Raw genomic sequence first — 72,089 nt, 5'->3', positions numbered from 1 at the left:
TTTTGTTTCAGAGTTTTTAAGGGTAGAAAGAATAAATAAGTTTTTAATTATGTTTTTAAATTCTTAAAAATATGTTTGATAATTTTAGTTTTTTATTATAAAAAATATGAAAAAAAAACTTATTTAATAATAACAAGGCGATCAAACTTTTTTGGATAATTTTTTTAATAATTGTTTGGTTAGTTTCTACAACTTTTCAAGATTCACATGTAGGGCACCAATATTATACGATTTGACAAAAACGAACAAGACATATTAGTGAGTATATATATATATTTTTCAAAACTTACTTTTATTTTTGTAACTTTTTGGGACTAAGAAAGAGAAAATCAAAATCCTATTTCGGACATAGAACTTTCCTTTATGCTGAAAAAACATATCTTTTACAAAACTACTCTCATCTCCATATCATGGATTAAAATATTGTACCCACTGTTGGGACGTCATTTGTTTGTTTGGCCCTGGGCAGCCGCATGGGCCGGATACCAGAGTGGCCTCCCCAGGATTCGAACCCAAGTTCAAGACTTAAGGACGATAAGGTTGCCCTCCTGGTACCATCTGGGCTACCATCTGGGCTACTACTAGCCCAGATGGTACCAGGAGGGCAACCTTATCGTCCTTAAGTCTTGGACTTGGGTTCGAATCCTGGGGAGGCCACTCTGGTATCCGGCCCATGCGGCTGCCCAGGGCCAAACAAACAAATGACGTCCCAACATAAACGTCGGCCTTTTTTGCTCTGGTGTCCGGGTTGGGCCGGACAGCGCAAAGTCTTATGAGGGGCCATTTGTTTATTTGGCCCTTGGGGGTGACGTCCCCAGGATTCGAACCCAAGTCCAAGACTTAAGGACGATAAGGTTGCCCTCCTGGTACCATCTGCGCTATGTTGGGACGTCATTTGTTTGTTTGGCCCTGGGCAGCCGCATGGGCCGGATACCAGAGTGGCCTCCCCAGGATTCAAACCCAAGTCCAAGACTTAAGGACGATAAGGTTGCCCTCTTGGTACCATCTGTGCTACTAGCGCAGATGGTACCAGGAGGGCAACCTTATCGTCCTTAAGTCTTGGACTTGGGTTTGAATCCTGGGGAGGCCACTCTGGTATCCGGCCCATGCGGCTGCCCAGGGCCAAACAAACAAATGACGTCCCAACATAAACGTCGGCCTTTTTTGCTCTGGTGTCCGGGTTGGGCCGGACAGCGCAAAGTCTTATGAGGGGCCATTTGTTTATTTGGCCCTTGGGGGTGACGTCCCCAGGATTCGAACCCAAGTCCAAGACTTAAGGACGATAAGGTTGCCCTCCTGGTACCATCTGGGCTAGTAGCCCAGATGGTACCAGGAGGGCAACCTTATCGTCCTTAAGTCTTGGACTTGGGTTCGAATCCTGGGGAGGCTACTCTGGTATCCGGCCCATGCGGCTGCCCAGGGCCAAACAAACAAATGACGTCCCAACACCCACTCCAACCCCAAACAAAAGTTTCTAACCGCAGCCAACCACGAGGGGCAAGTTTGCCTAGGGACTAATAATAAATGTACACTTATAAAATTTATATTTTTTTATCAACACATACAATATTATTATCAAATATAATAAATTATATCATACATATGTTAATTTCTTCAATAAAACAACTTTAAAATATCTATTATACTTCTAATTTCATTTCTAAAAGTTTTTTCCTATATTTCTATAAGTTCTAATCAATTTTAGGTCCATTGATATTTTGTATCAAAATATTTGTTAATATATTTGATATATTCGTAAAATCGAAATATCGATATATTCATGATTACCTATATTTTCATCTTTACTCCACATAAACAATTGTGTTAGTTATGATCTACTTCCAAGTTCCATCTACTCCTTTTAACTTTGACAACAAAGTTGGTGGGGCTTTTCACTCTAACAACAAAGTTGGTAGGGGTTTAACACAGAAACATCTACCACTTCAATTGAAATTTCTTTTACAAAATATCTTTTATGTTGTCTTGACTTTAGTTTCATAGATTAATACTTGTACAAAATATAGAGTAGTAGGTAGTTGGAGCCAAGGATTGAAATGTTGGTTTTTTTTTTTTTTTTTTTTTGTCGAGATATCAACAAAATATCGAATATTGATGGTGCCCGAAATGATAACAGGCACCGATTATCGATTGACAAGAATTTCGGCAAAATCGTCAAACTATCAACGATATATTGTTTTGGAGGTGATTTATCAGCGAAAAATCGAGCGTGGGGCGACGCCCGACCTGACGACAGGAAGAGGAGATTGAAAAAAATTGCCGAAATAAAAAAAATTGCAATTTTTTTGGGCGATTTTCTCCCTACATGATTTGAATTTTTTCAAACCTAGGTCAAAAGACTTAGATTTAAGCTTGATTGCCATTGGTCTAAGTCCCAACTCATTAATATATGATGATAATAAATATGTTAAAGTTCATTATTAAAAAATAAATTAAAAAAATTTAATTATTTTATTTTAATTTTTATTTAATTAATTAATAAATGTATAAAAATCATCATTATAATTTTCTTAACAAATATTTTTTAATATAATTTATATGATAATTAAATATTAAAAAGTCATATATGCATCATCATTTATTTTACATTATTGAATGCATTTGAATTAAATAAATTATATTTTTAATATTAAATGTATTATCATTTATCTCATTAATCATATTTTAACAAATTACTATCACTTCACTTTTAAATTTTTTATATTTATCATTTTAATTTTATTTAATTTTGAAGGTTTTTATTTTAAAATATTAAAAATACAAATTTATTCAAAAATATGCTAAAATATAAAATAATAATTAAGTTCTAAAATTTTTTAAATTAAAATTAATTTTACTAGATAAATAATAAATTATTAATATCGATATATTCTTACTTACCAATATTTTTCTCTTTAACCATACCTATACCAATTACACTTAAAAAAATAACTTAACATGTGTATTTTTATTTATTTTATTATTTTTTTCGGAGTTTCTTCAAATATTTCCATAAATTTTGCATAATTTTTGCCTTATTGATATTTTTGTCAAAATATTCACCAAATTTTCATTAATATTTTTAATATATCTGTAAAATCTAAGTAGAAATATATACGTATTTATGGATATTTCAAATCTTGGTTGGAATTACCCCTTTAATTAATAATAGGTATTTAAAATTATGCCCACATATAATTAAATCAATCAAAAAGTAAAATTTATAAAAGATCGTTATAATTATTGCGCTATTAAAATAGTTTATGTGAAATAAATCCACATGACAACTTTTAAAGTATTTGTTGTGCCCATTACTTTGGTCATGACGCTCTCCACATCTACATTTATTGTATGCCTCACCTTTTTAATATACTCCATGTTGAGGTCAAGCCAACTAGTGTCAGGTTTGTCTAGCTTTGCTGAAGTCAAACGAACTTCGCTCCTACTTTGTGTCTCTCGAAGAATTTGTCCAGCTGTACTGGAGTCAAACGGGCTTCTTTCCTACACAAAAGGATATCCAAACGGGTGGTCCGGGCATGTCCCTCTGAAGCTTAAGTCATACAAGAGTAACTTTAACTATTTTGTGGGAGAGAGTGAGCATTTGTGCTCGCGTGCGTACCTTGTTCGTGCTTTTTGAGAGGTTTATATAGAGACGATGACACCGCCACTGTAGTGTTGAGTATGCACTCTGACCTTTTCTGTAATGATGATTGTCTTCAGGGCGGCTGGACAATCATCTCAGTTAAGGGTGGCTGGCAGGTGCCATCTACTGACTTTCCAAGATCTTGGATTGTGTAGCTGTCTTTCCATTTAGCCTGTCAACACCTAGGATTGTGTGCAACAACTAATTGACATAGACTTGTAGGCTAAATGGAGTCTTGCCGGCCGCTCAAATGTCAAGCGTGGTTGATCACGTATGGCAGAAGTCTTAAAGACTTGACTGGACAGACCTTCCCGTCTAAGAGTCCAAGCTGTCAATTTCATCTAGCCTTATGGGAGAAGGGAATCCTCTCACTTCTGGTGCCAGACAGAACTTATCTTGGCCTGGATGGAATGATCTCAGATGGGTTACATACTTGTTCTACACGGAAAAGGGGTCTTGAGCTTGAAAGGGACACGTGGACAGACAACATTAATGCCTCTCTTATAGGAAGAGTGATAGTTATTTCGGCCAGTGCGTCTGCCTTCAAGTTCTCTTTCCTAGGTACCCGTCTAACAACCCACTTGTCTAGCTTTTTCAAGCGATCTTCTACCATGGTGAGATAGCGAGCCATGCGTTTACCCTTTACTTCGTACTCTTTTTGAATTTACCCGACAATTAGCTGAGAGTCGCTCTTGATTACCAACCTTGCTGCAACCAATGTTATGGCAAGGTCTAGTCTAACTAAGACAACTTCATATTCTGCTTCATTGTTGGAGATAGAAAAGTTGAGACGAATAGCCTGCTTTACTAGTTTTCTAGTTGGTGATTGCAAGATTAGACCTACTCCGGAATCGGATGCTCTGGATGTTCCATCTACATGAAGTGTCCACCATTGCTTTCCAAAGGACTCAATTGGATGTGCTAGTTTTTGAGGGAGTTTGGTTATAAAGTTGGTCATAACTTGTTTCTTCAATACTAACCTTGGCTGGTATTTGATTTTGTATTTACTCAACTCAATGGCTTATTTCAACATCCGTCTGGACAAATCCGATTTGTGTAGGGTAGCTCGGAGTGGTTGATTTGTGAGTACGGTCACTTGATGAGCCTAGAAGTACGGGCGAAGCTTCTAAGCGATGTTCTTCAAGGCTAAGGTCGTCTGCTCCATTTTGGAGTACTAAGTCTCTACGTCTACCATTGTTTTGCTCACATAGTAGACATACCTTTGCTCTATGTCTTGTATGTATCGAAATAGGATGAGAGAAAAGTAGACCAATTACTACTTAAGAAATAATACCGGCAAGGCTTGTACTCCCAGACACATTGCTACTTATCCTAGGATAGCTCAACACACCTAAAACAAACCCGACTTCCCTTCCCATGGCTCTGATACCAACAACACCCATAGATCCAACTTAAGGCACAAGAGCATGTTCACCAAGATTAACCTTTTCTAGATTAAGGTAAGATTCCTAGGTCATCATATTCACCAAGGAACTATCACTCCCATTCAAATGTCTTTAGAATTTGCTGATAAGTTTCCTGATGAGATCAAAGACAAGAAACAGTTGCAACGTTTCTTAAGAAGCCTTAATTATGTGTTAGATTTCATATAGGATTTAAGCTAGCTTTGTGCTCCTTTAAGAAAAAGACTTAAGAAAAATCCAGTACCTTGGAATGAGGATCATACCTGTGGACCTGCATTTTTCATGTGCGCCCTCACTCAATCGGCAAGACTCGCTTTTTATTTGTGAAAAATCAATTTTTAGAAAAGTCAGAGTCGCCACTTATTTTATTTTTATTTTAAAGGGAAAATAAAATAAGAAAGAAAAACCCTAAAAAGTGACTCCATAATTTTTGAAAAAACATGTCTTTGAAAAACCTGAGTCTTAGTCCGAGGATCAGGTTACTTATTAGGAAGGCACCTTTAAAAGGTAGCATCCCTCTAAGCCCTATAAAGGTCTCTACTGACTAAATTGAGGGAAATATGACAATTAATTGATTAATTATAGATACCTAAGTAGATTAGGTGATTTCAAATATAGCATGTCTAACAAGAAAACCAACCATAAGAGAGAGTCGAAGTGCGTACCTGAACGGCTTCTCAAGCGCTATCATAAAACATAAGAGATTAGTTTGGAAATATGACACATTATATGTATTTTATCAAAGATGATCAAACAAGCATCAAGACAATCAAGTATGGCATCAAACATGGTCATGGCTCATGATAACGTACACATTCATAGAATTTTAAAGTTGTAGGGTGGGAAGAGTGTACCTGATTAGCGAGCATCCACACGTCTATGGGAAACAAGGATATCTCAACAATAATCATAAAGCGAATTCAAGTATTTCATCAAGAAGAATCAAAAATCAACATATCAAGCAAACAATATTGAAGAGAGTATCATGAATGTTGGGCCCCCACCAAAGCCCTAATTAATTTCGCATGAGTTGATTCTATGAATTCCATTGTTTCGAATCATGAAGTTTGTTCATGCTTGGGAAAATCGAGAAAAATCAAGAAAATGGTTGAAAATCAAAGGAAATAGTGAAAACCTTGTGCTGGAAGGAAAATGGCAGCAAAGATTTGTTAAAATCTGGATTTTATGCCTCGAAGTGTTTTAGAGATGGATTCTTCAAAGCTGGAAATGTTTAGTTGAAAAATGATTCAAAAATTCACTTTAAAACAGTAAGTTCCCAATCAAAGAAGCAAATAGAGGAGGTGTGTGTAGTAAGGTTGCTATGAAGTGAAGCCGGTAAATTTTGGATAGAAGGGACCAATTCACTGCAAAAGTGTTCAACTGTCGAATGCTTCAACTTAAAAGACATCTTGATTTGTAAGCTCAACTGGATTCTCCTCAATAGAAGTTAAATACTGAATAGAAGGTTCGGAATTTCCAATTTTCTACATTGAGAGGTTCCCTGCATTCTGCTAGCTTTCAATTGATTAAGCCTTTCAACTTTTACCTCAATCTGCCATAATAGAGTTCGATTCATGTGGCTTGTGGTCGAATAAACCATTTTCTGCATACTTACGCTTCCTGTGTGTGTTAAGTCCAGTTCCAAATCGGATTTCTTTACTGCCATACGTTCTTAAGTTTCAAACCTTTGCTCACAAACTCGTCTGATTTGTCAATTTTCTCATAATTTTCTCCTAGATTTTTCTGTAGCTCAGAATCTATGTTTTGTAGCTCATCATGAACTTCATCTTTTACCTCTTCAGTAGTACTAACTGATCATCGATAGCTGGCATGAGGAAGTTTCACTGATTAGCATTTATATGACCCATTTCTATTGTTCAAAGATGTAGTTGTAGCAAAGACTTCAGTTTCTGAATCGGAATACTGCTGTGTTTGAAGTAGACTTTCGTTTCTATTTGGTATTGTTGATGTGGCCATTAAAATTGTCTTGACAACAGCGAGGATCTACTAAAGATCATTTTCTTGGCGTCTCTAGCTCTGTGAGACATCTCAAGGTGTAGCTTGAAAGACTCATATTCTGAGATCTTATTACCAGTGGTGTTTGCTTGGCTTGCTTCTTTTAACTATTTACATGGACAAAACTGAAGTCTAATGCAGTGTTTCAATCTACAGATGGTTGTTTCACCTCCGACTTCTCACTTGCTGATGTCAATAATAAGGACAGTATCCTGACTTCAACCATTTTGAGTTCCAGCAAAGACTTTATTCTGAAGAACTCCAATCTGAAATTCTGAAGTACTGATGTCCTGCAACCTCTGACTCACGAACGCAGCTTCAACTTGTGTTGCCTGTCACTTGCTCTTTTTTATTCATAGAAATTCTGAAATGGTCAGTCACTCAAGAATTTTGAAATTTACCAAAGCACATCCAGCTAATAGTCCCGGAAACGAGTCAATATCTCTTCACAAAAGCCAAAGAGGTTGGTAAGCTTCACGAATCTTTTCAGTGCATTCTGCCTCACTGATTCAGAAACATTCTGTACAATGATTGATCCGTCTGCTATATCAGTCTGAACCTCAGATGTATTGAAGGATGAGCCATCAAGGTTAAGTGTGTCCTGGTCATCCAAAACTGCAGCACCTTGATTGTGGACTAAAACTGAAGTAAAACCAAGAAGGGCAACACAGACTGCTTCTGGTTCACTGATCTCGAAGTCTGGTTGATCGTTATAGGCTCTCAAATATACACTGACAATCATAAAGTTCTGTCGTAAGTATAATCGATCAACGCTGCGTCTTGAGTTTATATTCAATGATTATTGAATTATCACTTGCTCTGGTTGAACCAATATTATCATGTGCCTCTATGCAGCCTCTTTGCTAAGAGCTTCGCACCTAGATTGCGGAATTACTGTAATGCATGAGATGGAATGAGTAAGACTGTTGAGACACTTCGATGATCACAAGAGATAATAGGTTTTTAGAGTAATTCAGCGATAGAATCGCCACCGGATCGTCATGGACATCACTGAATTGAGCAAAGCAATGAATGCAAGAATGCAGTTTCTGCTACACAGATTGTAGATTTTGAGAGAACCGAAGGCACGAGCATGTCTGATTCTAGTCAGGCTTGAATTTCTGTTCTTCACAGCCCTCCTGAGCAATAAATTATGTCTTAGTCATTGCCTAATGTGCAGATGGCTTCAGAACCAGTGATCCATCTGCTGTCTGAACGCTGCTTCTATCCACTGAGGCACTTGATGCTACTCCCAAAAGGTCCCATAGGGAGTATTCATCCAAATCAACATCACCATTGTGCATGGCCTGACTATACACGGCAACATCTTCATTGCGAATGACTGGGTTGTCAAAGCCAGCATTTCCATTTCAGATGGGCTGACTGTTGATTCCGGGGCTGCCATTAACAAAGGTTTGACTGTAGGAGCTAGTGCCACTATTAGTCAAACATTGATTATAGATGGTGCTACTATTGGAATGCTTTTCTGATTACCATTATTACAAACAGGGACTAGCAAAATGTTGTTGTAATCACTCTCATGTCGAGCTGTACCAATTAAAAACTGTAGCTTTCCCTATTGTAGAAGTGGCCCATCCCTACTGTCCTCATTGTCATCATCTTCAGATTCTTCACTAACACTGAATGTATCAGCAGCAAAATCCTGTTCCATCTCAATCACACCGTCTTTAAAAGGTTTCCCTTCCGAATCTCTTTGCAACAGCTGAGGCAAAGCTCATAATAATACTTTGGGAAGCTTCAGTGGAGGTCAATAATTGAAGTTGCACAATGGTTGTAATAGACACGCTCATCACTGGGGCATGAATGCACTGGTATTGTAATTCCAGAAGATGGTATTCCTTGAATATTAGCCTCAACTTCTATCTCCTGCTTTTACTCTTCATAAATTTGTTTAAGCTAAGGAAAGAGTGTCTTGATCAAATGAAGAAGGTGTTGAACCTTTTCACCATCACTGATATCAGTCTTCACCGTCTTAACCATCCCACTGGAATGCAGGCACAGGTTACAGTTGCAATTTCTACGACAAAACGGGCATAGCTCTGCAATTTTTGTTTCTGACATGTTGGGATACCATTGCTTGATGCACACTGTAGGCAATATAATTTTGATTTACATTTGGTGCAGGGAACAACAATTCTTCTATCGCTTCTCATGCACTGATGGCACTTCAAACAATCTCCTCCATTGCCTTTCTTAGTCATTGTTAACATCTCCTGGAGCTACAGCTGCTATTTCCATCACTACCCAAGGCAGAATCCGATGAGGTTGAAGTCAACGAAGGTGATGAAGGATTCATAGAGTTCACGGACTTAAATATTTTCTCTTCTCTGTCACTTGAGCCTATCTTTTTCATCGTAACAGCATCAAGATTTTCGGTTTTACGTTTCCTTGATTTGATCTTCATCAGAACCATTGCTTCGCTTTCTTCCCATTCAGTCATTACTAACTCATCTTCAGTGTCTCTTTCCTTATTTGGGGGGTTCCACCGCAAGGTTGAAGGCCTTCTAGCTTGGGAACTCTTGACTTCTTGAGTTACCTTCGTTTTCTTAACTAAAGGTTCGCCTCTCCTTGAAGGGGAATCCACATAATCTGGATCATCATCATCACGATTTTCCTCCTTCACCCATTGCTGAATTTTTCTCTTTGAGTTTCTTGGAGCCCTTTATGGTTCACGGATGGGTAGCTCTTGCTTCACAAACATTACAGCCATTCTCACTTCATGCTTTGCTCTCTCACAGCTGAGAATATTGTAGACAACAGAGGGTAATCCCTTTTCCCTTCTTTGCAAAACTCTGTCCTTGGAAACATGGAGTTTGTTACTCAGTCTTAGCCAGTTGGATCAAATTATTAAGGGAAACAACCTGCTGGAGTAGTCCATGAAGGAAACAAGTAGAATCTAAGGATATTTCATAATCACCATGACGTCTCAAATGACACAATTCTTCAATGAAAGAGCAACCTGCTGAAGAATTAATTCCATATTCTTTGTCATTCACACCTGGGAAGCTCAAAAACGAATTATTAATTATTTCTAATCCAATTTTGGAGACAAATTCAGGCAGTCTTGTCAGGAGTCTGCCACTTTCGGGCAAGCTGATGGTATTTTCTAAGGTCACACTTTTGGGCACAGTAGAAAGCATGTGCATGGCAGCTGAAATCACCCATAGCAGGGGTCTCATTTCCGAATCTTTGTGAACAGAATCGCTCTCAATCCCTCTTTGTTGGTCAAAGAGTCTAGAAATGTCTGGATTGGTTTTGAAAGCTATCCACTTCAAAGCTATACTGACTATAGGACTCGTATGGCTCTATGACCAGATCTCTTTGTCATCATCCACAAGCTCTGATATATGCTTCTGTGAACTACAATTTGAAAGTCTTCTAGCCAAAGACTCCAGAACGACGTATGCTTCTTCCAAAAGCGTAGTTGTTCAACCATCGAAGCTGACGCATGTTTACAGTTTTCTTTCCCTGATTTCATCCACTGATCGAGGGACAATGGACATTGACACAAATTCGAAGATGCATCCTGGAAAATCCCACTCTTTATGAATTCTATACAATTCTTCTGATCAGATTGAGCCAACACCTTCAAGAGAGTGACTGGCTTTATCTTAAAAGGATAGACTCCTATCTTATCCTTTTCAGCAAATCTGCCAATAAGCGTGTGAACAAGCCTTTCACACTTTATGATTGCATTTGCACATGTCGGGGAATTCTTTGCTATTGCAATAGGTGTAGATATCATGCATTCTTCCAAAGCTACTGTAGGATCGGTCTCTAACAGATAATGAATTCTGAGAAGGATTCCCATCCTAATCACACCTGCAGCAAAAATCTTGTTCAGCAACAACAATATCATCTTGAATGGTGAGTTTTTCTTCACTCTTGGTATCCATGATATCCTCACTTAAAGGAAAAATATTACAAGGTTTGGTGTTGTATTTCCAAAATCCATCGTGAAGGAAACCAAACTCAATCTCTGGTCTACTTCGAAACACCAGGAGCAGTACATACAACTTTCTTGCAAGTTGCTAGTCTCTCTGAGGCATCAAAGAAATACTCGTTCGTATCACAACTTAGTATGCACAGAACAACTTTGGCACAAGCTAAAACCACAGAGTCGTGGTTATCATCAAGAGACATCCTCAGTGCTAAAACGAGCTCTGGTTCTGAGTCTGGTTCTGATCTTTAAGGAGGATGAGTGAATCTGTACCCATATTTACAAAAAAGAGAACTGGTTCAATAATGCCCTATCTTCTCAGCATGGAACCAAAGGACGAAAATGAGGCAGCAACCAATTCTGAAAGATAACCATTTAATCTATTGGGCCCCTCCCTCTTAGCCTCCACATGGAACTGACCTCACCTTTCTCTTGCAATCTCTCCAAACCCAATGGATTCTAAATTCTGACCCCATGGCCTCCACGAAGAGAAAGAGAGAAACACAAATGGAAAGCAGGTACGACCCAAGAGGAACTAAGCAGGCAAACAAGCTACTGAATGAGATCCCTTCTAATCAAACTGTAAGAGAACATTTGTATCTTTGGACTTGATATTCTGTCTTGCATCAACTGGATGATATTCACTGACAATGTTGACTGCTACCTAGATGTCTTAGTGATCTTTTTCATAGCTGAAGGTCTTGCACCAATTTTCTAGGGTTGATGAGGCTGCATATCGTAAGTCATTCTGATAGGACCACTTTAAACAAAGTTCACAAACAATGGGGTATTCTCTTCGTAAAATTCAGCATGCCATCTGGTTACTCATCACGTTTCCACACACTCCTCGCACGATTAACCCAGATTCATAAAATAAGCTCCAATTATGAAGTATCAGCGAGACCCAAAGCTGAAGAAACTCAGACCACGTATTCACCACTTTTCTGGTAATCCGTGTCTCAATCGGTGTAAAGCATTCCAAGCTTTGGTATCAAAGTTTCAGCAGGCATTATCATTTGGTGAAGCTCATAAGATTATGCACTCAAAATTTCTCATGGAGAACAGAGGGATACAACCGAGAAAACAGAGTGTGAAGAATGAAAACAACACAAAAAAAAAGGTAAAATTAAGGAACCCATGAAAGCCCCATTTCAAATTTCATTCAACGGGCTCGAATCAGTGGGAGGATGATCAGGAACAGATTCGAAGCAAACAAGCAAATAACCAATATCAACAAAACAAATTGTGGCTCTTTCCGTCCACACCAAAGAACAGTATATTAAACATAAAAAAAAAAAAAAAAAAAAAATCGGATATGGGTGAGAATTCCAAAAGTAACGAGAAACATACCTAGATTTTTTTTTTTGCTCCTCTGTGCTTTCTCCCAAAATCCTCAGAATTCCCTCCTTCTTTTTCAACATCCTCTCTCACATATATATATATATATCACCTCTCAAATCCTAAATTTGTTCCTGAAAAGGAAAATTCTCCTCTTTCCCTTCTTTTCTTCTTTTCCTTTTTTTCAATCTCCTCCTTCAAAAGCAATCTTCCCAATTTCAAATTCCCCTCCAAAAATCCTTCCATGGAGAGCCCCACTTTCCTTAAACTCCAATGGTAAGTTTCCTTGCAAAAGCATGAAATTTTTGAAAGTGAATAATTGAATGAATAACTAAATAAATAAACAAATTAGAAACAGTAAAACAATAATAAATAAATAAGTTAAGGAAAAATAATATAAAGAGGGAGATAACAAATAAAAATAAATAAATAAATAATAAACGAGTGGTTGATAATCTTAAAACTAAAACTAAAAATAAAAATAAAAATAAACAAAAAACTGAGCCCCACAAGCCATGCAAACATGCAAGTTATACACGTCACGCTAAAAAGTCTTAATGTGCCAAGTGTGCCTAAATGGGCCTAAGTGGGCCTAGGGTGGTGTCTAATGGGCCAAGTGTATCTAAAACTATCCTAAGTGAATGAAAAGTCTAAGTCTAAATTAGGGTTGCCAAAGGTCACAATAAGGAGCCAGATAATCCCTCAACCAAAATCTCCGGGGTGACTCAGAAAAAGGTAAGTTGTACGAGTAGTAATGGGCCACCAAGGAACTATTGTGGAGCACCGAAAGCGAGTTTAAAGACATGTGCTAAATGGACAAAATTGAGGGTCTACAATACCAAGATTGTCAAGATTGTCAAATCTAGAGTTAAGACCCTATCGTGTCTTGCCCTAGCTGACCCAATAGCCTTTAAGATTGTTGAGACTGATGCCTCAGATATGGGATATGGTGGTATTCTTAAGCAGAAAATTGATACCCAAGAAAAGTTGGTTAGGTATACTTCTGGAACTTGGAATAGTACCCAACTCAACTATAGCACCATTAAAAAAGAAATTTTAAGCATTGTCTTATGCATTTCAAAATTTCAAGATGATCTTTTAAATCAAGAATTTTTATTAAGAGTTGATTGCTTATCTGCAAAATCAGTTTTACAAAAAGAGTTAAGAATATAGCTTTTAAGCATATTTTTGCTAGATGGCAAGCTATTTTAAGCAATTTTGATTTTCAAATTGAGTATATTAAAGGAGAAAATAACTCAATCCCTGATTTCCTAATTCATGAATTTTTAGCAGGATTCACAAGAACATGGCCCCCAAAAAAGAGAAACAACCTCTTAAACTAAATAAAAAATCTTCAAATATTAAGAAAGCCCATCCAGTTCTTCCTGAGAAATTCATGTCACTCTATTATGATCATTTTGATGTTGCAGGTTCTTGCAGCTACTCCAAACATCCTTTTCCTTCAGCTTCCCCTTGTAGGGAAAAAGATTCAAGTTTGGATTCTCCACCTTCTGTGGAAGATTCCTTGTCCACAAATCCATCTTAACCCTTTATCTTATTATATTAATTGTATCACTAATCTACAGGAAAAATGTCAGACTTTGGAAAGAAAACTAGAATTAGTTGACTTTCATCAGCTCATGTTAAATGCCCTAGCCTTAGTTTCCCCACTGGAAATTGATGAGAATAAGCAGTCCACCCCACTGGTGGATGAAGTAAAAAAGTTGAGTGAGGATGAGTGGAACTACCTTAAGATAAGGATGTTTTTTCATAGGAAAGAAATGTTGTATCCCCTTAAACAGGATCTACGTCTCTTAATCTTTGAAAAAGCCAAAGCAACTGCTGAAGAAAAGCAAGTCTTCATCTCAGCATACCTCCAGGATCTTCACATCTACCTATTCGCTACTATTGGTATTCGGATCCCAAGTTTAAGTTTGGTCATGGATAGGGAATTTGATGACTCTAAACTTTGCAGAACTATCAAAGATCCTATTCAATATCAACAAGGCCTTAAGGAGATGTCTTGCAATTGCAATAGAAATTTCACAATCAGTCGGGTATGTCATGATTTGCAATATTACCTGCCAATCATCCTTCCTTTTAAAGACCAGGATTTGATCTTAACTCCAGAATTACTTCTGGATTATGGATTAGTCCACCAAATCATTTGCTCGGATCCATGTCAAGCTTCAAAGTTTGGAAGAAAGATGGTTTTTGGTTTAACTCAAGGTTTTAAGATGAATAAAAAGTTTGCTGATGCCATTATCATCAGCAAGGCTCCTGAGTGGTCCTCTAATGGGAATCTTCTACCAGCACAACACATTGCTTCTTTCCATTACCAAAACAGAAGGCCTACCAAGATTTCTTGCCCTTTATAGTTCTCTAACATTTGTGCAGAACCCCTTATTAAGCATATCAAGCATTGGAGAGCAAGAGTCATTAGTAGAGATTTTAAAGCATATCCAAAAGGTATGAGATTTCTTGTTGCTGCAGATCCTCTTCAACAAATCTTCTACAGTAAGAAATTGATCCTCCATCTATAAAGACTGTTACGGGTGATGTTAAGCTTCTGGATGAACATCGGAAGGATTATACTCTACCCTAAGCATTTTTCTCGTGATTCTTCAGCAACAAGACAAGTTTACTCTTTCCAAGTCGTTTTCAGCTTTATTCCCAGCATGTGAATACACAGTCTATAATCTAGCCTACCAGCTGTCAGCCGAAAGCAAGATTCCAGGTCAAGAAGTCTAAAGTGCTACAGTTCCTTTTTTACTGTTCACTTTTACTATTCAAGCACGGGTTTACTATTCACCACTATGGCCAAAAGCAAATAGTACCCTATCAGCTACTTTTTACTATTTTAAGATTCCTTTTAGCTATTTAAGGAGGCTTGATCCTCATTTGTAAGCATGAAAAAATTTGGCTGTAATTTTCCCTTCCTTATGCTCTTTCTTTTCTCTTCTTTCTCTCTCATCATGTAAGCCTTCAAGCCTTCAAGCTTTTCTCAAAGCTTTCCTCCCCTCTTCCATTGTAAGATATTCATCTCCTTATGTATAATATAAGTATGTTTTGATTACCTCTAATATGGATGGTTTTTAATTAAGTTTTGTTTTTCATTTTATCTTCTTGTACCTCCTATCATGGATGGTTTTAAGCTTATGAACTAACAAGTTTTTGGTTCCTTCTCTTTAAATTTCTTGTGTTAAATATCTTGTGTATTTTCTGACTCCATATATATATATATATATATATATTACAACCAATATTGTACATAAAATATCTCTGAAAATAGACATAAGCTATACAAAATATCTATGATTATGAACCTAAGTTGAAAGGGACCACTCATTTCCAAAAAAACAATTGTTGTTAGAAAAACAATTGTTGTGTTATAACATATTTCCACTTGTTGTTTTCATTTGTATGATAAAGCCTTAAGGATATTAACACATACATCTTAATAAGGTGGTAAAGCCAATACATGCATCTTGACAAAGGTGATAAGACATTAAGATACTTCTACCACTTTGATATAGTAGATACCTTGCCTTTATCAATATTAATATTTGATATTGATTTATATTTGAAATGCCACTAGTTGGGTCCTTATAATGGAAATCAAGTTAATTAGCTAATTTAAATATGAGACAAAAATGGACTAATTTGTAACGATCTGCACTCAACTATGTAGATATCGTTCGCTTTAAGTCCAAAGGGGCCCTCACAACTTTAAAATATGTTTATAGGATTAAAAGGAGTTCATACTTATATAATACTAGGAGCTTTCTCCTCTATTCGACGTAAGACATCACAAAATATGTTTAACAATTTTTTTTTATTGAAAAGAGTTTGTTTAACATTTTTTTTTTTGTAAAATAAGTTATATTTCAAAACGAATTTAAAGTGTTTTAAGATATTTTGTTAAATTATTTTTGTCGAGTATTATAACAAATAATTTAAAATATGAAGAATACTTTAGAAATTATTGCATTATATGAGAATAAATTAAGAAAACATTTTTTCCTACTTGGATTTTTAAAAAGGATTTTGTTATTGACAACACTTGATAATTGTTTCTAATTTATTCTCATATTAATACTTATTTATACTATGCAAAATAACTTTAGTTCCTTGCTATCTCACATTTTTAACTTTAAAGCATGTTTATAAAATTAAGAGGAGTATAGTGCATAAGAAATTTTTTCCCTCATCAAAAGTGGGATATCACAATCACCTTCTATACTTATCATGCCAAATAGATGTACACCTTTCTACAAAAGATCAAATAAACCCCCATATTTGGATCGAATATTAATTGGTTTTAATACCATTTATTGGCTCACTCCCAACCGTATGGATATCATCCACACTAAGCCTAAAGGGACTCTTATGATTTTAAAACGTGTTCATAAAATTAAGAAGAGTTTATATTAATATAATGTTAAAAGTTTTTTCCTCTATTCCTGTGAGATATGGATGTAACTAGTCCTAAAGTTGTCTGACCAGTTGTTTGGACCAACAAGTTCATATCCACATCCAAGCAGCAAAAATTACAAGTTCAGATACAGATTTGATCTAACCCTTGATATTTAAACCACATTGACATAAGTTCTCAAGATCTAAACCTACAAATCTGTCCGGACAAACAAACAGGTAATGACTTCTATTTCCACTACCAGATTCCAGAGTTCTAATGTTCCATCTTTTAACAAATGCAGCAGACAACTGAGTCTTCTTGTTGAGCCATTCGATGATCTCAGTCTCTATAATCAAAAAGTGATGATCAGAGTAGCATATTAGAGAAGGAAAGGAAAAAGAAAACGAAAAAGAATCTCCCCACTTTTAGGGTCTATTTTATGAAGTGAATTAAATATATCTCAATAATCAAACAAAATAAATAAATCTTAAACCCTTAACCACAATATTACCACATGAATTCGTAGACAATAAAATACTTTGTTTGGCTTTAGAGGAAATGCCGGTACCCAACAACAAAAAGTATGGAAAATAACCCATTCATTAAGCCTAATACAACTATTCAGCTCCTTGTAAGTAGTATTCATATAATCACAATTATAACTATGGAACTATTAATTAATCCAATGAACTGAATTATTATAGCTAGTGAACTATTAATTAATCCAATCAATTACTGGAAAAATCATCAGATTGCAACTGAACTATTATAATCTATCTTGAAGATTCTAAGTATTTCATAGGTCAATAGTGACGGGAAGTTTTTTGTCCTATGGTCGCTTATGAGAATGTGAAATAATTTAAAGCTATTAAACTTTAAATTTATCTTTGTTAACTTCTACACTATGTTTGGTTCTGAAAGTACCTTGAAAATGACTTTTTTTTTTTAAACTGATTTCTTATGTTTTTATAATAGGGAAAAGAAAAGAAAAAAAAGAAAAAAGAAAAATCTTAAAAGGTTTTCTTCTTCTTCTTCTTCTTTTCTTTTTAATTAAAGGTTTGGAAAATTTGGTTCTCATGATTTGATTTTCTTTTCTTCAACTTTTATATACAATAAAATAAGATTCCTTTTTATATATAGTTTTTTTGTTACTTTTTGCTTCCATTCTATTTCCTTTTTTCAAGCCAAACACTCCTATTCAATTTTTATCTCTTTTGGATTTTTTTTTTTTTTTTTTTTTTTTTTTGTGTTGGAAAAGGATGAAGCCACTTTAGTTAACTTGATGTACTATATATCACCTTAAGATGAAAAACTGATTTGATGAAATTTGAATCAAGGCATGGAAATTACTAAAAATTGTCTTAAATTCTTTTTTAGTATATATATATTGCTTTAATAAAGATTAATATTGTATAAAATATTTTATATATTCATATTTATTTATAAAAATATGTTTTATTATAGAAATATGTTTCCTTATAGATGAGTAAATGTGATAGAAATATTTCATAAATATTTTAGGTCTTGCTTTATGAGATAATGAGAAAAGGTGGGAGATATGGGATGGAACAAAGCTCATAATTTAAGGCAAATCGGAAAATAGGAAATATTTTAGTGCTCAAGATTTGGATGTGTTTTCTCTTTCAATTGAGTTCTTTACAGTGCAATGAAGAATCTACTAACTTACCTTGGATGTGGATGTGGATGTGGATGTGGTTAAACATATCCGCTAATCTTGTTGGACATATTATATTTGATTAATATTTTGGACCAGGAGATCATGGACAAAAATGAATTTGGAAGCTTTTCCATCATGGACCCCTCAAGGAGTCAAGAAAAGAAGAAACAAAAACAAAAAGAAGAAGCCAACAAGCACCAATTCTCTTTGTACAAAATATATATCTTTCAAAATGGAGACCAATGTTTTATACAAACTATCTTTAATCATCTAAACTAGTATTCTATACAAAATATCTTCGGATCATGGTGATATTTGGACATATTTGGAGAATTTTCCTTGAATTTCTATTTTCATTAATCAGCTCAGAGTTTATATTGCTTTTGGAAGATGGCTTTAGATCAATAAGCCTATTGCAAATAGTATTTGAAATCATTGTGTAAAATTATGGGTAAAAGTACCATAAAAATTAATGTCTAAAGTTATATAGCACTGGTTAATTTGGAGTATTTTTAACAATAGTTTCGTTCGAAATTACTTTTGTTGTAGTAGCATAGAACCCTATTATCTTTTATGTCTCCACATCCATTTGGAATGTCAATGGAGCTGAGAATTTTAGGGTATTAGCCTCACCTTGTCAAAAATAAAATGAGTTTGGGATGAAATTAAGCGGATGAGGTTTAACTTTGAGATTTTTTTTTTTTTAAACCCTATGATTACAACAATTGCCTTGTCTTACCTCGTGTATAATTTTATAAAATTTTTATTTTCTCATTTTCAAAAAAAAATAATAATAATCTACTTCTCAAATAAAAATGAGTTATAAAAATTTATATTATTTATTCATTCATCAAATATATTATTTTTAATATAATTAGGATTTTTAAAATAAAAAATTAAAAATAAAGGGGTTGGATATAGAAAAATTTCATACCCATTTTGTCTTACCCCATTTTAATCTTTTATTAAAATGAGGATGAGAATAGGTTTACATAAAGGGGATGAAGTCGAAATGGGGTACACCTGTCACGCCCCAAGACCCACTCCAAGGGCGTGACGGTCATTTCACACCTCAAACCCGAAAGCTTAAAGTATAATCTGACCCAAATGGTCACATTGTAACTGGATGTTACTAATTACCAAATATCTGCTCAGAGTAGCGGAAACAAAATCTAAAATCCTCAAAATTCAATTTCCAAATAACTTCCAAATACCAAATGATCCAAAATAACATAACTAATAGTTAAACAAAATCCAACATAAAATCCTAAGTCAAATCCTAATGATGACCATTCCTCAGCCTAGCCATCACTCCTCACCCGAACTAAGAGTACCTGAAAAATTTTCAACAACTGGGAATGAGCTCACGGCCCAATAAGGAATATTAATGCAATTCATGGATCAAATATTTTCATTTCAAATAGGAGATATCAATTTTTTTTTTTTTCAAATATTAGAGTTTCAAAAATACCAATATATTCAAAATTCAACCAACCAATTTCACATCAAATTCAAACACTTTCACATCATACTCAATCAAATCCATTCAATTTTTCATTACTCTGGTTATCAAATATCAAATGCCCAGTTAGGTGGGACTTTTCAAATGGGTGGCTAGCCTCAAATTGTTCCTGGTGGACGGAACCAAACACTACTAGTACTAGTAACCTCTAACCAAACCCCTAGAGGCTGGGGTTCAAATCAATTACATTCCCACCATGAAATGTAAAGGTCAACTATTATATCCCGTTGACAGGGCCGAATAGTCAACTATTATATCCCGTTAACAAGGGCCAAATAAACCAGAGTGATGTTTTTGTTCAAGTATTCAAATTTACACAACATAATATCTCCATATTTTGTATCATAAATAAAACAAAATATTCCAACATAATATTTAGTGCAAAACAATTTGATCCATGCATGGTAACAAAATATAATTTTATTTTCCACAATTCAAAATAACATATAAAATAATTTAATTTTATAAATATTGCATTAACTTCCCTTACCTCAAAAGAAGTCCTTGAAAGCTTGGGAGAAGAATAATTCTGAAAAAGATATAATCTACTCTTCACCTAATATAATATAAGAGAAACAATTAATACTATTTATTTATAATTTAACTAATCTATTCCTTATTTAAATAAAACTAATAAATTCCCAATTTGTTTCTAATAACACACTACTAATTTAATTAAATTACAATTTTATTTCATTATAAAACTCTATATATATATATATATATATATATATATATATATATATATATATATATTGCTAAATCTATTATTACTATTATCTTAATTATAAATCTAAAACTAAATATTATTATTTTAATTAATCAATTCAAAAGCCACCTAACCATCCCTCGGGTACACACCAAAAAGTAAGGTTTTTCCACCCAACCATTCCTCGGGTACACACCAAAAAGCAAAGTTTTTTTTTTTTTTTTGTCTAATGATGATTCATTATATATATATATATATATATACACACATATACATGCAGGCTGGCACACGCACACACTTTTTCTTTTTTTTTTTTTTCTTTTTTTTTTAATGCTTCCAGTAGCACAGTACGCATGCCCCCATTTTTTTTTTTTTCCTTCCTTCCTTCCTTCCAGTGCACACGCGTTCTTCCTCCTTTTTATTATTATTATTATTATTATTATTATTATTATTATTATTTTTAATTAACCCTAACCTAAAATCAAAATATTCCAAGCAATTTTTTTTTTTTTCTAATAAAACTTAAGATCTCCCAGATTCCAATACTAAAATAAAAATATTAAATTTTCACTATTTGATATTAAAACGAATTAAAAAAAATAATCTAACCCTAATATAGATTTGGGGTTTTCCAAAAAAAAAAATATCTAATGTATTTGAAATTAACTAATGAATCTAAAATATTAAACTAGGGGTTAGAATCTTACCTATAGAGATTTGTTCTTCAACCCTGAAATCTGACTCCAACCTTACGTTCTCTGGAATTCTGCGAACAGGAACTCTATTCAGAAAAGAAGGGAAAGAATAAAATTTCTAATTTATACCTAGGGTATTTATTCGTAAAATTACACTTTTACCCCTCTTCCACTTTATTAAATTAATTAATTAATTAATTTAATTAGTAATAACAATTTCCTAAATTACCCTTAAAAGAAAATGCCCGGGTGTTACATCCTCCCCTCCTTAACAAAAGTTTAGTCCTCTAAACTTGACATACCTAAGTCTTGAAATAATTGAGGATGCTTTTCTCTCATCTCTTCTTCTAACTCCCAAGTGGCCTCTCGGATACTATGATTGCTCCACTGGACCTTTACCAACTTGACAACAGCATGTCGTAGTACCTTATCCATCACATCCACAATTTGAACGGGTACCTCTTCATAGGTCAAGTCCTCAAAAATTTGAATAGGCTCCAACTCCACAACATGAGAAGGATCATAAATATACTTCCTTAATTAGAGTCGAAACATGAAACACATTATGAACCTTAGACAGGCTTGGGGGCAAGGCTACTTTATATGCCAAAGTGCCTACTCTTTCTAATATTTCAAACGGACCCACAAAACGAGGACTAAGTTTTCCTTTTCTCCCAAATCTCATCACAGACTTCATAGGTGAAACTTTCAAGAACACATGATCACCCACCTCAAACTCCAAATCTCGCCTACGATGATCAGCATAACTCTTATGTCTACTTTGAGCTGCTTTTAATCTCTCTTTAATCAAAGCAACTTTTTCAACAGTCAACTGCACAAGTTCAGGGCCCAAAAGTTTCCTTTCTCCAACATCATTCCAACAGATAGGAGATCGACATTTCCTACCATACAATGCCTCAAAAGGTGTCATCCCAATGCTAGCTTGAAAACTATTGTTATAGGCAAACTCTACTAAAGGTAAATGATCATCCCAATTACCTTGCAGGTCCAAAATACAAGCTCTCAACAAGTCTTCCAAAACCTGAATTACCCTTTCTGATTGGCCATCAGTTTGAGGATGGAAAGCAGTACTAAAACTCAACTTAGTGCCCAAAGCTTTTTGTAGACTATGCCAGAATCTAGAAGTGAAACGAGGATCTCTGTCAGACACTATAGAAACTGGTACTCCATGCATTCTCACAATCTCCTTCACATAAAGAGAAGCTAAACGATCTAAAGAAAAGTTCACTTTCATAGGCAAAAAGTGAGTAGACTTTGTCAACCGATCAACAATCACCCAAATAGCATTATTACCCCCTAAGGTTCTTGGCAATCCAATCACAAAATCCATGGTAATATGCTCCCACTTCCACTCAAGAATAGCAAGTGGCTGTAAAGACCCTGCTGGTCGCTGATGTTCAGCCTTCACCTGTTGACACACTAAACACTGAGCCACAAATTGTGCAATATCATGCTTCATACCTGACCACCAATAGTTTTGCCTCAAATCCTTGTACATCTTTGTCCCTCCTGGGTGGATAGCAAACTTGGAACAATGAGCTTCCTCTAAAAGCTCCCTCCTTAAGTCTTCATCATTTGGGACACAAAGTCTAGTCCCAAATCTCAAGATCTCATCATCTGACAAAACAAAATCAGGCTTACTGCCCCTCTTAACTTCCTCCATAACTTGCACTAATCGGGAATCATTCTTTTGTAGGGTCTTAATTCTCCCAACTAAGTCTGGTTGTACTCTGAAATTTGCTACAAGTGCTCCTAAGCCCATAACTCGAAAGAGGACTTGTAAACTCCTCAACTCTTCAAGTAACTGCCTTTGACAGCCTCTAATAGCTGCTAGAGAACCAACTGACTTCCTACTCAAGGCATCAGCTACAACATTCGCCTTCCCAGGATGATACTGAATAATACAATCATAGTCCTTAAGTAGTTCAATCCACCTCCTCTGTCTCATGTTCAATTCCTTTTGGGAAAATAAATACTTCAAACTCTTATGATCTGTGAATATCTCACAAGTTTCACCAAAAAGAAAATGTCTCCAGATCTTAAGTGCAAAAACCACAGCAGCTAACTCCAAATCATGAGTAGGGTAGTTCCTTTCATAAGGCTTCAATTGTCTAGAAGCATAAGCTACAACTCTCCCATGCTGCATAAGAACACAACCCAAACCCTGATGAGAGGCATCACTATACACCACAAATCCTCCTGAACCTGAAGGGATGGTCAAAATAGGAGCTGACACTAATCTATTCTTCAACTCTTGGAAGCTACATTCACAATCATCAGACCACTCAAACTTAACTCCCTTCTGTGTCAACTTAGTTAAAGGTAGGGCAATCTTAGAGAACCCTTCTATAAACCGCCTATAGTAACTAGCAAGTCCCAAGAAACTTCGAATCTCAGTCACAGTACTAGGTCTTCTCCAATTAGCTACAGCATCTACCTTGCCAGGGTCAACTGAGATGCCATCATTGCTTACCACATGCCCAAGGAAAGAAATTCGGTCTAACCAAAACTCACACTTCTTCAATTTAGCATACAACTGCTTATCTGTGAGGGTCTGTAATACAATACTCAAATGGCTCTCATGCTCCTCTCTACTTCTTGAGTATACCAAGATGTCATCTATAAAAACCACCACAAACTGATCTAAATAGGGTTTGAATACCCTATTCATCAAGTCCATAAAAGCAGCAGGTGCATTAGTCAAACCAAAAGGCATAACAAGAAACTCATAGTGCCCATACCTAGTTCGAAAAGCAGTCTTGGGTACATCTTCCCCTCTAACCCTCAACTGGTGATAACCCAATCGAAGATCTATCTTAGAAAACACACAAGCACCTTGTAGCTGATCAAACAAATCATCAATCCGAGGAAGGGGATACTTATTCCTCACTGTCACCTTATTCAACTCCCTATAGTCAATGCAAAGTCTCATTGAGCCATCCTTCTTTTTCACAAATAGAACAGGAGCTCCCCAAGGTGAAACACTAGGCCTGATAAAACCCTTGTCTAATAACTCCTGAAGCTGAACTTTCAACTCCTTAAGCTCCACAGGTGCCATCCTGTATGGGGCCTTAGACATAGGACCTGTTCCTGGTACCAAATCGATAGTGAACTCCACCTCTCTCTCTGGTGGCAAGCCAGGCAAATCCTCTGGAAAGACATCAGGATACTCCCTTACTATGGGTATGTCTTCCAACTTCAAATCACTTTCATTACTCACCACACTAGCCAAAAATCCTTGGCAACCCTTCTTAAGCAAGCTACTAGCTCGCAAGGCTGAGATCATACGCAGTGGTCTGTCCACCTGCTTCCCTTCAAAGCTAAAATTAGGCTGACCAGGAATACTAAACGTCACCCTTTTCTCAAAACAATCAACAGAGGCATGGTAGGAAGCTAACCAATCCATCCCCAAAATCACATCAAAATCCTGAAGGTCAAGGAGTACTAAATCAACTGGCATTTCCCTATAACCAATCATCACAATACAATTTCTAAGCATTCTACTAGCCACAACAGAATCTCCCACAGGAGTAGCAACAATCAAATTAAAGTCCATGCTAGCAACAGGCAAACCCAACAAACCAGCAAAAGATACTGAAACAAAAGAATGTGTTGATCCAGGATCAATCAAGACTCTAGCAAATAAGGTGTGGATTCGGAGAGTACCTGTCACCACATCAGAAGTGGCCTGAGCATCTCGATGAGTCATAGCAAACACCCGTCCTTGGGCTTTGGGTTTCTGTTTATCCTCCTTATTTTCCTCTTTAGGCTTCCCAATGATAAACTTCCTATTCTCTGGACAATCTCTGATCAAATGTCCTTACTTCCCACAACCAAAGCAAGCTCCAGTCTCTCTATAGCATGGCCTACCCCCATGCTTCTTACCACAAGTAGGACAAGCCCCATCTAAATTCTACGCTGCCTTCCCTTTATTCTGATTTCTTCCTGATGTAGACCTTCGCTGTGCTTGATTACCATGAGCACCATCACTCCTATTTCGCTTCCTTTGCTGTTCCCTATACTGATGAAGCTCTTCATTATCTTTCTCTGCTATAAGGGCTCTATCAACAACCTCTGAATAGACACCAAGCTTCAGAATAGATATCTTGTTCTTCAAATAAGGCTTCAATCCATCCTGAAACTTTAATGCCTTTTCCTCCTCTATAGCAATCAACTGTGGGGAAAAACGTGATAACTCTGTAAATTTGGCCTCATACTGAGCCACAGTCATATCCCCCTGTTCCAAACGAATAAACTCTCCCACCTTCTGCCGTCTAACACTGTCAGGGAAATACTTCTTGTAGAAAGCCTCCCTAAATTGTCTCCATGTTATGGGCCCCTGATCCTCCAAAAGTCTCCTAGTCATACGCCACCAATGATCTGCCTCTTTATCTAACATAAAAGCTGCATAAGAGGCTTTTTGCTCCTCAGAGCAATCTATGACACCAAAGAATTTCTCCATCTTAAGGATCCAAGCCTCTGCCTCTGTGGGATCTGTAGCACCAGAAAAGTAAGGAGGACCCAATTTCTTGAAGTCATCAAAAGAGCTACCCCTAAAAGATGAAGACTGTCCCTGAACATTAGTCCCAACAGCTCGAGCTTGGCGTTCAACTAAACCAGCTAGTGTCCCAAGATACCTATAGATCCCTTCTGCACTCACGGGAGGCAAACCCTCAATTGGAGGTACATCATCATTAGCCTGACTGTTTTGGGAAGATGCAGGTCTCCTTGGTGGCATGGTGTCCTATAAAGCAATAGGTGTAACTAAATTAGTCACTAAGAAGTCAAATAAGCAAGTCAGAATTGTAAGGAATAAAAGGAATCAGACTAGATGAAGTTGAAACTTAAACTAATACGTCACTCATCTATTCCCAAAGGTACACTAAACAAGTTCCCATCAAGATCACAACCTAGTGCTCTGATACCACTCTGTCACGCCCCAAGACCCACTCCAAGGGCGTGACGGTCATTTCACACCTCAAACCCGAAGGCTTAAAGTATAATCTGACCCAAATGGTCATATTGTAACTGGATGTTACCAATTACCAAATATCTGCTCAGAGTAGCGGAAACAAAATCTAAAATCCTCAAAATTCAATTTCCAAATAACTTCCAAATACCAAATGATCCAAAATAACATAACTAATAGTTAAACAAAATCCAACATAAAATCCTAAGTCAAATCCTAATGATGACCATTCCTCAGCCTAGCCATCACTCCTCACCCGAACTAAGAGTACCTGAAAAATTTTCAACAACTGGGAATGAGCTCACGGCCCAATAAGGAATATTAATGCAATTCATGGATCAAATATTTTCATTTCAAATAGGAGATATCAATTTTTTTTTTTCAAATATTAGAGTTTCAAAAATACCAATATATTCAAAATTCAACCAACCAATTTCACATCAAATTCAAACACTTTCACATCAGACTCAATCAAATCCATTCAATTTTTCATTACTCTGGTTATCAAATATCAAATGCCCAGTTAGGTGGGACTTTTCAAATGGGTGGCTAGCCTCAAATTGTTTCTGGTGGACGGAACCAAACACTACTAGTACTAGTAACCTCTAACCAAACCCCTAGAGGCTGGGGTTCAAATCAATTACATTCCCACCATGAAATGTAAAGGTCAACTATTATATCCCGTTGACAGGGCCGAATAGTCAACTATTATATCCGGTTGACAAGGGCCAAATAAACCAGAGTGATGTTTTTGTTCAAGTATTCAAATTTACACAACATAATATCTCCATATTTTGTATCATAAATAAAACAAAATATTCCAACATAATATTTAGTGCAAAACAATTTGATCCATGCATGGTAACAAAATATAATTTTATTTTCCACAATTCAAAATAACATATAAAATAATTTAATTTTATAAATATTGCATTAACTTCCCTTACCTCAAAAGAAGTCCTTGAAAGCTTGGGAGAAGAATAATTCTGAAAAAGATATAATCTACTCTTCACCTAATATAATATAAGAGAAACAATTAATACTATTTATTTATAATTTAACTAATCTATTCCTTATTTAAATAAAACTAATAAATTCCCAATTTGTTTCTAATAACACACTACTAATTTAATTAAATTACAATTTTATTTCATTATAAAACTCTATATATATATATATATATATATATATTGCTAAATCTATTATTACTATTATCTTAATTATAAATCTAAAACTAAATATTATTATTTTAATTAATCAATTCAAAAGCCACCTAACCATCCCTCGGGTACACACCAAAAAGTAAGGTTTTTCCACCCAACCATTCCTCGGGTACACACCAAAAAGCAAAGTTTTTTTTTTTTTTTTTTTGTCTAATGATGATTCATTATATATATATATATATATATATATATATATATATATATATATATATATATATATATATATATATATACACATATACATGCAGGCTGGCACACGCACACACTTTTTCTTTTTTTTTTTTTTCTTTTTTTTTAATGCTTCCAGTAGCACAGTACGCATGCCCCCATTTTTTTTTTTTTCCTTCCTTCCTTCCTTCCAGTGCACACGCGTTCTTCCTCATTTTTATTTTTTTATTATTATTATTTTTTTATTTTTTTTTAATTAACCCTAACCTAAAATCAAAATATTCCAAGCAATTTTTTTTTTTCTAATAAAACTTAAGATCTCCCAAATTCCAATACTAAAATCAAAATATTAAATTTTCACTATTTGATATTAAAACGAATTAAAAAAAATAATCTAACCCTAATCTAGATTTGGGGTTTTCCAAAAAAAATATATCTAATGTGTTTGAAATTAACTAATGAATCTAAAATATTAAACTAGGGGTTAGAATCTTACCTATAGAGATTTGTTCTTCAACCCTGAAATCTGACTCCAACCTTACGTTCTCTGGAATTCTGCGAACAGGAACTCTATTCAGAAAAGAAGGGAAAGAATAAAATTTCTAATTTATACCTAGGGTATTTATTCGTAAAATTATACTTTTACCCCTCTTCCACTTTATTAAATTAATTAATTAATTAATTTAATTAGTAATAATAATTTCCTAAATTACCCTTAAAAGAAAATGTCCGGGTGTTACAACACCTGTCTCAAACTCACTCTTACTTTGATGTTATTCCTAACTTTCATGAAACTCTTCTTGCATGTCTATATGTAGTGAATTTGGTGATTATTGTTAAGTATTACAATTAAAAGGCCCAATTTTGAAAATAATAATAATAATAATAACATTTGGTGACATTACTTTGAACTTTGAAGTATATGACTCATAGGCCCAAAACCCAAAATAATCATCCCCAAGTGCCCAAAAATAGTAGCTCCCTAAGTATGCTGTGGATATACTTTATAAACTTATATCTATTGCTACATCTACCTCTCAAGTATTATTTTTAATTTTTTTTATCCATGTTCCCAAATGTATCTTTTTCTTTTCTTTTCTTTTTAATTTTTTAATGTTACAAATTCACTCATCTTTAGATCATGTGCACCGTTTTTTTTTTCCTTTTTAATTTTTTAATCTCTTCTACTTTACAAACTCATTTATACCAACATTATAAATATATATTTCCATTAAAAATGAATAAAAACATTAGAAGAACTTTAATAATGAGTTATAGTATTTTAAAAATTCATATAAATTTTTATCTATTTTAAAATGAATTAGAAGTTTTCATATTTTAGAAAACTTCATTTATATTTTTATCTTTATATATTTTAGATTAAGGTTTTTGTTAGTTTCATTAAACAATTAATCTTTTTAATTTAAATAACTAAACACATTAATGCTGATCCCAAAAGATGACAACCTAGATATTAGAAGCCTTAATGATCTTATATTTGGTTTTTTTTTTTTCAACCAGAATTACTAGGTAATTTAGGCTTTAGTATTACTACAACAGATATTAATTAGCAGCCACTTACCATTTCATTATACCATTTTTATTTTTATTTTTACAGTCAATTAATTCTAATGAGATTATAAAATATGAATGAATGATTTTACCATTATCAATATGTTGACATGGTGTATTTGTTAGAATGTAATTTATTATTTTGGAGAACGGGTTTATTTTGGCAAAAGGTGTTTGATTGCAACAAGTTACTTTCTAAGAAAAGTATTATGGTGAGCTGGTTTGTTGTTTATTCTCAAAACTGTTTTTCTATTTTTTAAGGAAAAAAAAAAAAGAAAATATGTTTGATAATTAGAAAAAAATTATTTTTAAAAATAGAAATTAAGGTGTTTTCTCAAAACGTATTTTAGTTATTTTTAGTTGTTTTTTAAAAAAGGGACAAATATGAATAACAATTGAAAATGAAGCATCATTAATAAATTTTTTAAAAAAAATATTTGGAAACATTGACAATAAGTTAAAAACATTTCAAATTCTCAAATAAACTTTTGTTCTAGAAAACATGATAAAACTATTTTTTAAAAATAATTTTTGAAAACGTTCCCAAACAGACCCTTAATGTCTTACACTATAATGGAAAAAAACAAGATATATGTGATTTTGCTAGAGGATTAGGCAAGTTGAAGGAAAAAAAAAAAACTTTTGTACTCCAAAAGGAAAAAAATATTTGTTTTACTTAGCTTGTTACTTTTTTTTTTCTACAACTCATCTGTTTGCAACCAATAGTATTATCCTAGCACATAATTGGAATTGGTGACCCTTTATATGATTTTTTTTTTCTTTGAGAACTATTCTTCACATTAGAAAAAATCAAATATGTTGTATACCCCTTAATATTTGGCCAAATTTAAGAAAATTAATTTTATAATTCTTATATGGTGAACGAAAATGATTATCTTGATATTAGCATTTGTATGATGTAACCCGATAATTTCATAACAAATATGTATAAGAAAGTGCAGGGAAACATGATGGTATTTTAAGATCTTGTGGGTAAATAACAATCTACTCATTGGAAATGATGTAGAGATATTATCATAAATAAATTAAGATTAGTTTATTTACTTAGTTCTAAATGGAAATATAGGAGGAACACAATATATTCTTGGGTTTAAAGCCCTTGGAGATTACAAGAAAATGAAAATTACGCTTTGTTAAGCATATAATCAAGTATCTTTATAGAACAAGGGATTATGTACTTGTATTCCAAACTGTTGAGTTAGTATAGAAGGGTGACATGATGGTTGACAAGATACCTTTTGTGGAGAACCTTGTGGATCCTTTCATCAAGACATTGACAAGGAGAGTCTTTGTTGATCATAGGGATAACATAGGTTTTAGATAATCAGTATCCAATATGCTTTAATAGCATTATGGTTTATGGGCTAGTGGAAGAATGTTAGGATAGAGTCATTAAAAGTTAACTTTTATTTATCCTTATTCCATGCATTACACCTTAGAAGAATTCTCGCTTAGCATTTTTTGCATTGTATATGACTTAGATGCATTATCAGTTGCACGGAAGATCCAAGTCATAGGTGGTAAGTAGATGATTTGTTCACAACCGGTTTGTGGACTTAGGCAATCCATTTGAGGTTGTAGTGTACTACCTCATACTTGGAAGGATGAGTATTTTTGGCTATCAAGATGGGTTTCCCATGGTGAGTACATTGGTGTGTATGGTTACTACACATTGAACAGGACCTATGGTGAGTCATGACTTAAGCATATCAAGTGGTCATGACTTCATCATGTTGCTTCATTGTGTTGTCTCTCAACCTTGAGAGAATACTGAGTTTGAGCTAAAGTTAGTAGTGACTTTGCCTTATGGATGAGATCGTAAGCTAATCATATATTCCCTATGGATTGAGTTGCTATTGATGGAAACTGTTAGCAATAGGTATTCTCACTTTCATGAATTTGAGATAAAGTGTCTATTTGGGTGATCCTAAGAAGGTGTGTTCATGTAAACTATGATCATAGTAGTTTCTTAAATGAAACTTGACATAGGCTTTTTGAGGGTCAAGATATGTCAATTGAATACACAATAGGAGGATTTGTAACTCAAGGATAGTATAGGTAGTCTTGAAAGGCTGATAGCATTTAGCTTGTTAGACTACGAACATATGTTCATGGGGAGATGAATGTAATGCACAATAAGCCACATACTCGAACTCTTAGTGTATTAGTGTTATTTGCTTAAAGTACTAGAGTGTAGTTGATTTTGTTATAGTGGGATATTGAATCAGTTTTAGAATTGTATTATGAGGGAGTCGATACTGTCTTATGGGTCCTAGTAGTCATCGCTCAATCTTATATACCTTGTTGACACGATTTATGAGGGTTAGATTCACTCTAGGTTCACTTTTGTGCATAAGGGTATTTTGGTAATTATGTAAGGTTGCATAATGGTAAATGAGCAAGACATCTTGATTGGGTTAATTGATTAATTAGTAGGTCTTGTTAGGTTAAATAATTAATTAGGACCCATTTTGGGCTAGATTAAGTGACCTAAGCCTTTAGTGGACTTAAGTCACTTTAGCCCAATGAAGAACCCTATAAATATCCATTTAGGGATTAGAATGTTTCTATAGAGTTGTCTTCTACCTTCAGAGAGAGAGAGAGAGAGAGAGAGAGAGTCATATCTTCTACTTTCTCTTCTTTTTCACCGAAAGTGTGCCAAAATCAAGGAAGAGCCATCGGGTGGAAGATTATGGGTCTACAAGACTTCCGAAGATATCAATTTGATTCTTCAACAATTGGAATTTAAGGTTGAGAAACATCCAAACCTAAAGGTTAGTACTTTAACCCTAAATATCAATTTTTTAAAATTGGTATTACTTCCGTTATTTAGATTTAAGATACCAACAGAAGTACCATTGAGCTTTGTGCATTCCTTGGTGTGAATTGCATTTATTGGTGTCCAAAAAAAAAAAAAAAAAAACAACATCCCACCGTATCCCAATCTAGTTGTGAAGCCAAATATTAGTCCATGGCCTCTAGAATAGCTAAAATAACATGTTTAACCTTCCTCCTCTATGGCATTGGAGTTGCATTATCACAACTGCCATAACTGTTTTATGACAATATTAGTGCACTTTATATGTCAGTTAACTTGATGTTTCATGTGTGGTCAAAGCACATTGAACTCGACTATCATTTCGTAAGGTAAAGAGTTACATTAGGTAATCTTGTTGCACGATATATTGCATCCTTAAATCAACCTATTGACATTTTTACAAAACCATTAGCTAAGGACACCTTTCAATCATTTAAAAGCAAATTAAGTGTCCATGCTCATGCCAGGTTAAGGGGGCATGCCAAGAATAAAAATCTTGCATATCATGCCATTAACATCTCTAGTCAAGAAACATATCAACCTTCATCCTAAGAGAATAAAGAGGAATATCAATATACATAAATCCTAGGTCAACTATACACTCCATCCTCCAACAATTAAGTACAAGTTTTGGTCTACATTTTTGTGTGATGAGAATTCACACTTATGTCTCAATCTAGCTCTTAATTTTCTTGTTACAATATTAACCCTAAACTATTGTTAAATGTGAGTTTTTTCTTTTTTCTTTTTTTCTTTTATAATTTTTTTTCTTTTATTAGAAATGGATGGAAAACATATGATCAACACACAAAAAATTTGGACAAATTGTAATGTATTATATACAATTTCATGCTAAAGTGTGTACACTTTTCACATGAGTTTTTTTCATCAATTTCATAGAAAATTTTAATAGAAAAACCAATTCGACATATAACAATTGGCTAGGGATGATATCCACTTCCATTTTCTTTTTTATATATAAAAAAAAGAGCATTTAGGTACTAAATTTAAACTTGATCTTAAAATTACTTTAAACATTGCTATGCCAAGTTGTGTAACTATTTTCCACCCATTTCCTTATCTCATCATGGAAAAGGCTTGTCTAGATATTCACGCTAAATGGACAAGTACTTCACTTCACCCCCACACAAAAAAGAGAAAGAAAAAAAGAAAATTAAGTGAATAGACAACAGACAAAGGAAAATGGACAAACAACTTTCCTTGGTGCCAAACAGTTGTCCTTGGTACCAATGCTCTACAAATAAAAGATTCTTACAGTCATGGAGATGGTTAACCTTAAGGTTTTCCTCCATAGTCATTAGCATGTGTGATTGTTTGGGCCTTTTGTTTGATTTGGTTAACCCCTTTGTTGCTTTGATAATTGATTTGGTTAATCACATCAAGATATTGACATACCACTTTCAATATCTATGTGAAGTTCTTTTGATAATTGATTTGCGACAACCCTTAAATTCTACCAGCCATATATGTGATATCACATCGATTCACTGGAGTGAAAGGATTGGATTACATGAGAAGTGATAACCAACAGAGAAAAATCAAGAGAAAATTACCAACAGATCCTGAGCGAAAAGTATTGGTAAATTTATACTGTCCGAACGTTCCCAAAATGGGTACTATCGGGTCGAGTGAATTCAATAATAGACGCCTGTTGGAATCCCAACCTTTCTCTTCCTCCCGTGAATTACTTCTAAATAAATTAAGAAATCATATGTAAGAACCATAGCATTTTGTGATAACTATCAAATTTCTATCTTGTTTTGCCACTTCATCCCATCACAATATTCTTCAAAATTTTCTTTCAATTATTTCCTCATCCTCAATCAATCCTCCCCAAGATTTTTATGTATCACAATTTTAGAACAACATCCTGTAAGAAATTAGTTCATTTTATAGAAAGAGATTTTGCTAACACAAAAGCCTTTAATGCGGCCCACCATCTTTTTTTGGCTTTCTCTTTAGCCTTATGTCTCTTATCCCTAGGAGGTCTTCCTTCCCTAACAAGTTTTTTTTGGAAAACTCCATTTATTTTGGTGTGGATGGCAGGCAAACCTATAACTATGTGGTATGGTTTAGCAACTACCCCGATCGAATTATTGGTCCCACTTGTCATCAATGGGACCAGGATACTTCCAAGATCTTATATTTTCTCTTCTAAATAAAAGAAAAATATTATTGTGACAAATGAGTTGAATATCACACAACCTTACATATAACAAAATAGAAACTCTGAATGATAAAATATAGAAAAATGAATTACTTAAATATAAAAACAAAATCTCACTCAAACTGAAAATATTTTATTAACTTTTTTTGAAATAAAAAATTAAATCCTAATTTTAAAGAAGTTACCAAAATCAGACGTACTTTCCAACATAATCTTGCTCGGGCATTCTTAACGTTGAATTTGGCGTACCACAGTGAATAAGATGAAAATCGAAACGCAGATGAAGATGATATAAATAGAAAAGGTCATCCCTGAGTGATGTGGATCCATGGTGTACACGCCGCTCATGAATGCTACTATCATTGCTCCTATACCCAACTGGGTGAACCAATAGGCCAAGCTTAGTGATGATGCGAGCTGCGCCTTTTTGTGATTCAGTGCACCATAAAAATGAGACAATATAGCAGTCACAGACGACAACAGGGCTAAGAAATCAAACGCAACAAATGCTTGAAAAGCTATCTTTTTTCTTAAAATGGCTGTGCCGTCACTATTATTATACCCACCGGGCAATGTAAAACCTGCTCCGAAGGATACAGTGGCTACGAGTGTGGCAACTAGCAAATGACTATTGCTTGCTTTCTTTAAGAAAGATACGTCTAAACCTTTATTACGTTTTCTTTCGTTGTTATCCTCGTCTTTGTTGTCCTTGTCTTTGCTCATAGTCTTCTGCCGCAACAAAGGCCCGACTCTGGCTTTGGCCCATTTCAGGTGCCGTACAATAACAGCCTGAAATTTAATCAGTCAAATCATTTTATAGAAAATATATATATAGAGGATACAATATTAATGATTTTACTTTTACATACTCCAAATCATTTGAAGTAGCTTGGCTTCAATGCGCCTGATAATGTACTGTTGGAAGTATTTACTTAATATTTTTATTTATAGTGCCTGGTTTTCAGATTGTCCTAGTCTTTAGAAGATAATGAAGTTTGTTGCATATTCCTACTTATCTGTTGCTTATTTGCTCTACATAAAGAGCATCTAGTTGTAAAGCAAATGTGTAGTAGAACGTGATAAAAAGGCTAGTTCAATTTTAGTCAAATCTTGTTGTCTCTTGCTTTGCCTTTTTTATTGAATACTAAACATGTACTACCATTTCATTTGACTTAGTAATATAATTGATGGTTTTACCATTCTAAGTATCAATTTAGTAATAGTACTAATTATATTATAATTCGACATATATACTTAGCATACTTGTATGTGCACCAATTACTAGCTATTTGGAAAATTAATTGAGAGTTAGATAGGCTTACCTTGTGTCCATATAAATCCTCAGCCGATGAAATTACGTCCATAGCAGTCAAGTTTTGGCTGTTAAGTATCATCTTATCTACTTTCTTGTTCTTTATGTAAGCTGGACGATATCTCAGTTGGGAATGGGCAAGCAGATGGAGAGGTGTTTGTCCTTCAGCATTCTTCTCATTTATAAGTGCTCCCACATTCATCCAAGGAATCTTTAACAAGCTTATGAAAAATCTTCTTTGCATCATGAATAAGTGAAGAGCATTATTTCCATTGATATCCACTTGCTCACAACAATCTGGATAGCGTGACACCAACAGTTTTGCTGTGCGCTTGTTTCCACGAGTGGCCGCAATATGAAGAGCTGTCTTGTTGTCATCGTTTTTTACCCTTAAGTAGACTACAGACTTGTCAGATTTATCAAGTAATTGCCTCATTATTGAAACATAATCCAAGTATGCAGCGCAGTGAAGTGGAGACCACCCGTTTTCATCTGCTTCTGTTGTTAGATCCGGCTTCCATTTCAGAATTTCTTCTACCATTTCTGTTCAACACATATAAAATAAAAGGAACTAGATCAACATTTAATCATGCGTACATGTCGGCTTAAAAGGAACTAGATCAACATTTAAAATTTTATTCAAACAATTCATCCAAACAACTGAAACAATCAACCATCAAGCATATATAAACAAATATATCAAAATATTTTTTGTGAAAGATCAAAAGTTTAATTTGAAGAAACGGTAGATTCAATCTGGAGAGAAGGGCTTCGAAAGAAAACGGTAAGGATGTCATTTATTATTATTCTTTTGACTTGGTTAACCCCATTGTTAAAAATTGTTATTCAACACTCTATATGTTATCCTTGTAATGTTAATAAGTCAATCACATAGGAATATTGTAGATTGATGAAAAGAATATGCGTACTTGGGTCATGGCAAACCACAGCTGCATGCAAAGCTGTTCTCCTCATGGGGCCAGTGTGAGCCGGTGGAATGAGAGTAGTATTCTCTATGATTATTTTCACCAAGTCTCTAAACCCTCTCTCAGCAGCCATGTATAGAGGAGTCCCACCAGAAAGGTTTGCACCATATGTAAACTCGGGATCTTCCTCGATCAACAACTTCACCACCTCAGGATGATGATACCGGACTGCCTCATGCAACGCTGTGTCATTCTCATTGTTGGTCATCCTCAGGATGGCCTTATCTGCTCCAATCCCACTCTCAGAATCCCTTTCGGAAACTGTTTCTGCAGCACGGATAAGAGCCTTCACGACCTCTAGATGCCCTTCTCTCGCTGCAAGGTGGAGGGGGGAGTCCCCTTTCAGATTGGGGCACTGCAGTAGGGACGAATCCACTGAGTAGTGCTGAATGATCCATGCAACGCACTTCAGTTGACCCAACTGCGCTGCAATGTGGAGGACGGTGTTCTTATTGGGTGTTAATTGGACTCGAAGGTCAGCGCTAGGCATTCCCTCGAGGATATTGGTGTCGCCTTCTGCAGCAGCCCTGTAAATTTCAGGAGCCATGCATGTGAAATCCTCCTGGTTCCCACTAGAAACTGAGTTAAGGTTCTGTAATTCTAAAGCATGGCTGGAAGTAGAAGTGGAAGTGGAAGTGGATGTGGATGGATCCATTGGTGTGCTAAAGCTCTACAGCCGTCTCCACCTCTCTCAAATCTTTCACGATACCACAATCCACCGCCTCTGCGTCTTATATCAACAGCAAAGGGAACAGGTGCGAATGCCTCCACAAGGCTGTGGTCCCAAGTCACTTTCCTCTTTTTTATCGTTTTATATTTGTTTCGTTTTTTCAAATGCAATGATTCATTTGTATGCCTATTGGACCAAGAGTCTCCATGTCGTGCATGACACTATACAGTACTAGTACTTCAAGATAATTCTACCAAGGGAGATAACTAATAGGAGAAAATTTAGCCAAAATTATTCTCTCACTCTTGTTGAACTCTTAAACATCCTTCTATTAATTTATACATATTCATATTAAATAAAATAAAAATCTATTTTTGAAAATTTATCAAATTCAACTTTACATTTTAATTTACCCCCTTAAACTTGATTAATTTATAACTCAAATTAGTAACATTTTTTGTCTTCTAAAATTTTCAAATTTAAGTGTCTTTCTAATTGATTATAATACTTTATAAATTTTAATTGTATTTCTTTTTTCACAATACAAATGATATTTTTTTGTTAACGTAATTACTTCATTCATAAAATATTAGATTCTTTAAAAAATGTGATTGTTGATTTGTTATTAAGAAAAATTTCTATTACTTCTTATGACAAATTAAGTTTTTTCGATCAATTTTTTTAATCAAATTACATAACAGACATATGGTGTTGTTAAACTCCATTTTACCAATTGAAAATGTGACAACTGATTACTTCTATAAGGTCCAAATAAATAAGACATAGTAGCTCTTTTGATCATATAAGCCTTTACACATTTATCTCTATATCTAATAAGATAAAAATTACTAGAGGGGTAAGTAATATAAATTACAATCAAGTATGTCTTTGATGCAATGAATTCTATAATGAATGGTCTTCATGTTGATTTAACTTATCTTTTCTTTTCTATCATAACATCATGCACCTAACATCCAAATATATATAATGTTCTCGTGCATGAGCAAATGTGGTCAGTTGTTTGCCTTATCTTAATCCCAAAAGCAACTTATTTTAAGGTTTATGATACCAATAGGTACTTTGACTAATAGGCGCATAAATTAATTTTAAATGACCCCACAATCCTAAAAGCAACTTATTTTAAGGTTCACCCGCCGTCCTAAAAGCAAATTATTTTAAGATTTATGACACCTTTAGGTACTTTGACGAATAGGTGCGTTAATTAATTTTAAATGACCTACAATCCTAAAAGCAACTTATTTGCGCGTAAATTAATTTTAAATGACCTACAATCCTAAAAGCAACTTATTTATGCGTAAATTAATTTTAAATGACCGACCATCCTAAAAGCAACTTATTTTAAGGTTTATGATACTTTAAAGTACTTTGACGAATAGGCGCGTAAATTAATTTTAAATGACCTAACGTCCTAAAAACAACTTATTTTAATGTTTATGATACTTTTACGTACTTTAACGAATAGGTGCATAAATTAATTTTAAAATGATCCAGAGGTCAATCATATCACAACTGTCTTTTCTGTACATTTAAACAATTGCTTTGGTCTAAATAATTATGATGTTTAAATTTGTCCATCCTAGAGGCAAATAAAAAATTAAGTAAAAATTTTAAATCATTCCCACCACCACCAACTCCTCGATAAACAAGTTTTACAAGTTGAAAAATGAAAGGAACCTTGAGATATTTCTTTCTTTTTTTCTCTTATAATCTCATTATTTAGTACCAATGAAAATAAATATATTAATTTAATAGTATATATATATATATATATATAAATTTTTTATAAATACTTCTAATTCTTAAAATAATAATTGATAATAAGTTTTAAGTTGACGGTTAAATGTTAAATAATTATGTATTAAGTATTAATTTTTATTAAATACTACTTAAGTCTTAAATCATTGTCTAATTGCATTCAAAATTAATTATAAAATATATATTTAAATAAATTAAGTAATATTTCATTAAATACTTAATTTGATGAATAGGTGCACAAATTTTAAATGACACAAAGGTCAATCATTTTACAAATTTTTAGAATATATGGAAATCATATTTTATAAATTAAAATCATTCCCACCACCACCAACCTCTCAATAAACAAGTCACAAGTTGGAATGACGAAAGCAACCTTGTGAGTCCCACCATTGAAATGCGAAGAGTTTGGGAGGTGTCATGGATAATATGACAAATTTTGGCTAAAGCTTTCTATGCCTTCCACTTCTTGAAGAGTTGGGCTTAAATGATATTTATTGTGATGAACTTAATTCAAAGTTTTTCAAATGAGTGGAACAGTATATGTGGATGAATTGCTATTTCAAAATTTATAGAGGTTGATATGAATTTAATCCAAATATAATTATACTTAATCCAAATCAATAAAAAATGTGTTGAGTTTGAATCATATTAGTTAATTATATCAAACTTTGTCATTCTTTGTGGAAACACGACTAATTATTTGTTTTCCTTTTATTAGATTCATTTATTATATTGCTGCTAGATGAAGAAATTGATTATTATTTTACTAATGACTCATTGACACCTTTTTTTATTATCTTATTAATTTAGTTAGACATTGATTATTATTTTAATTTAATTGTTAGTTAGGTGTACAAATTTGACCATTTACTTTTGTGTTTGTTCCTTTTATCTTTCAATTGGTCCGACTTGATCACAAGTTGTCAATGTGGTAGGTTTTTTGAGATACTAAATATTTATATTCTATTCAATCTTAATATTAAAATTTAAAAATTAGTTTTAATATTACAGAATTAGTAAATAAAATTAATTAAGAAGTTGAGCACTAGCGACAATCAAGGAGAACATGATGAGAAGGAACCTAAATGAATGGTCTTTCTATCAAATTAATATATGTGTGTTTTTTTTTTCTTGTTGGGTTGTTAGATCCTCATCTTCAAAGCCATCTCCCTTATTTATACCACGCAAAATAACTCCACTTTTTGGCTGTCTCACATTCTTGACTAATAATCATTATAATTATTCATTTAATAAATTCTCATTTAGTGAATACTTCAAATATTCTTACTCAGTAAATAGACAACATACAGCTTTTTTTCCCGACCAATCCAAAGGAAAAGAGGAAAATGGACAAGCAAGTTTACTTGCAATGAGTGAGCTCAACAATACTTTTTAAAAATATTCTATTTATTTTAAAAAATAAAAAAATAAATCCTAATTTTGAGGAACTTTCCAAAAATCAAATTTACTTTCCAAAAAGATTCTGCTTGGGCAATATTCTTTTCATTTTGGCTTTCATTAGTGCATAAGATGAAAGATATACAACAGGTGCAGATGATCAACATAAAAGTTGCAATGCCCGTGATGGGGCAGTACAGTGTACGAGCCGGTCAAGAATGCTACCACCATTGCTCCCACAGCCAACTTTGTGAGCCAGTACGTCCACCTTAATTAGCAATGCTATGACTTGCAACTGTTTGTGAGAGCACCAGGCGAGTTTAAGTCCAATATAGTCCATTGGTAGAAAAAAATGGCAAGAATAGTACCCATCTCAAAATATTTGTCAAACTAATCTTTCTGCATCCACGTAAGCATCTATATGAATTTTTTTTTAAGTGTGTAAAACCATCGTTGGTGACTATGGTTTTAAAAGTTTAAAAAATATCCTTAAAACCACAGTTTGTGACTGTGGTTTTACAATTTTCCTTAGAACCATCGTTGGTGACTATGGTTTTACAAGTTTCAGAAATTATTTTTAATCCATTTATGTTTTAATGATATTATGATTTTAATATTATTTTTAAAATATTTTTTACTATAATAACCATAAAACCACTTTTATTAAGGAATAACCTAAAATCATAATTATTGGCATTAATTTTTATATGAAAATATAAAATTTTAAAATAATATAAATAATTTATTTAGTTATTTTAAAATTTAAAAATAATATGAAAAAATAATTTTCTTTAATTCATAAGTGATAAAATTCATAAAACAAAATAAATATTTTATTTACCATAAATATATAAATTTTTATAGAAATGCAGGCGAAATTATTTTCTCAAAATTTTAAGGAAAATATGAAAAGATAAAGATAATATATATATAATTTTAAAACAGTCGTAAAGAAAAAATTTATTAAGGATAATTTGTAAATAAAAATAATTTAAAACTAACAATGGAAAATTGTAAGAAATTTTTCTCACTCCAAAAGAACTTTAAGAAAATCTGGTACATCGTTAAGGAATTTTGGTACATCCATAATTTACACTAAAATTAAAAATAAAAAAGCAAAGTTTTAAAATCTCATATTTTTTTAGTTGATGTATGGTTACATGAGTTCCCCTTAAAGATATTTGTGAAACCCCACAGTTAGTAATTGTGGTTTTAAAATTTTTTGTAAAACCACAGTCTATGACAGTGATTTTTAAGGATATTTTCAAAATTTCTTACAATTTTCGTTTAAAGTTACTTTTTTTTTTTTACAAATTATCCTTAATAAATTTTTTCTTTACGACTGTTTTAAAATTATATATATATTATCTTTATTTTTTCATATTTTCCTTGAAATTTTGAGAAAATAATTTTGTCTGCATTCCCATAAAAATTTATATATTTATGGTAAATAAAATATTTATTTGTTTTATGAATTTTATCACATATGAATTAAAGAAAATTATTTTTTTATATTATTTTTAAATTTTAAAATAATTAAATAAATTATTTATATTATTTTAAAATTTTATATTTTCATATAAAAATTAATATTAGTAATTATGATTTTAGGTTACTCCTTAATAACGGTGGTTTATGGTTATTATGATAAAAAAAATATTTTAAAAATAATATTAAAATCATAATACTATTAAAACATGAATGAACTAAAAATAATTTTGAAACCACAGTTACTAACTGTGGTTCTAAGGAAAATTGTAAAACCACAGTTACAGACTATGGTTTTAAGGATATTTATAAAACTTTTAAAACCACAGTCACCAACGGTGGTTGTAGGGACCCCTCCCCCTAATGACACGTGACACGCATTCTCATTCGGATTACCCTCATCCGGATTTCCCCAAGAGTATACGTGGCGCGCTTCTCCTATCCGGACTCCCTCAAGGAGAGACACACGACACTCACGAGCATAACATCTGGATGACCGCCACATCGCATTCGGACGACCGACATATACTATCTGGACATGTTTGTCCGGATCATTGACTAAAGTAAGCAAGTCTTGCACGTCACAACAGTCTGCCATGGCCCACGTTCTGCCACCTGTAGAGTGAAAGGACAAGAATGAAGTGACGACAAGTCACTTCCCACGATCTCTGACAGTCGCAACGCCTCCCACGATCTCTGTCAGCTGCCCGTAGGGTGATGATGGCCCTGCTACCACCTAGTGTCATCATGACAAGCCAAAATATCTCCCTACCATTAAAGAGGGAAACAAAGCTTCTGATACTATATATATGAACCTTCACACAAAGAGGAAGGTAAACTTGCGATACCTAGAAAAAGGCCAACTGATTTATCTCTCTTACCATGGCTAACAAAACCATCGGAGGGTGCGTCCGGACACCCTGTTCGGACTCCTTTTGTAGGTACGATTGAATCAAGAATCTACATTGGTTGAGATCGTGCGTCCATCAATTTGGCAACTACGTGGATCACCAGGGATGCGAGGCCTCAACATTGGCGCCGTCTGTGGGAAAATATCACTGATTCAGTCACTAGCAAAGATGACCACATCTTCCCGAAGCCGTTCATCTAGTAGGGGAGAGGAAGATAATTCTGAATGGCGCTGAGCCATCGAAAGAAGACAGTTGGCAAGCAAACGACAACTGAAAGCTCTCCTCCAGGAGACAGAAAGATTAAGAGAAGAAAACGCGGTACTACGCATCCAGGCTTCAACATGGGGGCCTCCCTGTCGTCAACATTCAAGAGGCTAGGTAGTAAACTCAAGGCCAGAACCAGAGTCAATATATCCTGGGACAGCGGGAGCTATCCCAGAAACATACAACGTGAGGCCACATGAGCCACACACGCCCATGCCTCGAGCTCCCCGTGAGGAAAGCTCGGACTCTACTCATTTTTCCGCAAAAAGACAACGTGATAGAAAATCCCAGTTGTCAAATTCAATGCGAGCAAGACTAGGTCCACAAGAGCTTGGGAGACCAAGGCCACTAGTAGCCACAACCTGGGCAGCGCACCCTGACCCTATGGTCACCCTCATGGTGCAGAACGTGCTCTTGCACCGTGACCCTATGGTCACCCCCATGGTGCGGAACGTTCACCCGCACCTAGCGGTACGACAAGTTGGGAGAAACCTCCCAAACGAGCCACCCATTGGCTCCATCAGCAAAAGGCTGGACGACATGCTCTCCACGCCTTTCTGCTCTCATATCATTCATTACGAGCCCCCAAGGGGATTCCTCGTACCAAAATTTTCCACATACGATGGGTCCAACGACCCCTTCGACCATATCATGCATTATCGACAGCTCATGACGCTCGATATTGGCAACGACGCATTGCTGTGCAAAGTATTCCCTACCAGCCTATAAGGGCAGGCCCTCTCATGGTTTCATCGCCTACCTCTCAACTCTGTTGACAATTTCAGGGACCTGTCCGAAGCTTTCGTGGGACAATACTTATGCTCCGCTCGACATACGCAGAACATCAGCACTCTGCAAAACATAAAAATGCAAGATAATGAATCCTTAAGGGAGTTCGTGAAGCGGTTTGGTCAAGCCGTACTTCAGGTAGAGGCTTACAGCATGGATGCTGTCCTACAGATCTTCAAGCGAAGTATCTGTCCAGGCCTCCTACAACGATGGACGACTTGTTCAGACGTGCAAACAAATACTCAATGCTCGAAGATGACGTACGAGCAGCCACCCAACAAGTCTTGGTTGCTGGACAGGCATCTAGAAGTGGCACGGAAAGAGGTGCCAAACTTCCGGACTGGCCAAGGCCGTCCGACCGAAGGTAGGAAGGGCCAAGTCGCCCGGAAAGGCCGCCCCTCACGCCTCTTTCCATATCATATGAGAAACTTCTCCCTATGATCCAAGGCTTGTCCAACTTCAGGTGGCCTAGACCCCTCGGAACGGACCCATCCAAAAGAGATCATAGCAAAAGATGTGCCTTCCATAAGGAATATGGTCACACAACAGAGACATGCAGGTGCCTCCATTATTTGGTCGAAAGGCTCATCAAGGTGAGACATTTAAAGCAATACCTCCGCTTAGATGCCGAAGGAAGAGACACTTCCCAAAATCACAACTCTGGAGCCCCCAGGGCCCCAGCCGCCCCCAAGGCCATTATAAATTATATTAACGGAGGCCCATCTGACGAGGAGTATGACTCCAAACGAAAGAGACAAAAGTTGTTGCGGGCTGCATCAGTACGCGAGCGTATCAACTCCATCCGGCCTGGACTAATTGGAGGGGGCCCTCGCCCCATAGATGGGACAATCATTTTCCCACCAATAGACCCCACTTGGACACTACAGCCACACCGCGACGCCCTCATCCTATCCCTAGAGATAGGAGATTTTGACGTGAGATGCATTCTAGTTGACCCGGGCAGCTCGACCGATCTTGTGCAAGCATCGGTCGTTAGCCACATGGGGCACAATCTCACGGGCCTTGAAAACCCTAGGCGAATCCTGTCCGGATTCAACGGGTCGTCAACTACTTCCTTGGGAGACATTGTACTGCCGGTCCAAGCTGGCCCAGTCACTCTCAACGTACAATTTTCGGTGGTACAAGATTTATCGCCCTTCAATGTCATCTTGGGGCGCACATGGCTACACTACATGAAAGCCATCCCCTCTACATATCATCAAATGGTGAGTTTCCTTACCAACGACGGGCAAATTGACAAATATGGCAGCCAGTTAGCCGCTCGCCAATGCTACCAGATAGCACGAGAAGCAGGGACCAGCCAGGAGGATGCATCCCTCCCTGAGTCCAGCCATGCACGTGACCAATAGCAATTATTGGGTCTGGCGGACAAAGATCCCCCGGCAGCGGATCCCTTGCAAACAATCCAAATTTCGAGAGAAGGTATTCACCTTACTAACATCAGTTCCCTCATGACACCAGAAGAGACCCAGAACATGTAGAACGCCCTCAGACGAAACCATGACGTCTTCGCATGGGCACATTCTGATATGAAGGGAATTCATCCCTCTATTACCTCTCACAGGCTTAACGTCTTGCCAACAGCCAGACCCATCCGACAGAAGGTTAGGCGTTTTCACCCGGACAGACAAAAAATTATCCGGAATGAGATTGACAAATTGCTAGAAGCCGGATTCATCAGAGAAGTAGATTACCCGGACTGGTTGGCAAATGTAGTGGTGGTACCCAAAAAAGAAGGCAAATGGCGGGTGTGCGTCGACTACACCAACCTCAATAATGCATGCCCAAAAGACAGTTTCCCTTTGCCGCGGATAGATCAAATTGTGGATTCCACTACTGGGCAAGGGATGCTCTCTTTCTTGGACGCCTTCTCCGGATATCACCAAATCCCCATGTCCCCGACTGACGAAGAAAAAACAGCATTCATAACGCCACACGACCTCTATTGCTATAGAGTCATGCCGTTCGGACTCAAAAACGCTGGCGCCACTTATCAGAGACTGATGACAAAGATCTTCAAACCTCTGATAGGCCACACAGTAGAAGTATATATTGATGATATCATGGTTAAAAACAAAACCCGAGAGGAACATGTCCTCCACTTGCAAGAAGTTTTTTTACCTCTTGAGGAAGTATGACATGAAGTTGAATCCTTCTAAATGCGCCTTTGGCGTAAGTGCTAGCAAATTCCTGGGATTTATGGTCAGCCAAAGAGGGATAGAGGTTTGCCCGGATCAAGTCAAGGCAGTCATAGAAACACCTCCCCTCAGGAGCAAGAAGGAGTTACAACGCCTCACAGGCAAGCTTGTCGCACTAGGGCGTTTTATAGCACGCTTCACTGATGAACTGCGACCCTTCTTCTTAGCAATACGAAAAGCTGGAGCAAACGGATGGACGGACAGCTGTCAAAACGCTTTTGAAAAAATTAAACACTGCCTTATGCAGCTGCCCATCCTGAGCAGCCTCATCCCTAAAGAAAAATTGTACATGTATCTGGCTGTATCGGAGTGGACAATCAGCGCTGTTCTATTCCACTGCCCCTCACCCAAGGAGCAGAAACCTATCTACTACGTCAGTAGAGCGTTGGCGGACGTAGAAATCAGGTATTCAAAAATGGAGCTAACGGCCTTAGCCCTTCGAAGTGTTGCCCAGAAGCTCCGCCCCTATTTCCAAGCCCACCCGGTGGTCGTGCTAACTGACCAACCCCTTCGCAACATTCTACACAAGCCAGACTTAACCGGAAGAATGCTTCAATGGGCCATAGAATTAAGCGAATTTGGAATCGAATTCCAACCTAGATAATCCATGAAAGGCCAAGTGATGGCTGACTTCGTGCTGAAATACGCCCGAAAGCCTATCCAACGCAAGGAACCAAGCGAAGAAGAATGGTGGACTTTGTGAGTCGATGGAGCCTCACGATCATCAGGGTCCGGAGTCGGGCTTCTGCTATAGTCCCCGACAAGGGAACATCTGAAGCAAGCCATCCGGCTCAGATTCCCCGCCTCCAACAATGAAGCGGAGTATGAGGCCATCTTATCCGGATTGGACCTTGCTCTGGCTCTATCCGTCTCCAAGCTCCGGGTCTATAGTGATTCGCAACTCATAGTAAGGCATGTTTAGAGGGAATACGAAGCTAAAGATGCGCGCATGACGCAATATCTAACTAAAGTAAGGGACACCTTACAACGATTCACCGAGTGGACGATCGAAAAAATCAGACGAACTGAAAATGGGCGCGCCGACGCCTTGGCAGGCATAGCTGCCTCCCTCCCCATCAAAGAAGCCATATTGTTGCCTATACATGTGCAAACCAACCCTTCCGTCGTGGAAGCGTCCACTTGCAACACCATTGCGGCAAAACAAGTAGACGGCCAAGAGTGGACGAACGACATTATAGGGTACCTCCGGACAGGCACTCTGCCCGAGGATCCCAAACAGGCACATAAGATCCGAGTGCAAGCCGCCCGTTTCACCTTGATTGGGGGGCACTTATACAAGCGGTCCTTCACAGACCCCTATCTCCGGTGCCTAAATCATTCAGAGACCCTATATGTATTAGCTGAATTGCACGAGGGAGTATGTGGAAATCATTCTAGAGGACAATCTCTAGTGCACAGGGCCCATTCGCAAGGATATTATTGGCCCACAATGAAAAAGGACGCGGCAGACTATGTCAAAAAATGCGACAAATGTCAAAGGCATGCCCCCATACCACATGTGCCGTTGGAAACACTGAAACCAATTTTAGGCCCCTGACCCTTCGCACAGTGGGGCATGGACATAGTGGGACCCCTCCCAACCGCACCCACCCAGAAGAAATTCCTACTTGTTGCCACGGATTACTTCAGTAAATGGGTGGAAGCTGAAGCGTATGCTAGCATCAAAGACAAAGATGTCACCAAATTCGTATGGAAAAACATCATTTGCCGCTTCGGAATCCCCAAACCATTGTAGCCGACAACGGTCCACAGTTTGATAGCATCGCATTCCGGAATTTCTGTTCAGAACTAAACATCCGGAATTCATACTCCACACCGCGTTATCCTCAAAGTAACGGGCAAGCAGAGGCCACAAACAAGATTCTAATCACTGCCCTAAAGAAAAGGCTCGAGCAAGCCAAAGGAAAATGGGTGGAGGAGTTACCCAGCGTTCTATGGGCTTATCGAACCACACCCGGACGTCTGACAGGAAACACTCCCTTCGCCCTCGCATACGGTATGGACGCAATCATTCCTACTGAAATAGGGCTACCCACTATTCGGACTGAGGCAGGAAAACAGGATGATGCAAATGCGGAATTAGGACAAAACTTGGACTGGGCAGACGAAGTAAGGGAAACCGCATCCATCTGGATGGTAGACTATCAACAAAGGGCATCAGCTCATTACAATCACAAAGTAAGGCCTAGAAGCTTTAAAAATGGTACGCTGGTCCTTAGAAAAGTTTTTGAAAATACTACTGAGATAGGAGTAGGAAAATTTCAAGCCAACTGAGAAGGCCCCTATATAGTATCTAAGGCAAGTGGGAGTGGAGCTTATCATCTACAAAAGCTAGACGGAACCCCATTACTCAGACCATGGAATGTGTCCAATTTAAAGCAGTACTACCAATGAAAGAAATAGAAGTGCAATCTGGGAAAAAGTATGTTTTATTGAATACTTGCAAAAATTATATACAAAGAGTTCTCCGGACTACAAAATACAGAGAGAAGATAGCAGTAAAAAAAATTACAAAAAGAAAAGCTCTCATTGAGCAGGCTTGCCGCGCAGCTTCTCCTCCTCACCCGGGGGAATTGAAGGGACGTCCCGCTTGATACCATGTTTCTTCATACAGCAGCGATAGCCGAAGAAGTACATTTCATCTACTTGCTTCTGGTACTCCGCTTCAAGTTCCTCCCTTTCTGCAGCAAACTCAACCTCCAGCTCTTCTTTTTGAGCTGATAAACGCAGCTGCAAATCCTCTCTCTGCTTTTTCTCGATCGATACTTCCGTCCGGAGTTGCCTCACCTCCCCCCTCAGAAGGGCCATCTCGTCTTCCGCCTCATGCAGGTGGGCGTCCACAGATTCCTCTCGGCTCTTTGCCTCAGCAAGCTCTACCCGGAGAGCCTCGCTGTCCTCTCGAGCAGCGGATAAACTGGCTTCGGCCTGCTCCAGTCTCAAGCGCAGCTCCTCTTCACTGTTTTTGCGTTGAGAGGCGAAGGCCTTCATATAATCAGCGGTCCGCAGTAGGTTAGAAAACAGGTCATGTTGTTGGGCCATGTCGCGAAGACCGCTCACCAGCTGCAGAAAAACACACAAACAAAAAGAACAAAGTTACAAACCATGCCACAAACACTTCAGTATCGCGAGAAAAAAAATCAAGAAAGCAAACTATACCATTTCCACTGCTTCGAACATTTTTGCTGAAGGCATAGCAACATCTGAGCCAGGTGGAATCCGTTTCAGCTTCTCTTCCAACTCCGCGTAGCTGAAAGAGCTAGCAGAGATGCAAGCCGCATCATCAATGGGACTCTCCCCTGATAAAGCATTAGAAAGTGACTCCTCCTCCTGGTCTGGGGCCCCCTCATTTTCGGTCGGCTAGGTCTCTCCTGGTGAACCCTCATCCGGGACCAGCATCGGGGCAGTTGGGTTCTCTTCTGCCATCTCCGTCTCACTACCCTCCGGATGATCCTCCTAGGCGGACGAGCAGCTGACTTCGATGGTTTCCAGAAAACGATCCTGAAGCCGCCCGATGAGGTCACACTTTAAGTCACGCGCCGAATGCGACCTCTTTGTAGCTGGCCCCTTCACCGGTACAAGGGCAAGGGGGCTTGGCCCGCAAGGAGGTAAACCTTGACTTTCTGCCCCCATTTTTTCTATTGGGGGTGCCGAAAGAGGCGATGCGGCAGCACAAGAAGCCCCAGCTGCATCTGCATCCGGATGGGGAGAGCCGGGCTGATTTATTGAAGTTGTCTCCTCAGCCAGAAGGGCCAGACGCCCAGCCGCTAACAATGAAGGCCTTGAGTGGTTTAGACCCGTAAGACGTCCGGAGCCGCTTGAAATAGAGGGCGGGACGGGGTGTTCCGGCTCTCTTATTGTTACTTCCTTCACATAAGTTGAAGGGGGAATTACAAACTCCTTCGGAGGAGTTGAAAGTTTTATTTCTTTTCCCTTATTAAGAACCAGCTTCTTCTTGTTCTTCTTTTTCGTTGGGGCGCCAGCAGGAAGAGAGGGTGCGGAGCGTTTTTTACCAGGAGCCTTCCGTAAAGTTCCCTCTTTCCTCCTCCCCTCCCGATCGTCAAGGAGTGCTTGGAGTTTCTGAGCGTCGACCTTTTGCACCTCCTTACAGAAATTGAGGTATTTCAGAACGTAATGCTCCTCAGGCACTACCTTATTTGGCAGCTTCCTTGGGAGAATATTGATGACGTACGCTTGGGACTCCCGGACAACAGCCAACAAGTTCCGCGCAGTGAGCAGCGTCTCATAATGCCTCTCAGCGACAATAATCTCAAATAACTTGTTCAGTCGAGCGAACGACGCTTTTTCTACCCACTCGACTACGCGGCCCCTCCTGTCCGGACTTGCATTATCAGCAACCAAAGATATTAAGCCATCTGATAAACCCCAGCAAGAAAAACAACAAGACAAATGCCGGACAAACCCCGCAAGCTGACTTACCCGGAAGCACCAACGAATGGTTCGGGGAAAATGACCTCTCCGAATGCTCCAGTAGCCCCGCCCAGGCACCCCGAACCAACACATGTCCCTTCGCTCCTCCCTTCGTCAAATACGGCAGCTCAGTCACTAGTTGAAGAGAGGGCAGGTGGGCAACCATGCTAAAAATGTCATTTTTACCCTTCTTAAGGGAGTAGACGAAAAGCACCTCTAGCAGCGAGAGGTCTATGTTGAACAACATGCTTAGAGTGTTGCATCCCATCAGCACCCGGACCATATTGGGGTGGATGCAAGCTAGAGGAATCTGAGTAAAGTGAAGGAATTTCTTGAACAGCGACGGGAGAGGGAACCGGAGCCCAACATTGAACTGCTCCTTGGTGAACACGATGGCATGGTCCTCCGACTTCTCAGTTGACACGACCTCTCCGTCCATAAGTTCCACGAGCACACCATTTGGGATACAGAAGAGTTCGCGAAACTCCCCCACATTCAACTTATCAACAGATTTCTCAGCATGAGCATCTCCGGACGGGCCAGATGAGGTAGCTTCCTTGTTTGCAGACATTTTTTAGCCTAAGCCTGAAGAAAAATCTGCATGGAAGAAGTACCAACAGTCAAAACACAGCAAACCGACCCCACAACCCTAAACGACAGAAACTCTCAGAAAAACCTCACATCACCAGCATACCCATCCCAAACCCTTGACTCTACCCCAAAGAAAAACCGCCAACCCACAAAAAATACAGAGGGGCAACAAAAATCCTAAACACACCCAGAAAAACAGTCAAAAACCCCCCGAAAAAGCCCTAGAAACCAATATCAACACCCAGTCGCAAGCAACTTGCAAACAACCAACAAAACAAAACACAGCAAGGAAAAGACAAGAAAAGCGAACGTACCGAGTGAAAACGGGAAAAATAGGGTTGAAAACCGCAATGTAGTCACCGTCACGACGCGAATATTGCCGACAGAAAACCCTAGAGCTTCACTCAAAAACGGAGTTACACAGAAGGTAGAAGAAAAAAAGCTAAACAAGAGAAAAACACAGACAGAAAAATGCAAAGTGAGGGCTCAGACTACTATTTATAGGGAGACAGCCCCTCGGTATCCCAAATGCTCAGCTACGCCATCATTTGAAATAACACGCTGCTTGGGAATACCCAGAGACGGCGGCTTATCATAAATGCTATTCTCTCTCTTCGCCCCCGCTCGCCACGTGACCCAATGAACGCGAAAAAGTAACCTCAGTTTCAAAAAACAATTATTTTTTAACCCGCCCATTTTACTCGGGCAAAATCGGCAAGTTAAAAAAGGGGGGCATTGTAGGGACCCCTCCCCCTAATGACACGTGGCACGCTTCTCCTATCCGGACTCCCTCAAGGAGAGGCACATGACACTCACAAGCATAACATCCGGACGACCGCCACATCGCATCCGGACGACCGACATATACTATCCGGACATGTTTGTCCGAATCATTGACTGAAGTAAGCAAGTCTTGCACGTCATCACAACAGCCTGCCATGGCCCACGTTTCGCCACCTACAGAGTGAAAGGATAAGAATGAAGTGACGGCAAGTCACTTCCCACGATCACTTCCCACGATCTTTGACAGTCGCAGTGCCTCCCACGATCTCTGTCAGCTGCCCGTAGGGTGATGATGGCCCTACCACCACCTAGTGTCATCATGACAAGCCAAAATATCTCCCTACCATTAAAGAGGGAAACAAAACTTCTGATACTATATATATGAACCTTCACACAAAGAGGAAGGTAAGCTGGCGATACCTAGAAAAAGGCCAACTGATTTATCTCTCTTACCATGGCTAACAAAACCATCGGAGGGTGCGTCCGGACACCTTGTTCGGACGCCTTTTGCAGGTACGATTGAATCAAGAATCTACATTGGTTGAGATCGTGCGTCCATCCATTTGGCAACTACGTGGATCACCAGGGACGCGAGGCCTCAACAGTGGTTTTACACACTTAAAAAAAAAATCCATGTAGATGCTTATGTGGATGCAAAAAGATTAATTTGATAAATATTTTGAGATGGGTACTATTCTTGCCATTTTTTTCTACCAATGGATTATTTTGAACTTAAACTCGCACCAGGCCATGGAATCTGACACAACAAACGATTGAAAAGCTGGCTTTTTGCTTAAAATGGTCGTGTCGTCACTATCATGATATACCCGCCGAGCAGTGTAAAACCTGCAGCGAAGGATAGGTGGCTACGAGTGCAGCCACTAGCACATGGCTATCACTTGCTTTCTTTAAGAAAGATACGTTGTCTTCTGGTCCTTGTCTTTGCTCATAGTCTTCTGCCACAACAAAGGCCTGACTCTAGCTTTCGAGTTTTGGGGCAAAATAACCCCCTTATAAAAAATAAAAATAAAAATTACAAGGTATAACCTCATTATCACATAGAAGATATGTCACAATATATATATAATTTTTTTTTCAAATTTAAGTTGAAACCTCAATTATCAATTGAGCCTTTATTTTTGAACTAAAGTCGCAATTGACAACTAATACTTCATTTTTAAACTGAACCTTCAATTATCAATTGAGGGTTCAATTAATTTTTTTTTCTACTTTAAAATATTAAATTATAAATTATTATTGAAATTAAAAATATATACTTTAATAATAAAAATTTATATATTTAAACATAAAGATCTAATATTACTTCAATAAAGATAAATTGATAAATATAATAATAAATCAAATATTTTATTTATCAATAAATTAATAATTTTAAAATAATAAAGTTATATGACATATAAATAAAATATAATATTATATGATTTATTAATTTAAGATATTTAATTTGTTGTATTTTTAAGATATTAATTTATTTGTATTTTGACAAATTTATCTTTATTGAAATAATAATATACTCTTAAGTTTCCATATATTGATTTTTTATTATTTTAAAGCATATGTTTATAATTATATATATATATATATATATATATATATATATATATATATATATATATATATATAAAGACTATTATTTGTACACATAACATATATGCATTGAAAATATATTTCAAAATTAGTTAATGAAATTAATTAAAAAAAGTTTTCTATAAAATGTAATTTTTAGTAGTTCTATCAAAGTCACAAAAAATACATACTAAACATTTATATAGTGAGAAAAAAAAGTCTCTTCCTAATTGTAGCAGATACTACATGTGATATCACTTAAATTAATAAATCATATAATTTTATATCTTAAAAATAAATTAAATTAAATTAATAAATTATAAAATTTTATATCTTATTTATATGTTATATAACTTTGTTATTTTAATATTATTAATTTATTGATAATTAAAATATTCATTTATTATTATATTTATCAATTTATCTTTATTGAAATAATACTAGATCTTTAAATTTAAATATATAAAATTTTTATTATTAAAGTATATATTTTTAATTTCAACAATAATTTATAATTTAATATTTTTTAATTAAATTTTGAAGTAAGAAAAAAAAAATTTAATTGAAACCTCGATTAGCAATTGAGGTTTTAACTTAAATTTTGGAAAAAAAAAAAAATTATGACATGACTCTTATGTGACAATAAATGGGTTAATTTGAATATAAGTTTTACAAATAGACCACACCCTATATTTTTTTTTTCTATAAAAAAGCTATTTTCCCCCAAAACTCATGGCTTTGGCCCGTTTCAGGTGTCATACAATACAAAAATGAAGTTTAATCAGTCAAATCATTTTAGAGAAAATATATAGACGATACAATATTAATAATTTTACTCTTACATACTCCAAGTCATTTGAAGTAGCTCAGCTTCAACGCACCTTATAATATATATTGTTGGAAGCATTTACTTAATATTTTTATTTAGAGTGCCTGGTTTTCAGATTGTTCTAGTCTTTAGAAGATAGTGGAATTTTTTGCATATTCTGTTTACCCGTTGCTTATTAGCTCTATATAAAGAGCATTTAGTTGTAAAGCAAATGTGTAGCAGAACGTGATAAAAAGGCTAGTTCAATTTCAGTCAAATGGGAAATTAACCGAGAGTTAAACAGGCATTCCTTTCGTCCAAATAAATCCTCGGTCGATGAAATTACGTCTAAAGCAGTCAAGTTTTGGTTGTTAAGTGTCATCTTATCTACTTTCTTGTTCCTTATGAAAGAAGGAAATCTCAGCTGGGAATGGGTAAGCAGATGGAGAGGTGTTTGACGTCCTTCAACATTCTTCTCATTTGTAAGTGCTCCCACATTCATTGTTGTCATCATTTTTTACCCTTAGTAGACTACAAACCTATCAGATTCATCCAGTAATTGCCTCACTTTTGAAACATAACCTAAATATGCAGCACAGTAAAGTCGAGACCACCCATTTTCATCCACTTCTTTGGTTAGATTTGGCTTCCATTTTAGGATTTCTTTTACCATTTCTGATCAACACATCCACAAAATGAAAAGAAAAAAAAAATAGAAGAGTTTTAGAAATTAAGAAACTAAGGTGGTGTTTGTTTTTTTACTTAATTCTAAATAGAACCTTAATACTTAATAGTGTTAAATATTGAATTGTTTGTTTTTATAGTATTTTATTTTTATTAAATATTAAAAAGAAAAAAAGAAAACCAATATGTTATTTTTTTTTTATTTAGGCTTTTTTATTCAATAAAAAGTTTATAATAAGTCAAAAAAGTAGAAAAACAAACAACTTAAATTCTTAAAACAAATCGTTTTCAGCAAAAAGCCAAAAAATCAAACACTCTCTAAGTTGTTTTTAATTTTCTTGTTTTTATTTTTCTCCCTATTTTCAACGGTCATATTTGATCATGCATGCCAGCTTAAAAGGAACTAGATTAACTACTTGGAATACAACATTTAAACTATTCAAACAATTCATCCAAACAACTGAAACAATCAACCATCAAGCATATATACTCAAACAAATATATCAAAATAGTTTTTGTGAAAGATCAAAAGTTTAATTCAAAGGAACGGTAGATTCGATCCGGAGAGAAGGGCTTCAAAAGAGAATAGCAAAGATGTCATTTATTATTATTCTTTTGACTTGGTTAACCCCATTGTTTAGCTAGGTTAAAAATTGTTATTCAACACTCTATATGTTATACTTCTAATGTTAATAAGTCAATCATATAGGAATATTGTAGATTGAGGAAAAGAATATGCGAGATTATTTTTCCTCCATAGTCATTAGCATGTGAGATTGTTTGTGCCTTTTGTTTTTTTTGGTTAAACCCCTTGTTGCTTTGATAATTGATTGGTTAACCACATCGGGATATATTGATGTGCCACTTTCAATATCTATGAGAAGTTCTTTTCCAGCACCGCTAAGAGCCTTCATGATCTCTACGAGCCCTTCTCTCGCTGCAAGGTGTTATATATTAAGGTTGTTTGTAGGCATTTCGCCAGAGGGTATTGGTGTTATATATTAAGGTTGTTTGTAGGCATTTCGCCAGAGGGTATTGGTGTACCCTTTTGTTTCAGCCCTTAAATTTTCTGATACGAATTCATAGGAGTGAAAGGATTGAATTACATAAAAAGAGACAACCAACTAGAGGAAAATCAAGAGAAAATTATTAACTTTTATTAATCTTATTTAACTACTACATGATCTTTTACTCCAAATAATATATATATAAACAAAATCTCACTCAACCTAATAAATTCTAATTTTAAAAAAAAATCAAAATTAACTAAAAATATTTTCTTACTCTCGGCCTACCAGAGGTTATGCTCAAAACTGAACAGCAGATGCAGATGATCAAAACAAAAATGGCAATCCCTGAGTGACGGGGCAGTACGCTGTACAAGCCGGTAAAGAATGCTACCACCATTGCTCCTACACCCAATTTGGTGAACCAATAGGCCCACCTTAGAAAATATGTGACGTGGACCTTTTTCTTCTCCAATGCATTATAGAAATGACACAATACAGCAGTCACAGAGAGCACCAAGGCCAGGGAATCTGACACAACAAATGCTTTAAAACCAGGCTTGTTGCTTAACTTGGCCATGCCGTCACTATCCTTATAACCGCCGGGTAGCGTGAAACCTGCTGCGAAGGATACAGTGGCGACAAGTGCGGCCACCAGCAAATGGCTATCACTTGCTTTCTTTAAGAAAGAGGTGTCTAAACCTTTATTACGTTTGCTTTGGCTCTTATCCTCGTCTTTGTTCATAGCCTTCTGCCACAACAAAGGCCCGATTCTAGCTTTGGCACGTTTCAGTCTTCGTATGATAAGATCCTGAAATTTAATCAAAGAAAACAGAGTATACAGTAGCTTGGCTTCAATTAATAGAGTAAATCATATGATGTATGCCACCATTTTTTGCTTGGATTAATTAATTATCTAATCAATTTACCATTCTAAATATCATTATAGTATATTACTAGTCCACCAATTCCTTGCTATTTGGGAAATTAATAAAGTTAGACAGACAGGCTTACCTTTTGTCCAAATAAATCCTCAGCCAGTAAAATTACGTCCACAGCAGTCAAGTTTTGGCTATTAAGTGCCATCTTATCTACTTTCTTGTCTCTTATGAAAGTGCAATCAGATCTCGCCTGGGAATGGGCAAGCAGATGGAGAGGTGTTTGTCCTTCAACATTCTTCTCATTTATAAGTGCTCCCACATTCATCCAGCGAATATTCAACAAGCTTCTGATGAAAAATCTTTTTTGCATCATGAATAAGTGAAGAGCATTATTGCCATTAATATCCACTTGCTCACAACAATCTGGATAGTATGACACCAGCAGTTTTGCTGTGATCCTGTTTCCACGGGTGGCCGCAATATGAAGAGCTGTCTTGTTGTCATCATTTTTTACCCTTAGGTAGACTACAGACCTATCAGATTTATGAAGCAATTGTCTCGCTATTGGAACATAACCCAAGTATGCAGCGCAGTGGAGTGGAGACCACCCGTTTTCATCCACTTCTTTTGTTAGATCTGGCTTCCATTTCAGAATTTCTTTTACCATTACTGATCAACACATACATAAAATGAAAAGAAAGAAACAAATTAGAAGAGTATAAGAAATTAAGAAACAAGTTTCCTTTAGTCTTCCCCATTTTCCCATATTTAATCATGCATGTCAGGTTAAAAAGTAACTGAACTATTTGGAATATAACATTTAAACAGCTGAAACAATCAACCACCAAGCATATATATATATACTCAAAACAAATATATCAAAATATTTTTTGAGAAAGATTAGAAGTTATGAAGATATTGTAACCCCATAGTTTAGCCAGGTTAAAACTTGCTATTCAACACTATATATGTTATACCAGTAATATTAATAAACAAACCACATAGGAAATATGGTAGATTCAGGAAAAGAATATGCCTACTTGGGTCACGGCAAATCACAGCTGCGTGCAAAGCTGTTCTACCCATGGGGCCAGTGTGAGCCAGTCGATTGCGATTAGTGTTCTCTATGATTATTTTCACCAAGTCTGTAAACCCTCTCTCAGCAGCCATGTATAGAGGAGTCCCACCAGAAAAGTTAGCACCATATGTAAACTCGGGATCTTCCTCGTTCAACCACTTCACGACCTCCAGATGATGATACCGGACTGCCTCATGCAAGGCTGTGTCATGCTCATTGTTGGTCATCCTCAGCATGGCCTTGTCCACTCCAATCCCACTCTCAATATCTCTTTCGGAAACTGTTTTCGCAGCATGAATAATAGCCTTCACGACCTCTAGATGCCCTTCTCTCGCTGCAAGGTGGAGGGGGGAGTCCCCTTTCAGATGGGCCACTGCAGTGGGGATGAATCCCCACTGTAATGTCGAATGATGAATTCAACGCACTTCGGTTGACCGAATTGGGCTGCAATGTGGAGGATAGTGTTCTTATTGGGTGTTAAATATTGGACAACTCTGGGCATTGTCCTGCGGATAATATCGGTGGAGCCTTGTGCTGCAGCCCTGTAAATTTTAGGAGGCATGTATGTGACATCCTCCTGGTTCGCACTAGAAACTGAGTTAAGGCTCTGTAATTCTAAAGCATGGGTGGAAGTGGAAGTGGATGGATCCATGGGTGTGCTTAAGCTCTACAGCCGTCTCCACCTCTCTCAAATCTTTCACAACACCATAATCCACCGCCTCTGCGTCTTATATTACTACAGCAAAGGGAACAGAGGGTGCGAATGCCCCCACAAAGCTGTGGTCCTAAGTCACTTTCCTCTTTTTTATCGTTTTATACTAGTGTCGCTTTCTTTAATGGGAGAATTGAGTTTTATACCCGCTTGACTTGAAAATTGGCCCAAAGTCCTCATATCCCTTGTATTTAATCTCAAAATGGATGAGTGAAAATTGAGTTAAAGGACATTACTTTTCAAAAATTTTTAAAATACCCTTAACTATAAAATAGAAAAAGAAAATAACTAACTTCCTACTCTCTCTCATTCTCTTTTTCCCTCTCTCTCATCATTCACCTTACCTTTCTCTCACATATTAATTAGTGGGACATGTAAATTAATTCCTTTATATTTCTATCAATTATTTTTCTTCCAAAAAACAATGCCTAATAAATTGAATATTAGAAATCAATGGTTAAAAATTATTATTACTATATTTTTAAAGTAAATATTCTTTAAACACCTCATAAACTTTTTTTTAAAAAACTTACAAAATGTATAATAACTATTTTTTAAACACCTTAAAAAATATTATTATTATTTTTTATCCAACATATATATATATATATATATATATATATATATATATATATATATATATATATATATATATATATATATATATATATATATCTTAAAGGTTATAGACAATTATTTGAATATTTTATCTATTTTATGGACAATACATAAATATTGTCTAAATATATTATTTTATAACATGATCATCTTTTAACTAATACTGATAATTAATTTTTAATTGAATAATGTATTATAACTTAATAATTTGAAAAATATTCAAATACCCTTTTAAATCTAAAATAAATGTGGACTTGACATGGTTTAAATTATTAAAGCACTATGTCATTAAGTCAAACAAATATATCATATTAAGAGATGTGTATATAATTATATCATAATTTTCTCTTTTCTCTTTTTATTTTTTTCCTCGTACATGATATGATATCTTTTGTATAAAGTTTTGTAGATGAAAAATAAAAAAGAAATATTTTGCCGGTTGGCAACGCACCAGTCCTATTGGAAACGCACGAGAGAGATGTTGGTCCAGATAAGTTAATGAAATATTTATCTTTATTGAGAAAAGAAATATTTTTTTATATTAATCAATAAAAAAGATAAGTACATATAATTTAACATAAAATAAGATTATTATAAATACTTGACTCAATTGAACATTCAAAAGTAATGATAAAACTTAAATAAAAAAAGAGTAAGTAATATCAAATTAAATACTTTGATGAATAGCCACATAAATTTTAAATGACTTAATAGCCAATCATTTCCCTTTTTTTTTAGAATACAAACATTACAAATGATTCCAAATTTGTCCCACCACCACCACCAACTCCTCAATAAACAAGTTTTACAAGTTGAAAATATGAAAGGAATCTTGAGGGTAGGCCCACAATTTTGTCTGTACCATTTTGTTAAAACAATCATTTTGTAGTTTTAAGATGAGTTCTTCAAAGTTATATATAATTTGATAGGATAAAAAGCTTATTCCATTATTTTAATATGCTTCTTATTGTTGATACAACTAAAGAGATTAATTAATTAATAAAATATTCAACATTAAATAGGATACTCACGTGTTCCCTCTTGAACACTGTTCTTGAATTTGAAATCCATTATTATACTATTATAAGTAAATAATAAATATTATTTTAATACCATTTGTTTTAAAATGCGTTTGACAGCGGTTATATAAAACATTTTTAATTTTTTGCCACTTGAATGATAAAATTTTTTAAAAAATAGTTAAACGAGCTCTTAATCATCCATTTTAAATATCACTATGTTTGAAATGACTCGAAATATAATCCTTAAGAAGATGCATATGATGTAAGCCCTGAAATGGGTGCGACCTATGAATAATTAATCATCCATTAATATCATTCATCACATTTATAACTTTGATAATTATTGTCTTAAAAATAAATATAAAAAAATTGATTTATTTTAGTTAGAAATGGATTTTGTTTTTAGTTATATTTTCTCTTATTTCTTAAGAAATTTTAATATAAAATTTTCTCATGAGCTATTACTCAAAATAGAAATTTTTTTATTATGTTAATAAATTTTGATGTTTGGAAATATATTACATTGCTATTCCTTTTTCAAATTATTAATTTTATCTATTTTTAAAAAAGAAATATAATAATTAATTTTTTAGATTTTAAAATATAAAAGTAAATTAATTTACCATTTAAAAATAATAATTAAAAAAATATAAGTTCGTACTTAACAACACTCAAACATTAATAAAGATGACTTAATGAAGTATTTATTATTATTAATGTGAAGTAATAAATTTATTTTTAAATAACTAAATAATAAATAAGTATATATAATTCAATCTAAAATAACATTAATATGTCTCTTTATTTTTGTGTTTCTCTCCCCCATTTTTTAGTATTGATGAAGGTAAATATGTTAATTCAATAATATAACTTTATAATAAGTTTTAAATTGATGGTTTAAGCATAATTTAACTTAAAGTCACATATAATAATTATGTATCAAGTATTAACCCTTATTAGATACCAAGCTTAAGTCTTTAAAATCATCATCTTATATTTTATTTAATTATGTCGATCATTTTACAATAATTAAATATTTCATTAAATACTTCTATGAAATAGGCACACAAATTTTAATATAAACATTACAAATGATTCCAACCCTTTACAATAGAAATAAGTAATTGAAAAAAAGTCATTTGATTAAAGGATGAAATAATTCTCAATTTATAAATTTAACTTTCTATATTTTTTTAACTATCCGTTTAGAAAAAAATATTATATATATATATATAAATAATGAAAAGGTTAAAGAGGATTATTAGGTTATAAAGACAAGAAATTAGATATACATATTGATGTAGTACCAACTAGACTTGTGTTCGTCTAACTTCTCTAGAGTCAAACGGGCTTCTTCCCTGCACAAAAGGATGTCTGAATAGGTGGTTCAGGCACATCCCTCGAAGCTTAAGTCAAAAAATAATAAGAATATGTTTAATTATTTTGAATGACTCTATACACGTGTACATTTTTTATGCTTCTTAAGGGGTTTTTATAAAGCAGATGGCACCATTGCTATAGCATTGATGGTGCATTCATGTCTTTTTTATGATGATGATTGTTATCAAGGCAGAAATCGAGCCTTAGCAAGAGAGTTAACGCCATCATTTCTATACGAATTGGGCAATCATACCAAACAAAATTCGTTGACTGATGTCATTTGCTGGCTGTCGAGTAAGAGTCTCGGACCATGTAGTTGACTCTGCATTTACATTTTTCAATGTCGCTAATTGCGTGTAGCAATTAGTATTCATTGACTTTTAGACGTAAATGTTGTCTTACTCAAACACTGGGTGTGATTATCCATATGCTCAATACCTAAAATCTCCGACTGTGTTGGTTAATTTGTTCAAAAATCTCAATCGGCGTGGTCTGTCCATTCCATCTGACATCCATCAGCGCTATAACAATGGTGTCATTTGCTTTATAAAAACCCCTCAAGAAGCATGAAAAAGGAACGCATGTACAAAGTCATTCGAAATAACTAGACTCGTCCTTATTATTTTTTGACTTAAGTTTCGGATGGGCATGTCCGAATCACCTTATCCAGACATCCTTTTGTGTAGGGAAGATGTCCATCTGACTCCAAAAATGGTAGACGAACACAAGTTTGGTTGGTATTACACCAATAATACAAATTTGAAATCATTTCATTCTTTTTTAATCAAATAATTTTTCAAAAATGCATTCATCCATCTTGTCATCACCAAGATTTAAACACTTGCTTAAATTTGTCCACCCTAGTGCCAAAAAAAAAAATGAATAAAAATTTTAAAGTATTCCCACCACCACCAACTCCTCCATAAACAAGTTTTACAAGTTTGAAATATGAAAGGAATCTTGAGGGTAGGCCCACAATTTTGTCTGTACCATTTTGTTAAAATAATCATTTTCTAGTTCTAAGATGAGTTCTTCAAAGTTATATATAAATTGACAGGATAGAAAAACTTATTCCATTATTTTAACATGCTTTTTATTGTTGATACGACTAAAGAGATTAATTAATTAATAAAATATTCAACATTAAACAGGATACTCACAGGTCCCCTCTTTATTGCTGTTCTTGAATTTAAAATCCATTATTATATTATTATAAGTAAATAATAAATATTAACTCATTTTAATACCATTTCTTTTAGAATGTGTTTGATATTAATCTTGATAGTAACCATAGAAAAAGTTTCTAATCTTTTTATTACTTAAATGATAAATTTTTTTGAATTATTAGAAAAATTAGAAACATTTTTTAAAATCATAACTAAACGGACATTCATTTTAAATATCGCTCTATTTGAAAGGATGACTTGAAAAATAATCCTTAAGAAGATACCTATGTTGTAAGCCCTGAAATGGGTGCCATGAATAATTAATTACCCATTAATATCATACATCACATCTATTCATTTATTTATTTATTTTATTTCTATATTATTTACTTCAATTTATTTTTAAATTTATTTTTATTATTTTTAAAGTTTTGATAACTGTTGTCTTAAAAATAAATAAAAAAATGATTTATTTTAGTTCAAATGGATTTTTTTTTAAGTTATATTTTCTCTTATTTCTTAAGAATTTTAATATAAAATTTTCTCATGAGCTATTACTTGAAATAGAAATTTTTTATTATGTTAATAAATTTTGATGTTTGGAAATATATTACATTGCTATTCCTTTTTCAAATCATTAATTTTAACTATTTTTATCTTAAATGCATAAAATAAAAAGAAATATAATAATTAATTTTATAGATTTTAAAATATAAAAGTAAATTAATTTACCATTTAAAAATAATAATTAAAAAAATATAAGTTCATACTTAACAACACTCAAACATTAATAAAGATGACTTAATGAAGAATTTATTATTATTAATGTGAAGTAATAAATTTATTTCTTAATAACTAAATAATAAATAAGTATATATAATTCAACCTAAAATAACATTAATATGTCTCTTTACTTTTTGTGTTTCTCTCCCCCATTTTTTAAGTATTGATGAAGGTAAATGTGTTAATTTAACAATATAACTTTATAATAAGTTTTAAATTGATGGTTTAAACATAAGTTAACTTAAAGTCACGTATAATAATTATGTATCAAGTATTAACTCTTATTAGATACCAAGCTTAAGTCTTTAAGATCATCATCTTATATTTTATTTAATTATGTCATTTTATAATAATTAAATATTTCATTAAATACTTCTATGAATAGGCACACAAATTTTAAATGACCCAAAGGTCAATCATTTTACAATTTTTTAGAATATATCGAAATCATATTTTATAAATATTCTATATATGTGGACCCTTTCATAAATTTTGTAAATTATAACTTTTTATATATTAAAAAACCGACAATCTTTCATATCTCTTGTCAGCTTGTGTATTTGGAGGTGCATGGCGTGCCATGTTTTCACCGAATAAAGATAATAATGGACTATTCCTACTGACATCCAAGTTAAAAACAAGAGACAAGTTATATATTAAACAACCGACAACCTTTCATATCTTTTGTCAGCTTGTGTATTTGGAGGTGCATGGCGTGCCAAATTTAAAATTTTCAAATTGAATACATTTATCTAAAAATAATTCAGATTTTACATACCTTTTAGCAAATAAGTACTATTTTTAATAATGTTAGCAATACCTTTGGCTGTTCAAATCAAAAAATCAAATAAGTGCCATGTGCAAGCAATCCTCCGCTCCGTTCATAGAACGGCATTGTTTTCATGGAATGATGTCGAAAGAGGGGGCAACCCACATGGTGTTATGGTGGGGGTTTGTCCTACGCAATCAAAGGGGTGGGGACGGACGACTGAACAAGGTTTCAAAGGGAAGTGGGCCCTACCATTGCTGCCCTTTTCCCCGTCGGATTCCAAACTCATCTTGCTTTTGCTCTGAGTGGTCATATGCTGTTCAGTGAATGCAATCGAAGGGAGAAAAGACACTTTTCTTTCACAATTCACGTGATGTATATTATCACAAACCATTCGGTAAAATACTTGCACATGCAATGATTCGCTTTTCTTCCGCAATTTACGGGAATCATGGAGTGGCAGACCAAACAAAGAACACACTATAGACGAATCCATTGAGTGGCAGACTAAAACAAAGAAGAAACATTATATACTCTGACGTTGTCACATGGTCACATACCATTCATTAATACTTATATTTCATATAACATATTATGGATAATAGAAAATTTCAATAAAACCTAGAATTGAAAAACTAACCTGATAATTATCATCTTCAAATTAAACCTAAAAGTATGAGTACTAAATAAAATATTTATAATAATTAATGTTATTTAATATTAATAAATAATAAATAGTAGTGTTCTTCTTTTCATTATAGTTACCATAATTTTTATACATTCTTTTATGTGGTAAGTTGTGGCTACAAGCGATGAAAAATGGTTAATATGAATTGTATGAAATATTTTAGTATTCCAGCATACCCATCGATAAGTGAGAAAAATTGTGTTATTCAAATTTGACTATTTAGCTTTTTTTATTTGTTGGTATATGGAAAATAGCTCTAACTTTCTATTGGTCTGAGTTCATAAGTTGATAAGATAAAAATTACCTGTAGTTTGTCAGTGACAAATTTTTGAGATACTAAATAATCATATTCCATTCAATTATAATATTAAAATTTTAAAATAAATTTTGATCTTATGGAATTAATAAGCAAAATTAATTTATAAGTTGATTAATAATGCCGGTTGAGGAGAACATGATGTGGAAGTTAAAGTCTTGTTTCATAACTATTTTTTTTTTTCATAAAAAATTAAAAAAAATAGAAAAAAATGTGTAATAACAAAAAAGTGAAAAACAATTTTTTATCCTTAAAAACATAATAAAGTGTTTCAACCGATAACTTTTAATTATTTTATGTTGTTATCACTTTTTTTTTATTACTTTTTTATAATTATTTTAAAAAATCATATAATTATTAAAAATAATAAAAAAGAAATATTTTATACAAAAACAAAAATAATTTTAATTAATGACTAGATGTACAAATTTGACTATTTAGCTTTTTTTTATCTGTTGGTATATGCAAAATAGCTCTAACTCTCTATTGGTATGAGTTCATAAGTTGATAAGATAAAAATTACTTGTAGTTTGTCAGTGACAAATTTTTGAGATACTAAATGATCATATTCCATTCAATTTTAATATTAAAATTTTAAAATAAATTTTGATCTTATGGAATTAATAAGCAAAATTAATTTATAAGTTAATTAATAATGACGGTTGAGGAGAACATGATGTGGAAGTTAAAGTCTTGTTTCATAACTTATTTTTTTTTCATAAAAAATTAAAAAAAAGAAAAGAAAAACATGTGTAATAACAAAAAAGTGAAAAACAATTTTTTATCCTTAAAAACATAATAAAGTGTTTCAACCGATAACTTTTAATTATTTTATGTTGTTATCACTTTTTTTTTATTACTTTTTTATAATTATTTTAAAAAATTGTATAATTATTAAAAATAATAAAAAAGAAATATTTTATACAAAAACAAAAAAAATATATACGGGCAAACAACTTACATATGCTCTACATAAAATATCTTTCAATTAAGGACAAAAGCTTGAAGGGAATTGCTCACAAAATATAAATATATATATATATATAGATAGATGGATAGATAGAATGTGAAGAGTTGATTATTACTTTGTTCCTCCAACACCAAAAATGGATCAGTCCAGCTCCAATCAAATCACAGAATCGCAGAACCTTAACTCGGAAACCTTTTCAAGCCAAACTGAGATGCCGAACCAGATTGCAGCTGTTAGCCAAACTGAGATCCCCCACATGGATGCTGATTTGTACAAGGCTTTGTATAGAGGTGATATCAGTTTCCTCAAGGGGAAGTACTCGGAATTTGCTCATCTTCAACCCCAACTAACCCCAAAAAGGAACACTGTCCTCCACATTGCAGCCCAGTTCGGTCAGCTGGCATGCGTAGAGTGGATCCTTCACTTTCATTCATGTTCACCTCTACTGCAGCAGCCCAATCTGAAAGGCGACACTCCACTTCACCTTGCTGCGAGAGAAGGCCATAGGGGGGTTGTGAAAGCTCTCCTTGACGCCGCAAAAACACTTCACCAAGAGATCGAAAGTGGGGTTGGAACAGACGAGGCGATGTTGAGGATGACCAATAAGGAGAAAGACACAGCCTTGCATGAGGCGGTGCGGTATCATCACTCAAAAGTGGTGAAGTTATTGATTGAGGCAGACCCTCACTTCATCTATGGTGCTAACAGTACAGGCTACACTCCTCTTTACATGGCTGCCGAGAGAGGATATGGGGACTTGGTGGAAATAATCATAGACCTCACCCGCCCTTCACCAAATCACAGAGGCATCGAGGGTAGAACAGCTTTGCATGCTGCTGTACTCTGCCGTCACCAAGGTAGTGCATATAAGGGCCTATATTAATGCATTAGGTTATTCATTTTATAATTAATTTTCTTTAATATTCCTTGAGCTCTCTATTTCTTCTTTTATTTATTTGATCAGCAATGACAAAGAAGATACTAGGATGGAAGCCAAAGCTAATCAAAGAAGTGGATGAAAATGGCTGGTCTCCGCTTCATTGTGCTGCATACATGCTTGATGCCGCAATTACCAAGCAATTACTAGACGGATCATCACAAGACAAGTCTGTAATCTACCTTGGAATAAAAGATAGCAACAGAACAGCCCTTCACATTGCAAGTTACAATGGCTGTATGGACATAGTAGAGTTGCTGCTGTCACACGCTCCAGATTGTTGTGAGCAGGTTGATGAGAATGGCAATAATGTTTTTCACTTTGCCATGATGAAGAAGCACCCTTCTCATTTTGGTAGTGAGTTATTAATAAAGGATGGATTAAGAGTGAGAGGACTTGTAAATGAGAAAGATGCTCAAGGAGACACACCCCTCCACCTGCTTGCTTCTTTCGGAGTTAATGATGTAGATTTCATATTGGACAAAACGGTGGATAAGATGGAACGGAACAAAGAAAAGTTAAACTTTTCTGACAACCGTTTTTCTTCTCGGAATAAATTTTCATGGGGCACGGTAAGGCTTTTTAACTAAATTTTCTATTACTTTATCCCATTTGTCAATCATCCATTTATTTGATCTTCTCATGCATTATATACATGTAATTTTCTGTTTTGCTCTAATAGGAATTTTACTTTGATCAAATTTCAGCTCCTTGCATTAGAATCTCCGCAGTTATATCACCTACGTGAGAGAATTAAGGAATATCTTAGACGGCCTTTTAGACCTTCCAGTTTGCAGCAGGCACAAGTAGATGACCGATTTGAAGGATTTAAGAAATATTTAAGACTGCCTTTTAGACCTTCCAGTTTGCAGCACGTCATCAGAAAGGATGACAGCAAATATGGTGGCAAAATAGATGATGATGATAAGGAGGAGGATAAAATCATCTCTTCCGCGAAAAAGGCAAGTGAAACCCATTTGATAGTGGCAACACTTACGGCAACAGTAACCTTTGCGGCAGGCTTCACCTTGCCTGGTGGTTACAGAGACACAGATGGGATGGCAATCTTAACAAAGAAAGCATCTTTCAAAGCATTTGTTGTGTCGGATACCATAGCCCTGACGTTCTCGGTAAGTGCCGTATTCATATTTTTTAGTATGGCATTCCAACATGCACTGTTTTATGACCTCAATATGAGAACGTGGCTACACTTGTTTTCGTATGCCTCTTATCTCACCCTGCTTGGGATGGGAGCAATGGTGGTAGCATTCACGACGGGGCTGTATGCTGTGCTGCCACATTCCTTTGGATTGCCAATTCTCACTTTTCATTGCATCTTCAGCAGCCTCTTCTATCTCTATGCTTCACATGTTGGACGTGAGAGCATGCGTCTTGGGCGGTGGAAACTAAAAATATGAGAATAAATATTGTGTCTTCATTCTTATTTTCTCTTAAATAAAAATAAATTTGATAATCTTAATTCTTTTATTTGGATCCATATAGAAATATAAGATAAAAATGATAATTTAGTTCCATTTCAATTCTAAGTAAAAATGGGAATACAAATGAAAAATTAAACAAAATTTTCAATGATATTCTTTCTCATGGTTTAAAATAATTTTTTATTTTTATATTTATTTTAAAAAAAATCTCACATTGAACAAAATTTGAAATAATTTTTTATTTTCATTTTAAAGAAAATCCTTGAGAGTTTTTTTTTTTTTTTTTGCTAAATAATAAAAACCTATTTAGGCATGTGATTTGAAAACAAAATTGTTTTTAAAAATTTATACCATTATTTAGTTGTTATTCTTGAAAAATAATTTTTAAAAATAAATCAAAATAGAGAAATGTTCTTTTAATTTGTTTTTATTACAGAAAATGAATTTAAAATGAAGTTAGACTTTGTATTTGTAACGACCCACACCCAACCATGTAGATATTGTCCGCTTTGGGCCCAAGGGGGCCCTCACAGCTTTAAAACGCGTCTACTTGGTTAAGAGGAGCCTCTACATATATAGCGCCAGGAACTTGCTCCTCTATCCGATGTGGAACATCACAAATACCCCCCCATGCAGACACAACGTCCTCGTTGTGTCCCATGGGATTGTGGGCCAAACAGACAAAGCCAAACAAACCCCCACACCGGGGTCGGGGATCGGCTCTGATACCATTTGTAACGACCCGCACCCAACCGTGTAGATATTGTCCGCTTTGGGCCCAAGGGGGCCCTCACGGCTTTAAAACGCGTCTACTTGGTTAAGAAGAGTCTCTACATATATAGCGTCAGGAACTTTCTCCCCTATCCGATGTGGGACATTACAAACACCCCCCATGCAGACACAACGTCCTCGTTGTGTCCTATGGGATTGCGGGGTCAAACAGACAAACACTCCTTACGGAGCCAAACAAACCCCCACACCGGGGTCGGGGATCGGCTCTGATACCATTTGTAACGACCCGCACCCAATCATGTAGATATTGTCCGTTTTGGGCCCAAGGGGGCCCTCACGGCTTTAAAACGCGTCTACTTGGTTAAGAGGAGCCTCTACATATATAGCGCCAGGAACTTGCTCCTCTATCCGATGTGGAACATCACAAATACCCCCCCCCCCCCATGCAGACACAACGTCCTCGTTGTGTCCCATGGGATTGCGGGGCCAAACAGACAAAGCCAAACAAACCCCCACACCGGGGTCGGGGATCGGCTTTGATACCACTCTGTCACGCCCCAAGACCCACTCCAAGGGCGTGATGGTCATTTCACACCTCAAACCCGAAGGCTTAAAGTATAATCTGACCCAAACAGTCATATTGTAACTGGATGTTACCAATTACCAAATACCTGCTCAGAGTAGCGGAAACAAAATCTAAAATCCTCAAAATTCAATTTCCAAATAACTTCCAAATACCAAATGATCCAAAATAACATAACTAATAGTTAAACAAAATCCAACATAAAATCCTAAGTCAAATCCTAATGATGACCATTCCTCAGCCTAGCCATCACTCCTCACCCGAACTAAGAGTACCTGAAAAATTTTCAACAATTGGGAATGAGCTCACAGCCCAATAAGAAATATTAATGCAGTTCATGGATCAAATATTTTCATTTCAAATAGGAGATATCAATTTTATTTTTTTTTCATCAAATATTAGAGTTTCAAAAATGCCAATATATTCAAAATTCAACCAACCAATTTCATATCAAATTCAAACACTTTCACATCAGACTCAATCAAATCCATTCAATTTTTTTCATTACTCTGATTATCAAATATCAAATGCCCAGTTAGGTGGGACTTTTCAAATGGGTGGCTAGCCTCAAATTGTTCCTGGTGGACGGAACCAAACACTATTAGTACTAGTAACCTCTAACCAAACCCTAGAGGCTGGGGTCCAAATCAATTACATTCCCACCATGAAATATAAAGGTCAACTATTATATCCCGTTGACAGGGCCGAATAGTCAACTATTATATCCCGTTGACAAGGGCCAAATAAACCAGAGTGATGTTTTTTGTTCAAGTATTCAAATTTACACAACATAACATCTCCATATTTTGTGTCATAAATAAAACAAAATATTTCAACATAACATTTAGTGCAAAACAATTTGATCTATGCATGGTAACAAAATATCATTTTATTTTCCACAATTCAAAATAACATATAAAATAATTTAATTTTATAAATATTACATTAACTTCCCTTACCTCAAAGGAAGTCCTTGAAAGCTTGGGAGAAGAATAATTCTGAAAAATAATAATCTACTCTTCACCTGATATAACATAAGAGAAACAATTATTACTATTTATTTATAATTTAACTAATCTATTCCTTATTTAAATAAAACTAATAAATTCCCAATTTGTTTCTAATAACATATTACTAATTTAATTAAATTATAACTTTATTTCATTATAAAATTCTATATATATATATATATATATACATATTGCTAAATCTCTTTTTCTATTCATTACAAAAATACCATTATTACTATTATCTTATTTATTAATCTAAAATTAAATATCATTATTTTAATAATTATCTAATTTGAGGCTAAATCATTATTACAAAAATATATTATTATATATTTTGCTAAATCTCTTACTTGTCTGGGGGTACACACCAAACAAGTAAAACAAAGCAATTTTTTTTTTTTCCATTGCCATCATCATAATAATGAATCATTATATATATATATAATATAAGTATGCTTCCATCCGGGCACACGCCCAAATTTTTTTTTATTTTTTTTTATTTTCCTTCCTTCCAATGCTGTGCACACGCGTTCTCCTTTTTTTTTTTTTTTTTAATTAACCCTAACCTAAAATCGAAATATTCCAAGGAATTTTTTTTTTTTTCTAATAAAACGTAAGATCTCCCAACTTCCAATACTAAAATCAAAATATTAAATTTTCACTATTTGATATTAAAACGAATTAAAAAAATAATCTAACCCTAATCTAGATTTAGGGTTTTCCAAAAAATATATCTAATGTGTTTGAAATTAATCAATGAATCTAAAATATTAAACTAGGGGTTAGAATTTTACCTATAGAGATCTATTCTTCAACCCTGAAATCTGACTCCAACCTTACGTTCTCTGAAATTCTGCGAACAGGAACTCTATTTAGAAAAGAAGGGAAAAAATAAAA

General features: G+C 35.1%; 4 protein-coding genes across 6 annotated transcripts; 1 reads left to right on the top strand and 3 right to left on the bottom strand.

Annotated features, from left to right (window-relative positions):
* Window positions 1-19,631: 19,631 nt before the first annotated feature.
* On the bottom strand, window positions 19,632-27,532 carry LOC132253855 (uncharacterized). Of its 3 annotated transcripts, XM_059737124.1 has the most exons (4): window positions 27,338-27,532; window positions 25,088-26,165; window positions 21,413-21,471; window positions 19,632-19,808 (listed from the first exon to the last, which is right to left on the bottom strand). In XM_059737124.1, exon 2 carries the CDS (start codon window positions 26,157-26,159, stop codon window positions 25,335-25,337), a length of 825 nt encoding a protein of 274 aa, XP_059593107.1. In that variant the 5' UTR covers window positions 26,160-26,165; window positions 27,338-27,532; the 3' UTR covers window positions 19,632-19,808; window positions 21,413-21,471; window positions 25,088-25,334. The 3 variants fall into 3 exon arrangements, with proteins under 3 accessions (XP_059593107.1, XP_059593109.1, XP_059593108.1); XM_059737126.1 differs by lacking the exon at window positions 21,413-21,471; XM_059737125.1 differs by lacking the exon at window positions 27,338-27,532 and having other exon boundaries at window positions 25,088-26,422.
* Window positions 27,533-34,608: 7,076 nt separating this feature from the next.
* LOC104879449 (ankyrin repeat-containing protein At5g02620) lies at window positions 34,609-37,333 on the bottom strand. Its single transcript, XM_010652226.1, has 3 exons — window positions 36,622-37,333; window positions 35,703-36,235; window positions 34,609-35,169 (listed from the first exon to the last, which is right to left on the bottom strand). The coding sequence occupies exons 1-3, from the start codon at window positions 37,331-37,333 to the stop codon at window positions 34,609-34,611; spliced, it is 1,806 nt and encodes a 601-aa protein (XP_010650528.1).
* Window positions 37,334-56,233: 18,900 nt separating this feature from the next.
* Window positions 56,234-58,810, bottom strand: LOC100252474 (ankyrin repeat-containing protein At5g02620). The gene is made up of 3 exons (XM_002262890.5): window positions 58,027-58,810; window positions 57,120-57,655; window positions 56,234-56,916 (listed from the first exon to the last, which is right to left on the bottom strand). Exons 1-3 carry the CDS (start codon window positions 58,298-58,300, stop codon window positions 56,365-56,367), a joined length of 1,362 nt encoding a protein of 453 aa, XP_002262926.3. The 5' UTR covers window positions 58,301-58,810; the 3' UTR covers window positions 56,234-56,364.
* Window positions 58,811-66,597: 7,787 nt separating this feature from the next.
* On the top strand, window positions 66,598-68,845 carry LOC104879448 (ankyrin repeat-containing protein At5g02620-like). Its single transcript, XM_010652225.3, has 3 exons — window positions 66,598-67,345; window positions 67,453-67,997; window positions 68,133-68,845. Exons 1-3 carry the CDS (start codon window positions 66,625-66,627, stop codon window positions 68,841-68,843), a joined length of 1,977 nt encoding a protein of 658 aa, XP_010650527.1. The 5' UTR covers window positions 66,598-66,624; the 3' UTR covers window positions 68,844-68,845.
* Window positions 68,846-72,089: the final 3,244 nt, after the last annotated feature.

The sequence above is a fragment of the Vitis vinifera genome, chromosome 5, assembly GCF_030704535.1.
Source record: "Vitis vinifera cultivar Pinot Noir 40024 chromosome 5, ASM3070453v1".
Lineage (NCBI taxonomy): Eukaryota > Viridiplantae > Streptophyta > Magnoliopsida > Vitales > Vitaceae > Vitis > Vitis vinifera.
This window is presented reverse-complemented; position numbering and strand designations above follow the sequence as displayed.

Bases quoted from the DNA above. Each gene is read 5' to 3' on its own strand.
- LOC104879448 (XM_010652225.3), top strand. From the start codon at position 66,625: ATGGATCAGTCCAGCTCCAATCAAATCACAGAATCGCAGAACCTTAAC. The intron at 67,346-67,452 runs GTAGTGCATATA...TTATTTGATCAG, and splicing joins TGTACTCTGCCGTCACCAAG to CAATGACAAAGAAGATACTA. The intron at 67,998-68,132 runs GTAAGGCTTTTT...ATCAAATTTCAG, and splicing joins ATAAATTTTCATGGGGCACG to CTCCTTGCATTAGAATCTCC.
- LOC132253855 (XM_059737124.1), bottom strand. From the start codon at position 26,159: ATGCCACCAAGGAGACCTGCATCTTCCCAAAACAGTCAGGCTAATGAT.
- LOC100252474 (XM_002262890.5), bottom strand. From the start codon at position 58,300: ATGCTGAGGATGACCAACAATGAGCATGACACAGCCTTGCATGAGGCA. The intron at 57,656-58,026 runs GTAGGCATATTC...TGTGTTGATCAG, and splicing joins TGTGATTTGCCGTGACCCAA to TAATGGTAAAAGAAATTCTG. The intron at 56,917-57,119 runs GTAAGCCTGTCT...ATTAAATTTCAG, and splicing joins AGGATTTATTTGGACAAAAG to GATCTTATCATACGAAGACT.
- LOC104879449 (XM_010652226.1), bottom strand. From the start codon at position 37,333: ATGGATCCATCCACATCCACTTCCACTTCCACTTCTACTTCCAGCCAT. The intron at 36,236-36,621 runs GTACGCATATTC...TGTGTTGAACAG, and splicing joins TGTGGTTTGCCATGACCCAA to AAATGGTAGAAGAAATTCTG. The intron at 35,170-35,702 runs GTAAGCCTATCT...ATTAAATTTCAG, and splicing joins AGGATTTATATGGACACAAG to GCTGTTATTGTACGGCACCT.